Source organism: Oncorhynchus nerka, linkage group LG3, assembly GCF_034236695.1.
Source record: "Oncorhynchus nerka isolate Pitt River linkage group LG3, Oner_Uvic_2.0, whole genome shotgun sequence".
Classification (NCBI taxonomy): domain Eukaryota; kingdom Metazoa; phylum Chordata; class Actinopteri; order Salmoniformes; family Salmonidae; genus Oncorhynchus; species Oncorhynchus nerka.
In genome coordinates this window covers 16,854,688-16,926,776 of record NC_088398.1, presented here as the reverse complement: position 1 = coordinate 16,926,776, position 72,089 = coordinate 16,854,688, and the positions used below count along the sequence as shown (strand labels likewise).

Below are 72,089 nucleotides of genomic sequence, written 5' to 3'. Positions count from 1 at the left end.
ATAAACCCTGTACAGACAGGGCTATGAAGGGCTATATAACTACATTTGATTTGATTTGAAATGTACTTGAAGGTAGAGTTATTAAAGTAACTATGCATAGATAATAACAGGGAGTAGCAGCAGCGTAAAAGATGGGGGGATAATGCAAATAGTCTGGTTAGCCATTTGATTATATGTTCAGGTGTCTTATGGCTTGGGATTAGAAGCTGTTTAGAAGCCTCTTGGACCTAGACTTGGCGCTCTGTTACTGCTTGCCGTAAGGTAAAAAAAACAGTTTATGACTAGGGTGGCTGGAGTCTTTGACAATTTTTAGGGCCTTCCTCTGACACCGCCTGGTATAGAGGTCCTGGATGACAGGAAGCTTGGCCCTGGTGATGTAATGGACCTTACTTACAAGCAGTTGCCATACCAGGCAGTGGTGCAACATGTCAGGGTGCTCTCGATGGTGCAGCTGTGGATCCTTTTGAGGATCTGAGGAACCATGCAAATCTTTTCAGTCTCCTGAGGGGGAATAGGTTTTGTCAAGCCCTCTTCCAGACTGTCTTGGTGTGCTTGGACCATGTTAGTTTGGTGGTGATCTGGATGCCAAGGAACTTGAAGCTCTCAACCTGCTCCATTACAGCCCCGTCGATGAGAATCGGGGTGTGCTCGGTCCTCCTTTTCCTGTAGTCCACAATCACCTCCTTTGTCTTGATCACGTTGAGGGAGAAGTTGTTGTCCTTGCACCACACGGCCAGGTCTCTGACCTCCTCCCTATAGGCTGTTTCGTCGTTGTCGGTGATCAGGCTGTTGTGTCATCGGCAAACTTAATGATGGTGTTGGAGTCGTGCCTGGCCGCGCAGTCATCAGTGAACAGGGAGTACAGGACGGGACTGAGCACGCACCCCTAAGGGGCTCCCGGATCAGATGTGTTGTTACCTACCCTTACCACCTGGGGGTGGCCCGTCAGGAAGTCCAGGAATCTGTTGCAGAGGGACCCAGGGTGTTTACTGACGTGTCCCTGGGTCCTTAGCTTAGTTATGATCTTTGAGGGCACTATGGTGTTGAATGCTGAGCTGTAGTCAATGAAAAGCATTCTCACATAGGTGTTATTTTTGTTCAGGTGTGAAAGGGCAGTGTGGAGTACAATAGAGATTGCATCATCTGTGGATCTGTTGGGGCGGTATGCAAATTGGAGTAGGTCTAGTGTCTCTGGGATAATGGTGTTTATTTGAGCCATGACCAAAGCACTTCATGGCTACAGACGTGAGTGCTACGAGTCGGTAGTCATTTAGGCAGGTTACCTTAGTGTTCTTGAGCACAGGGACTATGGTGGTCTGCTTGAAACATGTTGATATTACAGACTCAGACAGGGAGAAAATGTCAGTGAAGACACTAGCCAGTTGGTCAGCGCAAGCTTGGAGTACACAATCTGATAATCCGTCTGGCCCCGTGGCCTTGTCAATGTTGACCTGTTTAAAGGTCTTACTCACATCGGCTGCGGAGAGCGTGATCACACAGTCATCCGGAACAGCTGATGCTCTCATGCATGTTTCAGTGTTACTTGACTTGAAGCGAACATAGAAGTAATTAGCCCGTCCGTTAGGCTCATGTCACTGGACAGCTCTCGGCTGTGATTCCCTTTGTAGTCTGTAAAAGTTGCAAGCCCTGCCACATCCGACGACTGTCGGAGCTTGTGTGGTGCGATTCGATCGTAGTCCTCTATTGACGCTTTTCCTGTTTGATGGTTCGCCGGAGGGCCAAGCGGGATTTCTTATAAGCTTCCGGGTTAGAGTCCCGCTCCTTGAAAGCGGCATCTCTACCCGTTAGCTCAGTGCGGATGTTGCCTGTAATCCATAGCTTCTGGTTGGGGTATGTATGTACAGTCACTATGGGGATGACGTCATCGATGCACTTGTTAATGAAGCCAGTGACTGATGTGGTGGACTCCTCAATGCCATCAGAAGAATCCAAGAACATATTCCAGTCTGTGGTCTGTGCTTGCAAAACAGTCCTGTAGCTTAGCATCTGCTTCATCTGACCACTTTTTTATTGATCGAGTCACTGGTGCGTCCTGGTTAAATATTTTCTTGTAAGCAGGAATCAGGATGATAGAATTATGTTCAAATTTGCCGAATGGAGGGCGAGGGAGAGCTTTGTATGCTTCTCTGAGTGTGGAGTAAAGGTGGTCTAGAGTTTTTTTCCCCACATTGAACATGCTGATAGAAATTAGGTCAAACGGATTTAAATTTCCCTGCATTAAAGTCCCCGGCCACTAGGAGCGCCGCCTCTGGATGAGCGTTTTCCTGTTTGCTTATGGTGGTATACAGCTCATTGAGTGTGGTCTTAGTGCCAGTATTGGTCTGTTGTGGTAAATAGACAGCTACGAAAATTACAGATGAAAACTCTCTAGGTAGATAGTGTGGTCTACAGCTTATCATGAGATACTCTACCTCAGGCGAGCAAAACCTTGAGACTTCATTAGATATCATGCACCAGCTGTTGTTTACAAATATACGTAGACCGCAACCCCTTGTCTTACCAGAGGCTGCCGATACAGTGTAGAAGTTTGACATTATGGGGTAATGTGTAGGCCAGTTAGAGAAAATCTAAATGTAATCAAATTAAATTCAGGCTGTAACTCAACAAAATGTAAAGGGATGTGAATACTTTCTGAAGGCACTGTAGATGAACTATTTATACAAAAGTATGTGGACACCCCTTCAAATTAGTGAAATTCTGAAATTCCAGCGACACCTGTTGCTGACAGTCGTATAAAATCTGCACACAGCCATGCAATCTCCATAGACAAACATTGACAGTAGAATGGCCTTACTGAAAAGCTCAGTGACTTTCAACATGGGACCGTCACAGGATGCCATCTTTCCAACAAGTCAGTTCATCAAATATCTGCCCAGCTAGAGCTGCCCCATCACCTGTAAGTGCTGTTATTGCGAAGTGGAAATGTCCAGGATTAACAACGGCTCAGCCGTGATAAGGTAGGCCACAAAAGCTCACAGAACGGGGTGGCTGAGTCCTGAAGTGCGTAGCGTAGTAAAAATCAGCCGTCCTCGGTTGCAACTTTGGGGCTCTTTGCTGTTTCAGCATGACAATACCCCTGTGCACAAAGCGAGCTACATACAGAAATGGTTTGTCATATCAGTGTGGAAGACCTTGACTGGCCTGCACAGAGCTCTGACCTCAACCCCGTTGAACACCTTTTGAGTGAATTGGAACACTGACAGAGAGCCTCACTACTGCTCTTGTGGATGAATGGAAGCCAGTCCCCGCAACAATGTTAGTGGAAAGCCTTCCCAGAAGACTGGGGCTGTAATAGCAGCAAAGGGGGGACCAACTCCATTTTAATGCCCATAATTTTGGAATGAGATGTTTGACGAGCATGTGTCCACATACTTTTGTATACATGTAGTGTACACACTGCACATGTAGTGTATATAGACTTGAATCTAGCAGCCAATTGGTTTCATGGGCATGGCTTGAACCTTGATTCGTGTACCTGTCTGTTGGCATCTGAAGGTCCATTCTGCAGACTCCAGGCAGACAGGGTGTTGAAGCCTTTAACCACCTCAGCTCCAGGGACCAGGATGTTCATGTACATATTACCACATTTACATTACATCAACATATTAAAACATTCCTAATTTACAAAAAAACATACACATAATAACAACATTTACTGTATAGCGCTCACCTTTGCAGGTATTCTGCGTTGGCCTCTGGGTACTGATTCTTCCTCAGGTTGTTACTGAGGTCCACCAACACCTGCAATTCAATATGGAATCAAATACACTGATTCATACTTTGTATTTGCCAAAACACTGGAATTCACATTATATTGGCTAAATGCACTGGTACATACAATACATTGGCTAAATAAAAAAGCATTTCGCTCGACGCGCAATATCATCTGCTAACCATGTGTATGTGACCAATACAAATTTGATTTGAAATACACTGGGACATAGAATATACTGGCTAAATACGCTGGGATATACATTATATTCGGCAACTTTACAGTTACATGCTGACAAAACAGACATTCATACATATAGCAAAAGTAATAAAACATATATGCTACCTTTCCCTTTAGCTGATTGGCCAGTGGTACCAGGAAGTCGTAGTGTTCTCTCTAGACTGTGATGAAGATCAGATGGGCTGACTGAGCAGCTGCAGCATGGCCCAGGACCTGCATATACATCATCAACATGTTGATACACACATAAACACAAATACAGTATATTCACATATACTCCTTCAAACATAAACAAATATATTGAAATACATTTACAACACAGTAAAAACAGATCTATTTTATTTTGTACTTGTGCTCCGTGGGGTATGAGGCTGCTGCTGTTGTGGGGCCGTCGGCTGCCGAACACCACCCCGTACCCCGCCTGCAGCAGACGCAGGCCCAGAGAGCGCCCCAGGTCCCCCGTCCCAAACACACACACCCTCTCACATTCAGGTGATGTTATTAGCATTGCAACAGGTTTAACATCAATTTGTAAAATACATGAACTTACCTTGTGGGTTGTCAGAGTGCCTTGTTGGTGTGTGTGAGAGAGCTGAATACTTATCTTCTACTTGTTTCCTCTTCTACTTGTTTCATTTCTATCATCAGCAGTTATGACACAAAAAGGAAACAGGTATATCATGCAAACTTGACAGACATTATTGACCTAAACAGGTATTATTTTTCACCAGTTCCCTTACTTATAGAAATATTGACTCAGTCACACAAGAGGAAACATCAGCATAGACAACTTGAACTTCAATAGATCTTAGATCTCTTTTTTTGAGTTCGTCAAGAAATGATTCCTAAACCGGGAATTTTACATCAGGGTTTTCATTAATACTGTAGATATGTATTGAAGAACATAACATTATAAACATTTATTTGATCCAGATGAACAATAGCAGTCACAAGTTGATATAACATTGATAATGTAGTACTTTACAAACACTCACAACACACATTCATAAAAATAGCATTATACCAAGTACAATGAAAGAAAAGGAGATGAGGCTAAAGCAACAGAAAGGGAAACAAACCAATCAACAGAACATTTCAAATGTGGAAACTTTTGAGAGCATAAACAAATGAAAAGGTATATTTAACCTCTTCAACCTATGGGGGCGCTATTTCATTATTGGATAAAAAAACGTGCCCGTTTTAAGCGCAATATTTTGTCACAAAAAGATGCTCGACTATGCATATAATTGACAGCTTTGGAAAGAAAACACTCTGACGTTTCCAAAACTGCAAAGATATTATCTGTGAGTGCCCCAGAACTGATGCTACAGGCGAAACCAAGATGAAACTTCAAACAGGAAATTAGCAGGATTTTTGAGGCTCTGTTTTTCATTTTCTCCTAATATGGCTGTGAAAGCGCCAGGAATGAGCCTGCCCTTTCTATCGTTTCTGCAAGTTGTCTGCAGCATTGTCACGTATTTGTAGGCATATCATTGGAAGATTGGCCATAAGAGACTACATTTACCAGGTGTCCGCCCGGTGTCCTTTGTTGAAATTGCTGCGTAATCTCCAAGCTGCTCGCATTCATCCATGTGATTGAGACAGAGAGGAGAATTCCAGGAATGATATATCATGAAGAGATATGTGAAAAACACCTTGAGGATTGATTCTAAACAACGTTTACCATGTTTCAGTCGATATTATGGAGTTAATGTGGAAAAAAGTTTGGCGTTTTGATTAATGAATTTTCGGGGTTTTTTGGTAGCCAAACATGACGCAGAAAACGGACCGATTTCTCCTGCACAAATCATCTTTCAGGAAGAACTGAACATTTGTTATCTAACTGAGAGTCTCCTCATTGAAAACATCCGAAGTTCTTCAAAGGTAAATGATTTTATTTGAATGGTTTTCTGGTTTTTGTGAAAATGTTGCCTGCTGAATGCTAACGCTAAATGCTAATGCTAGCTATCAATAGCTATCAATACTGTTACACAAATGCTTGTTTTGCTATGGTTGAGAAGCATCTTTTTGTAAATCTGAGATGACAGTGTTGTTAACAAAAGGCTAAGCTTGAGAGCTAGCATATTGATTTAATTTCATTTGCGATTTTCATGAAGAGTTAACGTTGTGTTATGCTAATGAGCTTGCGGATAGATTTACACAATCCTGGATCCGGGATGGCTCGACGCAAGAAGTTAAACAGTATTGTGCATTTTAAACATCCTGCATTATTCACCTGTGCATTTTTAGTTTCCTCATGAACCAGGTTTCCATCCAACCTTTATGTGAGTAAACTGTCAGATAAAAAAAAAGGTCATGACAGGCCTGATGGAAACAGCACATTTTTCGGTAAACCTTCCAGATGTGTCAAAACATGCTCAACCAGGTGGGATCTTTTTTGAGTCTAAAATAAATAGAGAAATGCCAAAAATTGATATAATAAACATCATACTGAAGTAAACATAGAGTCACACGATGATATAGTGTGCGGTCCTCCCATTACGACTCAGGAAAGCATGCAGTTTAATAATCTACAGATGAAATAAGTTATGACAAACTTCACAGAGTGGTGAAAGTGCACAGTTATGAGCTTGATGCTCCTTTCCAAGAAGTATTAAGGGTCTTTTTCTGGTAATATCATGATTGATGTGCTTGGCTGCTGTTTGAGAAATACAAATACTCTGTCCATAATCATCTCATCATGTAGGCTATACCCGCACTGTATCTGCGAGCTGTTCTATTGGCAGAGTTGAAAATGGAATGCAAACACATTTAGCTTCTATTTTTTATTTGGAACATGGGAATTTAACCACAGAATGTATTTTTGTGTTGACTACATCACGCACAACATTTTACCCACAAGTCAATTTGATGGAAACATCTCTGGTGGGAAAATGCACATTTTGTTTTTATGTGTATTTTAGAATATTCGCATGAAACACTTGTTGTAAATCCAGGTTAATCTTTAAAATGGTGTAAAATACATGTATGTTTGAGGAATTTTAATTATAGGATTTCTGTTGTTTTGAATTTGGCGCCCTGCAGTTTCACTGGCTGTTAACGAGGTGAGACGCTACCGTCCCACATACCCTAGAGAGGTTTAAGTAAGTAAGTGAAGGAAAATATATACCCATTTATTTTATTGATGCAATAAATATAATAAGTCCAAAAGATCCCACTTGTCAGACTCTGGTTGAATCAACACTGTTTCCACATTGTTCCTGTGTTTTTAGTGTTGGTACAAGTGGTTTCTGGGAGTATGTCTTTGTCTCTACATTCTGCATGCACCTAAAAGTTCATCTATGTATTTAGATATTTGGCATCTACACAAACATACAGCTATATCCACCACAAATGGAAGTGTTCCCCATAACATTAGACACTGCGGGCCACTTTGTCTATCTAGTGATGAAAGGGAAACCTGTTGCTGGGTTTCAGAGAGTCTGTTTTCTGGAGGAAAACTCTGCTCCAGAGAGGATCACACTGATAGATGTGTTTTTATGAGTCTGACCTGCCCCCGGAGATGTATCAGACAGACACAAAACATAAATTGAAAAACTTTTACACGGCTCTGAAACCTGTGTTTCATCTGGGTATAACTGTACAATCAGTCAAAGAAGTGAGAGGATATACAGTAAGAGAGAGGATATGAGAGAGAAAGAGCTTTCACCATTCTCTTTACGTAAGAGGGAAAACTAGTGTCTGGTTGACATACGGTTGAAAATATATGCATTAAAATGCAACAATGTAATACAAAAAATAAATACAACTGCATATCAATTAAATGTTATTGTTAACGGCTAACGTTAGTATTCAGCTAACCACGGTTGGTGGTCATCAGCTATCCTTTAGCTCGAAAAGCTATCACCAGTTTTGTACAACGCGACTCAGACCAGAGCATACCGGACCTATTTTCTCTCCATATCCCCGGATTTCTACCCCAAGCTCTGGACATTTACACCTGGATCTTGCAGCTAGCTAGCTGCTATCCGAGTGACTATTGGCTTACGTTGGTCCCGGAGCAAACATGAATTATTCTGGAGCTAGCCAGCTGAAGAGTTCCATCAGCCATTCCTGGCCTACAATCACCTATCCGGACCCGTTTTACTGCCGACGCGGAGCCCAAACGGGCCTTCACGACTGGACTACTGACGTTATCTGCCCGGGGGAGTTATCCAACTGGCCCCTCCGTCGTCACGTTACCTGAACGCACATCTGCGGCCCGCTAATTGTTAGCTGTCTTATCGGCTGGTATCTGAATAGGTCTATCGGACAATTTTCTTGGGTCACTATAACTATTTTGCCAATTGGATTGGTCCCCTCTACCACACGGAACCCCACTAATCTGCCGATGGAAAACGCATGAGGTGGCTAAAAACAGACCTCCATCCTCTGCCAGCTTGCTACCCATGGTCTGGCTAGCTGTCTGAATCGCCGTGACACCAACAAACCTGACTACTCACTGGACCCTTATGATCACTCGGCTAAGCATGTCTCTCCTTAATGTCAATATGCCTTGTCCATTGCTGTTCTGGTTAGTGTTTATTGGCTTATTTCACTGTAGAGCCTCTAGTCCTGCTCATTATACCTTATCCAACCTTTAAGTTCGACCACTCACACATGCGATGACATCACCTGGTTTCAATGATGTTTCTAGAGACAATGTCTCTCTCATCATCCCTCAATGCCTAGGTTTACCTCCACTGTATTCACATCCTACCATACCTTTGTCTGTACATTGTACCTTGAAGCTATTTTATCGCCCCCAGAAAACTCCTTTTACTCTCTGTGCCGGACGTCCTAGACGACCAATTCGCATAGCTTTTAGCAGTACCCTTATCCTAGTCCTCCTCTGTTCCTCTGGTAATGTAGAGGTGAATCCAGGCCCTGCAGTGCCTAGCTCCACTCCTATTCCCCAGGCGATCTCTTTTGATGACTTCTGTAACCGTAATAGCATTGGTTTCATGCATGTTAACTATAGAAGCCTCCTCCCTAAGTTTGTTTTATTCACTGCTTTAGCACTCTGCCAACACGGATGTCCTAGGTGTGACTGAATCCTGGCTTAGGAAGACCACCAAAAACTCTGAAATCTCCATCCCTAACTACAACATTTTCAGACAAGATAGAATGGCCAAAGGGGGCGGTGTTGCAATCTACTGCAGAGATAGCCTGCAGAGTTATGTCCTACTATCCAGGTCTGTACCCAAACAATTTGAACTTCTACTTTCAAAAATCCACCTCTCTAAAAACAAGTCTCTCACCGTTGCCGCCTGCTATAGACCACCCTCTGCCCCCAGCTGTGCTCTGGACGCCATATGTGAACTGATTGCCCCCATCTATCTTCAGAGCTCGTGCTGCTAGGTGACCTAAACTGGAACATGTTTAACACCCCAGCCATCATACAATCTAAGCTTGATACCCTCAATCTCACACAAATTATCAATGAACCTACCAGGTACCACCCCAAAGCCGTAAACACGGGCACCCTCATAGATATCATCCTAACCAACTTGCCCTCTAAATACACCTTTGCTGTTTTCAACCAAGATCTCAGCGATCACTGTCGCATTGCCTGCATCTGTAATGGGTCAGCTCCCTGAAACACTTCAGCGAGCAGGAATTTCTAATCGACCTGGCCCGGGTGTCCTGGAAGGATATGGACCTCATCCTGTCAGTAGAGGATGCCTGATTATTTTTTTTAAATGCCTTCCTCACCATCTTAAATAAGCATTCCCCATTCAATAAATGTAGAACCAGGAACAGATATAGCCCTTGGTTCTCTCCAGACCTGACTGCCCTTAACACAAAAACATCCTATGGCATTCTACATTAGCATCGAACAGCCCCCGTGATATGCAACTTTTCAGGGAAGTTAGAAACCAATATACACAGGCAGTTAGAAGAGCCAAGGCTAGGTTTTTCAAGCAGAAATTTGCTTCCTGCAACACAAACTCAAAAAAGTTCTGGGACACTGTAAAGTCCATGGAGAATAAGAACACCTCCTCCCAGCTGCCCACTGCACTGAGGATAGGAAACTCTGTCACCACTGATAAATCCACTATAATTGAGAATTTCAATAAGCATTTTTCTACGGCTGGCCATGCTTTCCACCTGGCTACCCCTACCCCGATCAACAGCACTGTACCCCCCACAGGAACTCACCCAAGCCTTCCCCTTTTCTCCTTCTCCCAAATCCAGTCAGCTGATGTTCTGAAGGAGCTGCAAAATCTGGACCCCTACAAATCAGCCGGTCTAGACAATCTGGACCCTTTCTTTCTAAAAATTATCTTCTTAAATTGTTGCATCCCCTATTACTAGCCTGTTCAACCTCTCTTTCGTGTCGTCTGAGATTCCCAAAGATTAGAAAGCAGTTGCGGTCATCCCCCTCTTCAAAGGGGGGGACACTCTTGACCCAAACTGTTACAGACCTATATCTATCCTACCCTGCCTTTCTAAGGTCTTCGAAAGCCAAGTCAGCAAACAGATTACCGACCATTTCGAATCCCACCACACCTTCTCCGCTATGCAATCTGGTTTCAGAGCTGGTCATGGGTACACCTCAGCCACGCTCAAGGTCCTAAACGATATCTTAACCGCCATCGATAAGAAACAATACTGTGCAGCCATATTCATTGACCTGGCCAAGGCTTTCAACTCTGTCAAGCACCACATCCTCATCGGCAGACTTGATAGCCTTGGTTTCTCAAATGATTGCCTCGCCTGGTTCACCAACTACTTCTCTGATAGAGTTCTGTGTGTCAAATCGGAGGGCCTGTTGTCCGGGCCTCTGGCAGCGTCTATGGGGGTGCCACAGGGTTCAATTCTTGGGCCGACTCTCTTCTCTGTATACATCAATGTTGTCGATCTTGCTGCTGGTGAGTCTCTGATCCACCTGGACACTGTGTTAACTTCTTCGAGATAGGGGGTGCTCTTTTAATTTTTGGATAAAAAACGTTCCCGTTTTAAACAAGATATTTTGTCACGAAAATATGCTCGACTATGCATGTAATTGACAGCTTTGGAAAGAAAAAACTCTGACGTTTCCAAAACTGCAAAGATATTATCTGTGAGTGCCCCAGAACTAATGCTACAGGCGAAACCAAGATGAAATTTCATACAGGAAATGCCCCAGATTCTGAAGGCGCTGTGTTCCAATGTCTCCTTATATGGCTGTGAATGCGCCAGGAATGAGCCTGCACTCTCTGTCGTTTCCCCAAGGTGTCTGCAGCATTGTGACGTATTTGTAGGCATACCATTGGAAGATTGACCATAAGAGACTACATTTACCAGGTGTCCGCCCGGTGTCCTGCGTCGAAATTATTGCGTAATCTCCAGGTCCATGCGCGTTCCATTTCTTCAGAGGAGAAACCAAACTGCCACGAATGATTTATCATCGATAGATATGTGAAAAACACCTTGAGGATTGATTCTAAACAACGTTTGCCATGTTTCTGTCGATATTATGGAGTTAATTTGGAAAAAAGTTTGCGTTGTAATGACTTAATTCTCAGGTTTTTTCTTACCCAAACGTGATGAACAAAACGGAGCGATTTGTCCTACACAAATAATCTTTTTGGAAAAACGGAACATTTGCTATCTAACTGAGAGTCTCCTCATTGAAAACATCTGAAGTTCTTCAAAGGTAAATGATTTTATTTGAATGCTTTTCTTGTTTTTGTGAAAATGTTGCATGCTGAATGCCAGGCTTAATGCTATGCTAGGCTATCAATACTCTTACACAAATGCTTGTTTAGCTATGGTTCAAAAGCATATTTTGAAAATCTGAGATGACAGTGTTGTTAACAAAAGGCTAAGCTTGAGAGCAAATATATTTATTTCATTTCATTTGCGATTTTCATGAATAGTTAACGTTGCGTTATGGTAATGAGCTTGAGACTATAAATAGGATCCCGGATACGGGATTGCTCATCACAACAGGATAGCAACCTTCCAGATGAGCTTCAATGCCATACAACTCTCCTTCCGTGGCCTCCAACTGCTCTTAAATACAAGTAAAACCAAATGCATACTCTTTGAAAACATCGCTGCCTGTTCTGCCCGGTAAAGCATTTTATTTGAATGCTTTCTGATTTTGTGAATATGTGGACAACTACAAATACCTAGGTATCTGGTTATACTATAAACTCTCCTTCACAAATGCTTGTTTAACATCTTCAATCCAAAGTTAATTTTGAAAATTCTGAGATTTTCAGTGTTGTTAATCAAAACTCATGCTGCTAAACATATTTATTTCATTAAACTGACCATCCTACCAATTAACGCCATCCGTTTAGTCACCAAAGCCCCATATACTAAATCACCACTGGACCTGGATTGCTCTCGTCACAACAGGCTGGCAACCTTCCAGATGAGCTTCAATGCCAACACCCCTTCCGTGGCCTCCAACTGCTCTTCTCACCGTAGCAGCACCCACCTGTAGCACGCGCTCCAGCAGGTATATCTCTCTGGTAACCCCCAAAACCAATTCTTCCTTTGGCCCCCTCTCCTTCCAGTTCTCTGCTGCCAATGACTGGAACAAATGACAAAAATCTCTGAAACTGGAAACACTTAACTCCTCACTAGAGTTAAGCAGAGCAGCTCACAGATTACTGCACCAATACATAGCCCATCTATAATGTATCCCAAAAACTACCTCTTCCCCTACTGTATTTATTTATGTATTTATTTAGCTCTTCTGCACCCCATTATTTATATTTCTACTTCGCACATTCTTCCACTGCAAATCAACCATTCCAGGGTTTTACTTGCTATATTGTATTTACTTCTCCACCATGGCCTTCTCACCTCATTTGCTCACATCGTATATAGACTTATTTTTCTACTGTATTATTAACTGTATGTTTGTTTTTCTCCATGTGTAACTCTGTGTTGTTGTATGTGTCGAACTGCTTTGCTTTATCATGGCCAGGTCGTAATTGTAAATGAGAACTTGTTCTCAACTTGCCTACCTGGTTAAATAAAGGTTCCATTTAAAAAATTACATAAATTGTTGGTTTTGATCCTAGAAACAAACGATGATTGAATGTTAGCCAATCTTTGAGGGAATAATAGCAAAGAAACAAGAGTTCATGCCTTGAAGACAAAGCTGTCATCACACTGAGGGTGCAGTCAGTCCTGTACAGTATCAGTGGTTGGCTGTCTTTAGGGTTCCTCTGATCTGCCCCCCTCTCCCATCCCTGGCGTATGCGGGTGATGGTTCGGTCCACACAGGGGGTGATGAGCAGCAGCTTGAGCAGCAGCACCACAGAGGGAAGCACCAGACACAGCATGTAGCCCGGTGGGGTGTACCACTTGTAGGTGGAGGAACGCAGGAACTTGTTCCAGCCATACAGGTAGGTGTGAGCCGTACATAACAGCAGAGTCAGGTGACCCAGCTTGGACTGGTGGGGGAGAAAAGAACACAAACACATGAATCACACACACATATACGCCAGGCATGTGCACAGATAGAGGTCTAAGGGAGTTTGAGCACCTGCCCTTTGCCATCCGATGAGAAAATAAACTTTGTTTGAATTTGTCTATTTTCTCTAATACCATTTAAATGAATTGCCCATCAAACCAGCTAATTTCTCTTTTTTGGGGGGGAAAATATCGCCCCCACCACTCTGCCCACAGTAGGCTTAAGAGGCTGATGTTAGCAGCAGAACAAACTCCAATCACAGGTAAAATCTAGTTAGATTGTTTCAACATAATAGCTAACTAACTAACTAGCTAGCTAACAAGCTCCTTCTACATTCACTGTGATTAGCTGATAGCTCACCTCTCGTTGCCCTCTTTGAGTAGTAGGCTATAAGCTTGCTTACAGTGGCATTAATGGGATTTGCATAAAATAAAGTTCTACTCTATGCTTTTCTATGGGGGTCTTTTCTCAGGGTCTGTGCATGCCCCTATCACACGCACAAGCACACCCAAATTTTTGACAATTATCTTAAATATATAGTGTAGTTTTAGGATAGCCTATGCACAGTCTCTTCACGTTTATCCCAGAAAGGGCTAATAACTCTAGGCATTGGACCTGTGCAAGGAGAATTCTGGAGAAACATAGGAAACACAGGCATGCCAGATAAAGGTCCCTTAATTGACCCTTCGCAAAACCCCACCCCAGAATATTAGTCAACCAAACGCAGTGCTCCGTTGGATAGCAAGTGATAGTGTTTTTTCTCCAATTTATGCTTTGGCCACAAATACTGGTATAGGATTAGTTAATAACCTTATCTAGTTAAGAGTTAACAGAATATAAACTTTTAAAAGTAAGATTTTCACTGGACAGTTACTTTAAAACACAATTTAAGATAATCCTGAGTGGTTGCCTCCAATGGTGGTGTCACGTTCTGACCATAGTTCTTTTGTGTTTTCTTTGTTTTAGTGTTGGTCAGGACGTGAGCTGAGTGTGCATTCTGTTTGGCCTGATATGGTTCTCAATCAGAGGGAGGTGTTAGTCATTGTCTCTGATTGGGAACCATATTTAGGTAGCCTGTTTTGTGTTGGGTTTTGTGGGTGGTTGTCTTGTGTCTTCATGTGGCTACACCAGACAGAACTGTTTCATTTTTTTCACATTTGTTGTTTTGTATTTTGTAGTGTTCACGTTTATCGTTGTTATTAAACATGATGAACACTAACCACGCTGAGCTTTGGTTCTCTGCTTCGTCCACAGAAGAAAGCCGTTACAGGTGGTTTGAACAGAAAATTGGGCTTCCCGGGAAAATGCAGCCCAAGGTTGAAAAAGTAACGAAGGGGGTGTGGCTTAGCGAAGCGGAAATTGTTGTATAATTTAACAATGATCACGAATGATCATGAAGGACTGACCTTCACAGAGACAGACCTCTGGCCTACCTTAACAGACACACACGCACACACAGACAGAGGCGTCAGCCCAATATGCGCACCTCAGATTTGTTATGTTTTTAAAAAATGTATATAATGTTGTTTCTTTGTAATACTACTAGCCACCTAGAAATGTTAGGTTCCCAGTCTCACCTCATAACTAGCCACCAATAAGTTTTTTCAGGCTATCAATCAAGTTAGTGTAGCTAGCTTGTCTTACTATCTTAGCTGGCACGCCTGCTGGCAAGGTTTCACCCAGATTTGAGCAGAGATGCAGAGAAACATTTTGTTTCTTTATAAAAAAAAAGATCACCAGTCAGACCGCTCAAGTGGTATGCTTAGATACGCTGGTGTCATGCCGTTGGCCTGGGGTATAGGTTTATGACAGTCATAAATACCTCTTTCCCCCTTTTTTCCTTCTCTAACCTACTGAGGTTACATTTAAAAAAAACTTGGTTAACATAGATTCTGGGAACATCAGTATGTGGGGGGAAATGAACTATATTCTGGTAATCCGAACAATTGAACATGTGCAGTGGTACTTAATGAATATGATGTCAGTTCGGTTGTCATCTGAGACATTCTCATCAATGATAAGATGACAAACTCTACAGTGGAAAGTCTATACATCAGATTCACATGGAATTGTTGTTCAATTTAAATGTTTGAATATGAAATTATTTGTGATGGGATGAAATGTGATTTTAGCTTCTAAAATGTGAGATATGCGTTTTCATAAATTAGGGCTGCTCACTCAGTGGCCCGCCCACATGAAGAGACAGAGGTTGTAAAACTTTTCAAACACACCCTCCTCTTCCTTCCTATATAAGCTCTTGACGACAACATAACTATCTATTCCAATGAGGTAGGAGGAGGACTAGGTTTGGCAACACGGTCTTCCATCTACCACCAACCTACTGAAGCGCAACTCAGAGTAAATATTTATTGCATTTTCCTTTTCCAAATGGGCGGTAATTTAGAATGCATAAGATACTGTGTTTACGATAGCACAGCTTCTTCCCTTTGTTCCCCCAGTCTCCCACTCTTTCACTCAAACCCTGCCCCTTTTCCTTTGTGTAACAAGCTGTCATATCTGTTCCAACCGCTAGGGACGTTTTCCTATGACGTAAAGAATTATCTAGGTATAATTCCTTCTTTGTATATGTAATTCTGTGTGATTAGTTAGGTATCTAGAAAATAAATAAACCCAATTTTGTATTGCTGATTCAAATTGTTAGCCAGGGTTCTTGAAGATAACCAAGAATTTACAACTTTCAGATTATGAGACTGAAGTAAGATGACGATTAATGTTGACTGCTATTGATGTAAAATATTACTAAATCTTTAAGAGTTTATTCGGAAGATAACAGCTCTATAAATATTATTTTGTGGTGCCCGACTCTAGTTAATTACATTTACATGATTAGCTCAATCAGGTGATATTAATTACGGAGAAATTATTTTATAGAATAGTATGTCATAGCAATTAATCCGGCATAGCCAAAGACACGACACTGGGAAATAAACATATATTTGACATAGAATTAAGTCTAATGATTATGGTTCTAGATTACAGGAAACATCTGTTTCAGATGTTTGAAAAATGCCAAATTCTCCAACTTCAGGCCACCAGTCCGGATCATCACCAAGCCATCCTCAGACACTGTAATTTTGTCCCCTCAAATTTTGGGGGCAGATGACACCCCTGTACATGCATCGCTAGGTGAATTCTCCTGGCCTGTTCTAATATATTCTTCCTATATTATATCTGATGAATAACTTAACATTTAAATCACTGCACCAATTTGTGGGGAATGAATGAATTAGAGAATGAGCCGGAGTTTCTCCTGACCCAGTTGCATTTATGAATGAGTGTGTGTGTTCCCTGTAGCGATGGAAACACAGCTTATTATCCCCAGCGCATAACCTCTGGCTTGTCTGCTGAAAATCAGATTACTTTCCTGGAGTACTATTGCATTCTGGCCTGGATGTTGGCTCTGCACCCCACTTGAATACGTTAATAGGAGAAACACTGAAGGAGATAAGTGTACAAATTAGGGCAGGTAATTCAAATCAAATTTATTTATATAGCCCTTCGTACATCAGCTGATATCTCAAAGTGCTGTACAGAAACCCAGCCTAAAACCACAAACAGCAAGCAATGCAGGTGTTGAAGCACATTGGCAGGAAAAACTCCCTAGAAAGAAACCTAGAGAGGAACCAGGCTATGAGGGATTGCTAGTCCTCTTCTGGATGTGCCGGGTGGAGATTATAACAGAACATGGCCAAGATGTTCAAATGTTCATAAATGACCAGCATGGTCAAATAATAGGTCTGGGACAGGTAGCACGTCCAGTGAACAGGTCAGGATTCCATAGCCGCAGGCAGAACAGTAATTGCCAGGGATACTTAGATTTTTTGCGATTTGATGTTGTTCACTATGTGTCTGCTGCAGAGAGACAAGAGAGCATGAGAAAATGTTTTTATCAGTCATGGAAATAAAAGTGCTGAAAACATTGGCATACTGTTTAAAAATAATATGAGAACAAGCTAATGGATGAAAAATACCAGGGGCACAGCCGACTAGACCTAGCTAACTATCCAGCAACAAATTGATACTTGGAGTCAAAGTATCAATATAACATCGTCCAAAATAATATTGCGTTACGTAACTATCAATTTTCCCCTCCATCGCTAGGAAAAATGGGCAGAAAATGTGTGCCTAGCAGGTGAGTCTGGCCTAAGCATTCAGTGTGACCGGTCCTGCTGATCCCACCTGTATGAAGCTGAACTCCCTCCAGCTGAGAACGTTACTGACGGAGGGAAGAGATGTGATTCCTAACAGGATGTACAGGTTAAATCCTAGAATTCCCAGGGATAAGTAGGAGTCGCCATGCCAGGCCGCCGTTGTATCAAACTCAGTGGTCCTGTTCTCTCTGATCCGAGAGAGAGACAAGGCGAGAGAGAGACCAGAGACAGGGAGAGACAGGGAGAGAGGAATAATCAAAACCAGTGCTTGAATCCTGCTATATACTGTAGGTGTATGTCCAATGTACAGATGTATGATCTTAATATGACCAGTATTGTGTCACAGCAAAATAATCCTGCAGCAACAGGATTTTAATGTTTTGTCTGTTCACACTTTTTCACTAATGTAATGTTACTTGATTGGTGGTTAGTCAATTAACTGACCAAAATTAGGCTACATGAAAGTGCAACACTGTTAAGACACGCTGTTAAGACAGAACTTTGGTGACTAAGAAAGTATTTTTTAAACCTCCTGCTTTGGGCTGGATGTCTCAATGTGTAGTTCATACATTCATAATCAAAGCGAAATTACTTTCTTACCTCAATTAGCCACAAAATACTTAGTATGAAAGCGACTGTTTTCTTGAAGTTGTGCCATAACATTTTCCCTGCATTTCCCCCATATGGGCCAGCCTCCTAACAATTTGAGTTCTAGCCAAAGAGCTTCAGCTCCTCACATTTGAGTGACAGCTAACAAGAGGCCTGCCCAGCGTTATCGAATGAGGTTGCAGGGCGGGCCCAACGGCTCAGTGCCCACAGCAGAGAGAAAGAGAGAAACCAATGACATGGTGCACATATATAATGTACTACGCATTTTTGGGGACCACTTTTGGCTAATGACTGCTACTTTCAGAACTACTGGCTAAGAAGTATAAAAGTTCAGGAGAATCTCTTTAATGTAACCATGTATTGGTGTGAATTTATGTAAATCCTGCAGCGCAGGAAAATTCTCAGCAACAACAGAGTGGTCAAATTACGGTCCTACATCTGTACACAATTTTGTCTATTCAATCTTTTGAAAGTGTTTAATTTAGACCTTACAGCCAGGTAGGTGTTCTTGCCAGAGAGACAGTGTGTTCAGTGACCCAGAACATCAGAAAGTACTTGAGAACAAAATCAATACTTTCTTTACTAAAAACTAAAGAAAGATACATGCCACTGTGTGTATGCGTGTGCATTTGAGTGTGTGTTCCACTGACCGTATAGGTATGATAAGTGTATAGAGCACATGCAGAAAGGCAAACCCCAGTGCCAGAAGATTTGAGGCTGTTTCCTGCACAGTATCCAGCGATACAGCCAATCAGGAAAGCGCCTGATGTTAAACATATATAAACACTTATAATCAACATAAATACATATGCAACATCGTGTGAACATACATGCATGCAAACACACACACCCACAGAGGTCTGACCTGTACTTGGTGCCTCTGTAGAGCTGCAGGAAGGAAGCCAGGACATAAGGCAGGTAACAGAGACAGCATGACCAGAGACACGATGGGATACACCTGGAGAGAACACACACACACACCTTGAACAGCTGGTAACACACACAGAAACAAACAGAACACAAACACTCAGAGGGTCTGTGGGCCAGTACCGTGTTAGCCAGTGAGACCATGATTCTGAAGGAGATGTCTTTGCCCTGGGTGACGTATGCATAGATGATGTCTCTGATCAGCAGGTCGAGGAAAAAGGCAGCGCTGAGGCCGATGGCGATGCACAGGGGGAGCCTCCACTGGGGGAACAGCTGCAGGGGGAAGTCCTCCAGCTCCCGGGCCACTGAGAGATCCCCTGTCCAGGGCACTGAGACACAGCTTGGTGGCTACCGCCATCACCGCCTGCTTGGCCTTTGCACTTTCCCCGCAGAAGACATACACCTGACATATTTATACACATACAGTGGGGTCCGAAATCATTTACGCCCTAGATAAAGATGAGCAAAAATGCCTGCACAAAATAAATCATTCAAATACATTCAAAATATTTTGTTTAACAAGTAATAAAAAAAATCTCAAAAAGGTAGGGGTCAATTATTGACAAACCAGTTTTCAATACCATTCAATAGCTCACTTTGTGAGGATAACAACACTGAGCCTTTTCTAAAATGATAGAAAAATGCAAATGCCTGGAGTTTGCTAAACGACATTGGCACTTGGATTGAGACAGGTGCTTTTGTCAGATGACATGACAATAGAGCTCCTTGGACAAGCATGCCAGTTGTGGATTTAGCGTTGAAATACAGAAGTAAATGCAGAAAAGTAGCTGCATTTACATTTGAGTAATTTAGCAAACACTTATCCACAGCGACTTACAGGAGCAATTGGGGTTAAGTGCCTTGCTCAAGGGCACATCACCTAGTCAGCTCAGGGATTCAAACCAGCAACCTCTCTGTTACTGGCCTAAAGCCCTAAACCACTAGGCTACCTGCCACCCCATATCTACTGTTAAATATGGTGGATCTTTGATGTTATGGGGCTATTTTGCTTCCATTCGTCCTGGGGCCCTTCGTCCTAAGGTCAACTGCATAATTAACTTTACTCAGTGCCTTGACATTTTAACAAAAACCCTGGTTGCCTCTGCCAGGATGTCGGAACTTGCCATCAAGTGGATCTTCCAGCAAGACAATAACCCCAAACACTAATAAAAATCCACAAAGAAATGGTTAATTGGACAAAAATAATTGCTCCAAATGTGTTCTCCAACTCATCAAACAAGTCAGAAAAAGGCCAGTGTCATTATCCTCACAAGGGGAAGGTTCTAGTGTGTCGAAAACAGGGGTGCCAATAAAATGGTTGTTTTATTATTACTTTCTCTGAGTAATTGTATTAGTATAAAATAATATAATTTCCCCAGAAAATTTGCATTGAAAATAGCTCAGTAATTGAAATACATATTTTCGACAGTCTTTAAAAAAAAAAAAATTGCTCCAAGGGTCCCAATAAATATTGAGCTGATGGTATTTTGATGAATTCAACTAATCTTTGTAGTTTATATTTGGTAGTCAACAAATAAATATGTTTTGTTTCTTTTCAAATAACTCAAATATTATTTGGTTTTCTGAGGTGTTCAAAATACCTTCAAACATTTTGGGGTTTTAAGGGAGGTGAAGTTGTATATCATAGAAAAGTATTGCCTTTTAAAACTATATATTCAACTACTCAAAGTATTTGAAAAGTTGGTCTTTTTAAATCAAATACAAAATAAATAAAAATTGCCCAGGTCTGGTAGGAGTGTGTCCCCATGTATGTGTGTGCATGCTTCTTTCTGTATGCTTCTCTTTACAGAGGATGCACAATACAGGTTTCTAGCTCCATGTTCTTAATGAACACAGAGGAGAGAAAGTAAAATCGACATGCTGACAGTCAAAATGTACAGTGCCTTGAAAAAGTAGTCACACCCCTTGACTTTCCTCCCCATTTTGATGTGTTACAACCTGCATTTGTCATGGATTAAATTGAGATTATATGTCACTGGCCTACACACAATACCTCAAAAGGTCAAAGTGGAATTATGTTTTTATTTTTTATAATGTATACGAAATGGAACGTCAGAACAAAGCTGTTCATCAGGAGCTTCATGAAATGGGTTTCCATGGCCAAACACAAGCTGTAACGGTTTTCTTCCGTCGAAGGAGAAGCGGACCAAAATGCAGCGTGGTGGTTACTCATGTTCTTTAATGGAAAATTAACAATACATGAAATAACTAAAATCTACAAAACAACAAACGGAACGTGAAAACCTATACAGCCTATCTTGTGACAACAAACACAGAGACAGGAACAATCACCCACGAAACACTCAAAGAATATGGCTGCCTAAATATGGTTCCCAATCAGAGACAACGATAATCACCTGCCTCTGATTAAGAACTGCCTCAGGCAACCATAGACTTTCCTAGACAACCCTACTCAGCCACAATCCCAATACCTACTAAAACCCCAATACAAAAACACACCACAAAATAAACCCATGTCACACCCTGGCCTGACCAAATAAATAAAGAAAACACAAAATACTAAGACTAAGGCGTCACACAAGCTGTTCCGCCCGGACTCCCCGCCTTTCTGACCTCCTCGTACAGGTGCCTGTGATCTAAACCTACTCGGGCAACTTCAACCTCAGGGTGCGCACGCAGCCACTTGGCCGCATGACCAAAGTGCCACGGCAGCTGTTCCGCCCGAGGACCCGTGTTAGACCACACCATTATGCTTCTCGCCTGATACGAGAAAAACACCCGCAGGAGGTAACCTGACGGGTGTATCACTGGCTGAGCAAGCTCCGTTAACAAGAAAGAAACAAAAATTGTGTCCAGCTTGAGGGGGAAATGTGGTACCCCCCTACCTCCCTCCCCGATGGGACAGATCATGCGTGCCCTGGCGACCCACTCGCACCTGCCACTCCACATAAACTGAAACACAAGCCTCACTAGAGACCTCCTCAGACAAACCGGCAATGGGTAGATGTATGCCAAATACAAAAGAGACGGCAACACATCCACCTTTAGGACCAGGACTTTGCCCATAAAAGACAAATACCTAGCTTTCCACATTGCTAGCTTCCTCTGTACCACTGCGATACGCATGTTCCAGTTTAGCGTCGCTGAGCCGGAGGTCTCAAAACAGACCCCGAGAATCCTCAGGGCCCCCTCACAGAGAGATAACCCCCCACCCAGGCACATCCGTTCTACCGCGCCATCTTCCGAAAAACTTGACGGAAGACTTTGCATGGTTCAGAACTGCTCCCGACGCTCGGGTGAAATCCCCAAAAATGGCAAGGGACCTTGTCAGGCACGAGTCCTTGCACAACAGCAAGGAAGTGTCGTCGGCGTACTGCGTCATCTTAACACGCAGCCCACCACTTCCAGGGATCAGCAAACCTTCCACCCCTGTGTCTGCCCTAATTGCAGCCCCCAGAGGCTCCATGTACAGAACGAAGAGGAGAGCCGAGAGTGGGCACCCCTGCCTGACCCCAGACGAGAGGTCAAAAACGTCACCCAAGTGACTATTTACACTAACTCGGCACCCCGCTCCGACATATAATGTACGAATCCATCCTATAAACTAAACTAAACTATAAACATATTCTCTGGAGTGATGAAACACGCTTTACCATCTGGCAGTCCGAAGGACAAATGTGGCTTTGGCGGATGCCAGGAGAACACTACCTGACACCATGTATAGTGACCAACTGAAAAGTTTGGTGGAGGAGGAATAATGGTCTGGGGATGTTTTTCATGGTTCGGGCTAACGCTACATCATACAATGACATTCTAGACGATTCTGTGCTTCCAATATTATGGCAGCAGTTTGGGGAAGGCCCTTTCCTGTTTCAGCAAGACAATGCCCCTGTACACAAAGTGAGGTCCATACAGAAATGGTTTGTTGAGATCGGTGTGGAAGAACTTGACTGGCCTGCACAGAGCCCTAACCTCAACCCCATGGAAAACCTTTGCGATAATTTGGAATGCCGATTGCAAGCCAGGCCTAATGGCCCAACATCAGTGCTCGACCTCACTAATGCTCTTGTAGCTGATGGAAGTAAGGATTCAGCAACCAGTTCACAGTCCGTTCTTGTTGTCCATGCCGTTCTCCAGGGGTACTCACGAAACCCAGGTCCTCAGCCAAACTAGTTCAGTACACAGTGGGGTGTAATCACACAGTCCTCTCCCTGTTTGTGCAGCCAGCTTCCTCTTTTATTCCCAATCACTCCATGGCTTAATGATCCCCAGGCTTGCCTCGTTGGGGCAGGAAGTCCATATGAGGCCCGGGGTGGAGCCAGCAGGCTGCAAGATATCTTCCTTCAATCACCACTCCCCTCATCTCTCCCTGCCATCTGCCACTATATATACACACACACTGATCAAAAGTATAAAAGCAAAGTATGTAAAGTAAAGTGTTGATCCCATGTTTCATGAGATGAAATAAAAGATCCCTGAAATGTTCTATATGCACAAAAAGCTTATTTCTCTCAAATGATGTGCACAAATTTGTTTACATCACAGTTAGTGAACATTTCCCCTTTGCCAATAGAATCCATCCATCTTGAGAGGTGTGGCATATCAAGAAGCTGATTTAGCAGAATGATCCTTACAGAGGTGCACTTTGTGCTGAGGGCAATAAAAGGCCACTTTAAAATGTCTGGTTTTGAGGGAGCATGTAATTGGCATGCTGATTGCAGGAATGGCCGCAATGGCTGTTGCTAGAGAATGTAATTGAATGTTCATTTCTCCACCATAAGCACCTCCAACGTCATTTTAGAGAATTTGGCAGTACATCCAACCGGCCTTGCAACCTCAGACAACATGTAACAATGCCCGCCCAGGATCTCCACATCCAGCTTCTTCACCTGTGGGATCGTCTAAGACCAGCCACATGGGCAGCTGATTAAACTGAGGAGTATTTCTGTCTGTAATAAAGCCCTTTTGTGTTGGAAAACAAATTATTATTGGCTGAGCCTGGCTCCCCAGTGGGTGGGCCTGGCTCCCAAGTTGGTGGACTTATGCCCTTCCAGGTCCACCGGTGGCTGCACCCCTGCCCAGTCATGAAATCCATTGATTATGGACTCATTTATTTCTTTAAATTGACTGATTTCCTTATATGAACTGTAACTCAGTAAAATCCTTGAAATGGTTGCTTGTTGCCTTTATATTGTTCGGTAATACATTCATTTATATTCCGTACTCTGACATTCATTCTGATATTTCTTCATTTCTTTCTTTACATTTTTGGGATTTGTGTGTATTGTTTTGTATTGTTAGGTACTGTATTGTTGCGATAACCTTGCGATAACCTCTCCAAAATATGTGAACGCAACCAAGAAAATTTGATTTGAGCCCTCTCTGTGTGTGCGTGTTTGTGATCAGTGTGTGTGGGAACGACATAAACAACCCTCCCATACACATCATGAACCACACAAAGACAGACACACAAAGACACACTGCTACCCAACCACCCATAGTATACCACAGAGAGCAATCACAGGTCAGCAGAACTGTGGTTCACCTTAACCCAAACACAGCAATTATGGTGTTCTATGAACACAGGAAGAGGAGCTTTCAGAGGTGGAATTGAGTAATGATGTTAAACCTTGACCTATAAGTCCTATATAATAATATTTTGTGTATTTGCATTTGGATAAAGAAAAAGAGAGAGAGAAATAGCTAGAGGGAGAGAGAGACTAGGTCTTACATTAGCCTGTAATTTGTGGGTTTTCTTCTGGAACCCATGTCACACCCACTCACCAGCAGTCATTATCTCATAAGGCGGGAGGGGAAAATACAGATACACACACACACAAACAAACTGATAATGGGGCACAGCGCCGGCATAGTTACTGGCCTTCTGATTGGTCTGTCTCCTTACCAGCAAAGTTTCTGCTACCTGGCAACTAACAATATGCAATATGCAGGCCATAATAACAAGGTTCTTCAGTAATGTCTTTGACCACTTTTGGAATTTGCAGGTTTTTGTTCTTGCCCAGCACTGAAACACAAGACTCAGTCTAATCAAGGTCCAAACTAAAGACTGGGATTAATGTAGTTAATCAGACTTAGGTTGATCAGGCTTATTATTGTTTGGTATTAGCTAAGGACCAGATAGAGGCCGTGTTGATGTTACTGGGTGGGTCACAAGACAAGATAAAACTGTTTTCAGTTGTTTTTTCTGTATCTCATCGTTTACAGCTGGCCTGTCAGCAGTGCGTGTGACCTGAACTGCTCTCTACCCCACACAGACCCTTATTACGAACCACCAGTTCAATGACCCTCCAGTCTCAGCCCCAGCCCCAGTCCATAACCATAAAAAGCACAAACAGGAGTCAACACACCCTGAGTTCCCAGGACCAGCATGGGAGACCACTGACTGAGGTCCCAAAACAGGAAATTCACAGATTAAGGCAAAATGCAACTACTTGAGTTGGGACCTGAATCAGAGTGAGATTTGAGGTTGGAGGATGGGTGAAAAGGATATGATATGGACAGGCTGGTGAAAGCAACGGTGTATGTGTGAGTGTGATAGTTTGGGTGATATACTGTACGGTGGAATCTCCCTCTTGACCCCTGCTCCAGTGGTGCTCCGTGTGAGGCCTGTAAAGTTAAAAGGGTCAGATCTAATATCTCCTTGTTACACACACACGCGCTCACATGATCACAGAAGCTATATAGCATTTCAATCACGGCAGTCATAAAACATCAATGAGTTATTCTCCAATGAGAGATGAGCTTTCAGCACCCTGGATGACCAGTGTGTGTGTGTGAGTGACCATGGAGACTCTGTCCTTGTCTCCACCAGCTCATCTCCCAGTAGCTCATCTGCCTGGAAACTGACAATACACTCTTACCTTTATTCCCATCTCTCCATTCAACTCCACTCCCTCCTCACCATCCCTCCTTTCTACACATTTTCTTCGTTACTATCATTCCCTTTGACATCAAATCCCACTCTTGAACAAATTCCTGACTGTAGTCTATCTATAATTTATCCCTCTGACCACACTCTGTTGAATATTTAACTCTGACAGTCATGTATAATAACAGTTAACTGTGTGTCAGGCTGCCTCTCAAACCGTTGTGACGTTCCAGGCCTGCAGGCCTACACGCTCTGCTTCATTTCTTCTCTCCCTGGCACTTAAAGGAAAAATCCACTTAAAAACAATGTTTTTGTATTTTTTCATTAGTCCACTGTTAAAATAAATATTTTGCATGTCAGCAGATATTGGACTTTCAAGAAGCAAAGTTTCACTTGCCACATCATCATGATGATGCAATGTATTTGACATCATCCTGATTGTGTGGCAAGTGACACTTAGCGTCTTGAAAGTCCTATATCTTGAAAACTTGGACTTTTCCTGTCATTTTTGTATTTTCTTGTAAATATTCCTGTAAATATTTGTATTTATTGGGGATCCCCATTAGCTGTAGCTACTCTTCCTGGGGTCCAAACACATTAAGGCACTTACAATACACATAAAACAAAAGATAAAACAGGACATCATACTACACTGTTACACCGCTACATAATGTATCTACAACACAAAATGTATCATACCACCAAACAACAATATTACAATGTGTGTAGAGTGAGCTTGCTAGCCCCTGCGTGTGTATACATGTGTCTGTACCTGTGTGTGTGTCTCTTCACAGTCCCCGCTGTTCCATAATGTCATACCTGCTCCCGCTCCTCCTCTCTGGCGCTCAAGGGCGCCAGGCTGCCCTTCATTACGCACACCTGTCACCATCATTATGCACATCTGCACTCATTGGACTCCCCTGGACTCCTTCACGTTTGTAGATTGCCCCTCCTATATCTGTCAGTTCCTCAGTTAGATCCCTGTGTCAGCATTATTGTCATTTTGTTGTCCCCTGTCCAGACGCTGTCCGTATTCTGTTCCTGTCCGTGTTTCATTAAATGTTCATTCCCTGTACTTGCTTCTCGTAGAATACTGACATCAATATTTGAAGCATCAGAGAGGTTTTTTGTTTTGTTGGTGACGTCGGGTCCAGGTGCCGCTGCCGTAGGAACCGGGGGTGCCTCATTAAATGTTCACTCTCTGTACTTGCTTCTCAAATCAAATCATTTTTAGTCACATACACATGGTTAGCAGATGTTAATGCGAGTGTAGCGAAATGCTTGTGTTTCTAGATCCGACTATGCAGTAATATCTCACAGTAATCTAACAAATTCACAACAACTACCTTGTACACACAAATACACACAAATGTAAAGGGATGAATAGAATATGTACTTATAAATATATATGGATGAGCGATGGCGTGCGGCATAGGCAAGATGCAGTAGATGTTATAGAATACAATATATACATGTAAAAAAAAATCGAATCAAATCAAAATGATTTATTTAGCCCTTCTTACATCAGCTGATATCACAAAGTGCTGTACAGAAACCCAGCCTAAAACCCCAAACAGCAAGCAATGCATTTGGTGAATCACGGTGGCTAGGAAAAACTCCCTAGAACGGCCAAAACCTAGGAAGAAACCTAGAGAGGAACCAGGCTATGAGGGGTGGCCAGTCCTCTTCTGGCTGTGCCGGGTGGAGATTATAACAGAACAAGGCCAAGATGTTCAAATGTTCAAAAATGACCAGCATGGTCAAATAATAATAATCACAGTAGTTGTCGAGGGTGCAGCAAGTCATCACCTCAGGATTAAATGTCAGTTGGCTTTTCATAGCCGATCATTAGTATCTCTACCATTCCTGCTGTCTCTAGTGAGTTGAAAACAGCAGGTCTGGGACAGGTAGCACGTCCGGTGAACAGGTCAGGGTTCCATAGCCGCAGGCAGAACAGTTGAAACTGGAGCAGCAGCACGGCTGAAGTGAAAGCCATCCTCTCTTGGGGAATGCTGATTTTTAGTTAGCTTTGTGACAGTATCAAAAATACATTTCAGATTGTTCTTATTTTCCTCAATTAAGTTGGAAAAATAGGATGATCGAGCAGCAGTGAGGGCTCTTTGATACTGCACAGTACTGTCTTTCCAAGCTAGTCGGAAGACTTCCAGTTTGGTGTGGCGCCATTTCCGTTCCAATTTTCTAGAAGCTTGCTTCAGAGCTCGGGTATTTTCTGTATACCAGGGAGCTAGTTTCTTATGACAAATGTTTTTAGTTTTTAGGGGTGCAACTGCATCTAGGATATTGCATAAGGTTAAATTGAGCTCCTCAGTTAGGTGGTTAACTGATATTTGTCCTCTGACGTCCTTGGGTAGGCAGAGGGAGTCTGGAAGGGCATCAAGGAATCTTTGGGTTGTCTGAGAATTCATAGCACAACTTTTGATACTCCGTGGTTGGGGTCTGAGCAGATTAGTTGTTGCGATTGCAAACGTAATAAAATGGTGGTCCGATAGTCCAGGATTATGAGGAAAAACATTAAGATCCACAACATTTATTCCATGGGACAAAACTAGGTCCAGAGTATGACTGTGACACTGAGTCGATGATGGCTCCGAAAGCCTTTTGGAGTGGGTCTGTGGACTTTTCCATGTGAATATTAAAATCACCAAAAAATATAATATTATCTGCTATGACTACAAGGTCCGATAGGAATTCAGGGAATTCAGTGAGGAATGCTGTATATGGCCCAGGAGGCCGGGTAAACAGTAGCTATAAAAAGTGATTGAGTAGGCTGTATAGATTTCATGACTAGAAGCTCAAAAGACGAAAACGTATTTTTTGGGGGTAAATTGAAATTTGCTATCGTAAATGTTAGCAACACCTCCACCTTTGCGGGATGCACGGGGGATATGGTCACACATATGAGATGAGTAATGTAGGATATGTAAACATTATTAAGGTGGTGTTATTTAAAGTGACTTGTGATACCTTTATTATGTCCATTTATTTAAGTGGCTCAGCAGGTCGTTGTCCTTGATAATCTTTTTGGTCTTCCTGTAACATCAGGTGCTGTAGGTGTCCTGGAGGGTAGGTAGTTTGCCCCCAGTGATGCATTGTGCAGACCGCACTACCCTCTGGAGAGCCTTGAGGTTGAGGGTGGTGCAATTGCCGTACCAGGCAGTGATACAGCCCGACAGAATGCTCTCGATTGTGCATCTGTTTGTGAGTGTTTGTGAATGTTTAAGATGACAAGCCAAATTTCTTCAGCTTCCTGAGATTGAAGATGAGCTGTTGCGCCTTCTTCACCATGCTGTCTGTGTGGATGGACCATTTCAGTTTGTCCGTGATGTGTACGCCGAGGAACATAAAACTTTCCACCTTCTCCACTACTGTCCCGTCGATGTGGATGAGGGGGTGCCTCCTCTGCTGTTTCCTGTAGTCCACGATCATCTCCTTTGTTTTGAGGAAATTGAGTGACAAGTTATTTTCCTGACACCACACTCGGAGGGACCTCACCTCCTCCCTGTAGGCCGTCTCGTCGTTGTTGGTAACCAGGCCTACCACTGTAGTGTTGTCTGCAAACTTGATGATTGAGTTAGAAGCGTGCATAGCCACGCAGTCATGGATGAACAGGGAGTACAGGAGAGGGCTGAGAACGCACCCTTGTGGGGCACCAGTGTTGTGAACCAGCGGGGTGGAGATGGTGTTTCCTACCTTCACTACCTGGGTACGGCCCATCAGAAATTCCAAGACCCAGTTGCACAGGGCGGGGTCGAGACCCAGTAAGGAGCCTAGACAGCTGCCCTGGGGAATTCCTGATTCTACCTGGACTATGTTGGAGAGGCTTCCATCAAAGAACACCCTCTGATCTGTTAAACAGGTAACTGTTTATCCACAATATAGCAGGGGGTGTAAAGCCATAACACATACGTTTTTCCAGCAGCAGACTATTATCGATAATGTCCAAAGTCTAACAAAACAGCCCCCACAAACTTTTTATCGTGAATTTCACTCAGCCAATTATCTGCCATTTGTGTAAGGGCTGTGCCCGTTTAATGTCCTTAAAGTGCTGAAAGTCTGTTTGTTTACTGTAAAATAGAATTGTATCTGGTCAAACACACATTTTTTCGAAAGTTTACTACGGGTTGGTAACAGGCTGATTGGTTTGCTATTTGAGCCTGTCACGGCTGGCTGAAGGACTGGACCAAGGTGCAGCATGGTAAGCGTACATTTTCTCTTTATTAAAAATGACGCCCACAAAACAAAGAACAAAACCAAACCGTGAAGCTTTGGACCATGTGCCCTGAACAAAGTCAAAGTTAACTTCCCACAAAACAGGTGGGGGAAAAGGGTACCTAAGTATGGTTCTCAATCAGAGACAACGATAGACAGCTGCCTCTGATTGAGAACCACACCCGGCCAAACACATTGAAATAGAAAACCATAGAACACCAAATCACACCTTGACCAAACCAAAATAGAGACATAAAACGCTCTCTACGGTCAGGGCGTGACAGAGCCAGTAAAGGGGGCTTTATTATTCTTAGGTAGCGGAATTACTTTGCTTCCCTCCAGGCCTGAGTGCACACACTTTCTAGTAGGCTTAAATTGAGGACATGGCAAATAGGAATGGCAAATTCGTCCACTATTATCCTCAGTAGTTTTCCATCCAATTTGTCAGTCCCTGGAGGCTTATCATTGTTGATAGAATTCAAAATGACAATGTTTAGCTGTCATAATTTGATCAGTTATACTTGGATGTGTAGTGTCAGCATTTGTTGCTGGCATGTCATGCCTAAATTTGCTAATCTTGCCAATGAAAAAAAATCATTGAAATAATTGGCAATATCAGTGGGTTTTGTGATGAATTAGCCATCTGATTCAATGAATGATGGAGCTGAGTTTCTTTATATCATTTATCCGTGTTTCATAGTATAGTTTCTTCTTCATTTTATTCAGTTTAGTCACATGATTTCTCAATTTGCTGTATGTTTGCCAATTGGTTGTGCAGCCAAACTTATTTGCCATTCCTTTTGCCTCTCAACCATACAATTTATGTTATTTATGTCAGTGCAGGGTGAGCTGCACACAGTGGACTTCCTACTAGGGCACACCGCCTCAGGGCTAACAGTATAACTCTGGTTCATAGGCACATGATTAATGCATATAATAGCTGTAGGATGATTAGAGGCATTCAGAGAAGTTGGAGGGACATGGATTTGGTTACTTAAATTGTGTCTACCAATGCCCCTGGTATAATGTACATTTGCTGAAGTATTATGACAACTCAGTGACACAATGGTAGGTATGAACTGAGCTGGGCTTGGTCATTGATAAGTCATTGTCTCAAAGCGCAGTAGATACAGCTCCTACAGCGCTGGAACTGTTCATTTACTTCTCCAAAGAGGGCTCCATTGCAAAACTTATCTGGGAATAACTTTGTTAGCTTGAAGGCTAGCAGCTTAGCTAGCTAACTAAGATTAGCGGCTCTGTCAAGCAGGCTCCAAACTGTCTGTTAAACAGGATTCCAGGACAAGAAAAGCAGTCCTAGCTGTTAAAAGCTAACCGTGTTGCAGAATCCATGCAAAATCAAGTTCAGCATTTATATTTAACAAATATTGATTGTTTTAATCAAAAACAACAAAACGAGTGTGTCCAGTGAAGTTTCTGATTTACCCTAGAAGTTCCACACACCTGGTTTCACAGTTGACTAAATCAGTCACCGATTAGAGAGGAAGGGTGAAAAACAACGGCAATTCACCCCTTCCAGGAGTGTAGAGGGATAATGCTGTAAACCAGAGCTATAACTGTCATCTGAGCTGTGTTTAGAATGATGGAAACATAGCAAACTGTTACAACGGAAAACACTAAACATTTGAATGTCCAGTTGATGGCCACGTCATTCTGTATATACTGAGGCTAAATGTTAAGTCAAATAAATGCACCCCTGGGGAGTACTGTCCTCTAAAGTACTTAAACGAGCCAGAGATACAGTTGCATACAGGAGCTGGTTCACCAACTACTTCTCAGATAGAGTTCAGTGTGTCAAATTGGAGGGCCTGTTGTTTGGACCCCTGGCAGTCTCTATGGGGGTGCCATAGGGTTCAATTCTCTGTCTGACTCTTTTCTCTGTATATATCAATGCTGTCACTCTTGCTGCTGTTGATTCTCTGATCCACCTCTATGCAGATGACACCCTTCTGTATACAACTGGCCCTTTTTTGGACAGTGTGTTAACAAACCTCCAAATGAGCTTCAATGCCATATAACTCTCCTTCTGTGGCCTCCAGCTCCTCTTATTTGCTAGTAAAACTAAATGCATTCTCCTCAAACGATCGCTGCCCGCACCTGCCCGCCCGCCCGACTATTGCCATTACTCTGGACGATTCTGACTTAGAATATGTGGGCAACTACAAATACCTAGGTGTCTGGTTAGACTACAAACTCTCCTTCCAGACTCACATCAACAAAAGCCTCCTTCACTTAGGCTGCCAAACATACCCTCGTAAAACTGACTATCCTACCGATCCTTGACTTCGGCGATGTCATTTACAAAATTGCCTCCAACACTCTACTCAGAAAATTGGACGTAGTCTATCACAGTGACACCCGTTTGGTCGCTAAAGCCCCATATATTACCCACCACTGCGACCTGTATGCTCTCGTTGGCTGGCCCTCGCTACATATCTGTCGCCAAACCCACTGGCTCCAGGTCATCTGTAAGTCTTTGCTAGGTAAAACCCTGCCTTATCTCAGCCCACTGGTCACCATAGCAACACCCACCCGTAGCACGCTCCAGCAGGTATACTTCACTGGTCATCCCCAAAGCCACCTTTCCTTCCAGTTCTCTGCTGCCAATGACTGGAACGAATTGCAAAGGTCACTGAAGCTGGAGACTTACAGTTGAAGTCGGAAGTTTACATACACTTAGGTTGGAGTCATTAAAACTCGTTTTAATGACACATTTCTTGTTAACAAACTAAAGTTTTGGCAAGTCGGTTAGGACATCTACTTTGTGCATGACACAAGTAATTTTTCCAACAATTGTTAACAGACAGATTATTTTACTTATAATTCACTGTATCACAATTCCAGTTGGTCATAAGTTTACATACACTAAGTTGACTGTGCCTTTAAACAGCTTGGAAAATTCCAGAAAATTATGTCATGACTTTAGAAGCTTCTGATAGGCTAATTGACATATTCTGAGTCAATTAGAGGTGTACCTGAGGATGTATTTCAAGGCCTACCTTCAAACTCAGTGCCTCTTTGCTTGACATCATGGGAAAATCAAAAGAAATCAGCCAATACCTCAGAAAAAAATTGAAGACCTCCACAAGTCTGGTTCATCCATGAGAGCAATTTCCAAACGTCTGAAAGTACCACTTTCATCTGTACAAACAATAGTACACAAGTATAAACACCATGAGACCACGCAGCCGTCATACTGCTCAGGAAGGAGACGCATTCTGTCTCCTAGAGATTAACGTACTTTGGTGCGAAACGTGTAAATCAATACCAGAACAACAACAAAGGACATTGTGAAGATGCTTGAGGAAACAGGTACAAAAGTATCTGTATCCACAGTAAAACGAGTCCTATATCGACATAAACTGAATGGCCACTCATTAAGGAAGAAGCCACTGCTCCAAAACCGCCATAAAAAAAGCCAGACTACGGTTTGCAACTGTACTTGTGGACAAAGATCGTACTTTTTGAAGAAATGTCCTCTGGTCTGATGAAAAAAAAATAGAACTGTTTGGCCATAATGACCATTGTTATGTTTGGAGGAAAAAGGGGGTGGCTTGCAAGCCGAAGAACACCATCCCAACCGTGAAGCACGGTGGTGGCAGCATCATGTTGTGGGGGTGCTTTCTGCAGGAGGGACTGGTGCACTTCACAAAATAGATGGTATCATGAAGATTGGAAAGTTATGTCTATATATTGAAGCAACATCTCAAGACATCAGTCGTGAAGTTATAGCTTGGTCTCAAATGGGCCTTCCGAAAGGACAATGACCCCAAGCATACTTCCAATGTTGTGGCATAATGGCTTAAGGACAACAAAGTCATGGAATTGGAGAGGCCATCACAAAGCCCTGACCTCAATCCCATAGAAAATTTGTGGGCAGAACTGAAAAAGCATGTGCGAGCAAGGTCTACAAACCTGACTCAGTTACACCAGCTCTGTCAGGAGGAATGGGCCAAAAGTCACCTAACTTATTGTGGGAAGCTTGTGGAAGGCTACCCGAAACCTTTGACCCAAATTAAATCATTTAAAGGAAATGCTACCGAATACTAATTGAGTGTATGTAAACTTATGACCCACTGGAAATGTGATGAAAGAAATAAAAGCTGAAATGAATCGCTGTCAACTATTATTCTGACATTTCACATTCTTAAAATAAAGTGGTGACCCTAACTGACCTAACACAGGGAATTTTTACTAGGATTAAACATCAGGAATTGTGAAAATCTGAGTTTAAATGTATTTGGCTAAGGTGTATGTAAACTTCCGATAACTCTATATCTCCCTCACTAACTATGAGCATCAGCTGTCAGAGCAGCTTACCGATCACGGCAGCTGTACACAGCCCATCTGTAAATAGCCCACCCAACTACCTCATCCCCATATTGTTAGAATTGTTTTGCTCTTTTGCACCCCAGTATCTCTACTGCACACCTATCACTCCAGTGTTAATGCTAAATTTGAATTATTTTGCCACTATGGCCCATTTATTGCTTTACCTCCCTAATCTTACTACATTTGCACACACTGTTCATCGATTTTTCTATTGTGTTATTGACTGTACGTTTGTCTATCCCATGTGTAACTCTGTGTTGTTGTTTTTGTCACACAGCTCTGGTTTATCTTGGCCAGGTCGCAGGTATAAATGAGAACTTGTTCTCAACTGGCCTACCTGGTTAAATAAAGGTGAAATAAATTAATAATAAATAAAAAAAATTATGTAATTTTGCTATGTTTTTGGGGAAGAACATTGTTTGCATCCATGATGACCAGCACTGTAGGTGTGAGAGACAACTTTACCAGCATCTTAGCATATGTATCGATGAATCGTTGTGACATATGAAATACGAGTGATAGTGTAATCAATATGTAATAACTATGTAAAAAATATATGAACGCTTTAAATTATTATGTGACGTGCAGTCATATTCAGGTCCTGATTGGTCACCAAGCTAATTTGACATGTCAAATAGTGTTATTTGACGTATTTTTTTGACATGCGAAGACCCAAACGGTGTTCCATAGCAATCCTGGTTAAGAATGAAACGACTGAACAAATTAACAACGAAACAGCACAGCAAGTAAGTCAAAGAAATGTTTTGATTATGTTTTACTGGTAATGGGGACATACGTAAATGCCAACAAAAATAACTATTTGGTCAGTGTGGTGTGTGTGTGTGTAACCTTTATTTATCTAGGCAAGTCAGTTAGAACAAATTCTTATTTACAATAATGGCCTACCCCGGCCAAACCCGGACGACGCTGGGCCAATTGTGCTCCGCTTTATGGGACTCCCAATCACGGCCGGCTGTGATACAGCCTGGACTCGAACCAAGGATTGTGGTGACACCTCTTGCACTGAGATGAAATGCCTTAGATCGCTGCGTCCATGTGTAACTGTACTAGAATGCTTAAAAGACAGCAAAAATTTCAAATACCGGTTATCGGTATCGGTATTGGTTTCTTTTGGCAAGGAAAATATCGGATATCGGTATTGGCCAAAAATTTCATATCGGTGCATCACTAGTTTGTAGGCTTGTTTTATGTATGAGTTTATCTAATAAGGATATAAACTAGGATTACCGATAAGTCTCTAAGACATCACTGTTACAGGAATGACACACGTGACCTCTAATCAACCTATCATGAGCAGGTGACCAGGGAGACACCTAACTGACATTTTTTTTTAAAGGCTTTCTTATTCTCCATCCCTCTCTCCCTGTTGCATTCTCAACCATTATCTCTCCTCTGTCTCTTACACACATAGTGGGAGCAACAAACACACACACAGCCTTATTTCATGATGCTGTCAGCAGATGGACAGAAGCAAGAGGAATCACACACACACACTGTTATGTTCTGTTAATTACTGATGTCCCCTTTAAGGATGGAGCACCCTTGGTCATGCGCAGGATTGTTCTATGTTATTCTGGTACTAACTAGTTTGAGTAAATGTGAAGCTCCAGTTCAATTGCTTGTATTCCGAGTCTTTCTTATTACATAAATAAGTACTAAGTGTTAAGACACTACAATGGCGACGAGGATGATTACCTGCAGTGTGCATCACGAATACAGATAGAGTTCGTAGGAAGAGAGGAAGATTTTGACCCTGTAGCACAACAGCTAGCAAGCAGTGAAAACGAGGGGAGAGCTGACGAGAACGAGGCGGCAGATCAAAGACCCGTGGAGCCGGAGGTAAAGAGAATGGCTAGCATCGGGAAAATAGATGTGTTTGATGACACGCAAGAAAACTGGGCAACTTACATTGAACGACTGGAACAGTACTTCATTGCAAACGACATTGCTGATAACAAAAGAGTACCAGCGTTGTTGAGTTTAATTGGCCCAAAAACATACAGTTTGCTAAGAGATCTGACTGCCCCTCTGAAGCCCTCAAATAAAACATTCACAGAGATTGTGGAGATATTGCAAAATCACCTATCACCTAAACCACTCCTCATCGCGGAACGTTTTCGTTTCCACAAGAGAGATCAGAATGAGGGGAGGGGTTAGTACATATGTAGCAGTGTTGAAGAAACTGTCTGAACATTGTCAGTTGGGAGAGAACCTAAATGACACATTAAGGGATAGATTTGTTTGTGGACTGAAACATGAACACATTCAAAAACGTTTGCTCACAGAATCAGAGCTCACGTTTGCAAAGGCTGTTGAAATTGCCGTGGCTATGGAAATCGCGACTAAAGATGCATTTGAGTTGCAAAGTAAAAGAAGTACTGACCTGTCACAAATTTCCCTGCACAAGTTTTCACGCAGTCGACAGCGCCCCCCGTGTGGCCGAAAAATGCAACAGGTGTGACAGAGATGGTCACAGAGCAGAGGATTGCCGTTTCAAAGACGAAATTTGTCACAAATGCAGTAGAAGGGGCACATTCAAAGAGCATGCAAAGCAAAATTCAGTCACAACAGGAAAACTGAGAAAATTAAAGGGTCTGTGAATGCACTAGCAGAGAACAGTGGCAGTGATTCAGATGAACGATTAATTGGTACAATGGAGTTAAACACAGTGACTTCTCCCAGCAGTAGCATAATATGGGTGACACCAGATATCGAAGGCAAACCCCTCAAAATGGAGCTGGACACAGGATCTGCAGTGTCTATAATTTCCACTACTGTCTACAATGAGCATTTTAAGGCTATCAAGCTGAAGAACACAAATGTGTTGCTGAAGACATACTCAGGAGAGAGATTGAGCCCAATGGGGGCGTTGCAAGTCAGAGTGCATTATGGGGGCAAACACAGCAGTTACAGCTGTATGTGGTGCCTGGAACTGGCCCCCATTATTTGGCAGGGAATGGCTTTCAAAAATAAAGCTGAATTGGTGTGACTTGAAAATGCTCCACACGTTCCAGTCCAAAGAGAAAGGCACAGACCAAACACTGGAACACTTGCGGAAGAAATACAACACAGTTTTCAGTGATCAGATGGGAACAGTAAAAGGCTTCACAGCAAAACTTGTACTAAGAGATGATGCAACCCCAAAATTCTGCAAAGCCAGATCTGTTCCATACTCCCTGAGACCAAAGGTGGAAGCGGAAATCGATCGCTTGCAGGATACAGGGATCCTGACGAAAGTGGACAGAAGCGAATGGGCCACACCCATAGTTCCTATTGTGAAGAAAGACGGGTCTGATGGAATGTGTGGGGACTTCAAGGTAACTGTGAATCCAATGTTGCATGTGGACCAATACCCCCTACCACGTCTGGATGACATCTTTGCTGCACTAGCTGGTGGGAAACACTTCAGTAAAATCGATCTGAAACAGGCTTACTTGCAGCTACCGGTTGCAGAGAGTTCCAAACAGTACCTGACAATAAACACACACAAAGGTCTATACAGGTATAACCGCCTGGTTTTTGGCATTGCATCAGCCCCAGCCATTTGGCAACGAACCATTGACCAGATTTTGCAAGGAATCCCAGGAACCCAGTGTATCCTGGACAAAGAGCACCTGGCTAACCTGGAAGAGGTCCTGAAAAGACTGAAAGAGTATGGTCTACAGGCAAACTTAAAGAAGTGTGAGTTCTTCAAAGACAAGATTGTCTTCTGTGGATATGAGATTGACTGCAATGGATTGCACAAAACACAGGACAAAATCGAGGCAGTGGTACAGGCACCACGACCACAAAATATCACAGAAGTGAGATCTTTCACGGGACTGATCAATTACTACAGAAGATTCCTCCCAAACCTTTCAGCAGTACTCCAGCCTCTAAATCAGCTCCTGGAAAAGAATAGGACATGGCGGTGGACAGAGCAGTGTGAAAATGCATTTCTGGAGGCAAAACGGCTCATAACATCTGAACAGGTCCTGATGCCTTACGACCCTGAAATGCCAGTGAAGTTGGCTTGTGATGCGTCCCCTTATGGATTAGGGGCAGTCCTTTCACACACACTGAAAGATGGGTCAGAGAGGCCAGTTGCATTCGCGTCACGAACATTGAATGATGCAGAGAAAAACTACTCACAAATCGACAAAGAAGCACTGGCACTAGTGTGGGGCGTCAAGAAATTCCACGCATACCTATATGGCAAGCGTTTCAAACTGGTTACAGATCACCAGCCGTTGCTTTCCATTTTCAGTCCAAAGAAAGGCATTCCAGCAATGACAGCAGCCAGGTTACAGCGATATGCCCTGTTCCTTGCCAGTCATATGTATGACATTGAGTTTAAGCCGTCATCCCTCCACACAAATGCAGATGGATTATCCAGACTGCCGTGTACAAGAGAAAGACAAAGGAGGGTGGATGCAGTGGACATGTTCCATACCGCTCAGCTTGAGGCACTACCAGTCACAAGCACAGTTATCAAACAGGAGACAAGGAAAGATGTGACCTTGTCAAAAGTGTACACCTACACCATGTCAGGATGGCCAGCTACTGGCAGAAAGGAGCTGACTCCGTATTTCCAGCGGAGAAACGAAATTACAACGTACCAAGGATGTTTGATGTGGGGAATGAGAGTCATGATACCCCAGAAATGCCAACATCTAGTCTTGCAGCAACTACATGAAGGTCATGTTGGAATTGTCAAAATGAAGCTGCTCGCAAGGAGCCACTTCTGGTGGCCAGGTCTGGACCAACAGATAGAAAATATGGCAAAGAACTGTAGTGGATGTTTGGAAACCCTTCACATGCCTGCTCCTGTCCCAGTCCACCCATGGGAATGGCCCGCAGAGCCATGGCAGAGAATTCATGTGGACTACGCTGGTCCCTTTGAAAAGCACATGTTTCTGGTTATAGTTGATGCCCATTCCAAATGGCCAGAGGTGTTTTGCACTGACTCCTCCACCTCAGCTCAGACGATAGAGTGTCTCAGAACAACGTTTGCACGCTTCGGTTTGCCACTGCAGCTGGTAAGTGACAACGCGCAAGCTTTTGTAAGTGACGAGTTTACAAGATTCATGTCAGTAAATGGAATCAAACACTCAACCTCAGCTCCGTACCACCCTGCCACCAATGGGCTGGCAGAACGCTTTGTGCAAACCCTAAAGCAAGGACTCCGTGCAGCAAAACGAGACGAAGGGACTTTGCAAACAAAACTGGCCAAGTTCCTGGCCTCCTACCGAAACACCCCACATGCCACGACAAATGAAAGCCCAGCCGCACTGATGTTCGGGAGGCCTCTCCGCACACAGCTGGACATCATGAAGCCAAACAGGCGTAATGAAGTGCTGAACAAACAAGCCAAGATGCTCTCCGGTGGCCGGGAGCGCCATCTCCAAACAGGACAGGAAGTGATGGTGCGAGACTACAGAAGAGGAGGGAAATGGACAAGAGGGACCGTACACACACAAACGGGACCCAGAACTTACCAGGTTCAAGTGAGCCCAGACATAATGTGGCGGCGTCACATTAACCAAATGCATTCCACGGAAAACAGCACAACAATCGAGAGAGAACAGGCACAGAGAGCTCCTGAGAGTGACACACAGGGAACTGTAGAGGACGGTGGGGCAGTAGAGAGACCCCAGGCTGAAAGAAGGGAACGTGTTGATGAAGGTGCTGCTATAGCAGACGCTATAATGGAACAAGCACACACTGAGGATGTTCAGGAGCCTCCAGACAATCCGAGGCGATACCCAGAACGAAGGCACCGTCCACCAGACAGACTAGACTTATAAACAAACAAACAAAAACGAACTGTTCAAGTTCAAATTAAAAGATGCAAAATAACTACAAGAAGTTCTGGGAAATGTTTCAGTTGTGGTTTGGTAAAAGTAACTCTGATTGTATAAGAGAAGGAATGTTATGTTCTGTTAATTACTGATGTCCCCTTTAAGGATGGAGCACCCTTGGTCATGCGCAGGATTGTTCTATGTTATTCTGGTACTAACTAGTTTGAGTAAATGTGAAGCTCCAGTTCAATTGCTTGTATTCCGAGTCTTTCTTATTACATAAATAAGTACTAAGTGTTAAGACCCTACACACACACACATACACACACACACACACACACACACACACACACACACACACACACACACACACACACACACACACACACACACACACACACACACACACACACACATACACACACACACACACACACACACACATTTCAGACTACGGTGTGAGGGAACACAGGATGGATTCTCCTCTCTCTCGTTTCATCACGCTGCCATGACACACCTATTTACCTCTCCCATCCATCTCCCAATATGTTTCTCTCGGTGTCGTGTGTGTGTGTGTGTGTGTGTGTGTGTGTGTGTGTGTGTGTGTGTGTGTGTGTGTGTGTGTGTGTGTGTGTGTGTGTGTGTGTGTGTGTGTGTGTGTGCGCAGGCCTTGTCCTACAGTGTAGGGTTGTGGCGGTCGTGGAATTTTGTCAGCCTGTTAATGTCATGCAAAACTCTGCCAGCCTCACGGTAATTGACCACTAATAAACATGAACCCCTTTAGCATCTCCACGCCTCCACGCATACAAGTGACTGATGTGAGCCTTTTTGGAAGACAAGGTCTAAATCAATTTAATATTCACCATCTCAATTAATCCATAATTTATTTTAAGCAGATCTGAAGAAACGTTATGATATTTTTTTAAAAAGACTTTAGAAGAACAGAACATGAGTTGGCCTACTGTATGTTATCCTATCTGGCTATGCACCATTCCACAGTCTGTAGTCTTGTTCATTTAGCAGACAAGATATACTTATAAGTTCCGTGCCATTATTTTATATGATTTTATAGTAAGAATAATAGAATTGAACTTTGCTAAATGAAATAGAAACAATATTTTTCCCAGGTCCTACACACAGTTCTCTCATCAAGTTACCATTTACCCGTCAGACTATTCTCAATTTTATCGTCTCAACTATCATGTGAAATGAGTTTAGATTTATAATGGCCCATTATCAAATGGGCAGGAACAGGGGTAGGGGAAATAATATGTACTCGAATAGAGAATGGAGGCCACCTTAATTTTTCAATCATGATGGATAGTGTCGTTACTTGACTCTAACATTAATCTGAGGACTGTTATTTATCTAATTAACTAACTATGTTTAATTGTTACCCGATTAACTTAATCATGTAACATTTAACTCATTAGGATCTGAGTCACCACAAGAGCGGTTCTTTAAAGACTTACCATCTCCCTAATTAAACTCTAAACGGTCTTTACCTATCACATCTATAAACAGTCAACTTATTAATCATAACCTCGTATCATATCATCATTCTGAACAGTCATAACCTCCTTGCATCTGCAAAAACCATAGCCTTACTTATGATTCAGTACTACACAAACTGGTTTATTTATTTATTTACTAGCCAATTAAATGGGAACACAGGATAAACACACACTTCGCACCGGTTACTGACTGGAGAATTAATACGCAGAAAACAGGTCCCTAGCGGAATGACAACAACATGGCTGCTTGTTAAGGAAGAGATGGAGAGGGAGACAGAGGGACAGAGACACTTAACATTGGTACATTCAGACACTATTCTCACTTGCATTAACCTTATACTTTGCACACGAACCGCCACCCGCTTTGAGTAAGTAATCATGAATGTATTTATGTGAAATTCCTGGGTCGCCGGGGATCTCTCGGTGGACAGGGCAGCCTTGTAAAAATGGGGTTGAGCCTTACTGCGGCATGCTTGTAAGTCTCTGATTGTCCAAAATGGTTCCACCAAGACTTCTACTGTGTCCTTCTTTGTAGTTTATTTTCCATCCATTCGCTCTTGAAGATGCTTCTTTGAAGATAGGCTAGCCAGCCATATTGATGGTTCCCCAGTGGGGTGATGAGGGTAGCGTAATGCTCCTTAAATTCGCTTTCAAAGATACTTTACTTAGAACAGCTAATCAGCTGTACCAGTGATTGTCCGGGAGGTGAGTTTATCGTCTCCACTTCGTGTTGAGATTCAAAGTTCAAACCACTTTAAACGTGCAGCTGCAGCTTCACGTTTTTCTGGTCTGATATGTTAATTTCTTAACCCATCATTTATACAGTTGGCAGGACACACTCTCTGACCTCACTCAGGGGCTGTTACTACTCACTGTGTAAAGTTATAAAAAAACAATTATCTCTTATAGCTTCTCAAAACACATCCCTCCTTTTTCATATTACATGCACAACGTATAGTATGGAAACTTCATACATGTTGTGGGTATACCTTCCAAGTTACAGTATTTCCTTTATAACATTTTTAATGACATCACAAAATAACCCTGAACCAATTATAATAATTTGGGGACAGGTTAAAAATCATTCAACAATTATGGCAATTTAGCTAGCTAGCTTGCTGTTGCTAGCCAATTTGTCCTGGGATATAAACATTGGATTGTTATTTTACCTGAAATGCCATAACCCACCGGAGTGTGGACCTCAGTTCATCTTTCAATCACCCACGTGAGTATATGCTCCTAAAAACCAATGAGGAGATGGCACGTAGGTATATCCCTCCTAAAAAACAATGAGGAGATGGAAGAGGCAGGACTTGCAACGCGTTGAGCGTCAAAAAATAGAACCAAGTTCTATTTTAGCACCTGGCCATGCAGACGATCCCTGACGCGCCCAATGCTTAATTTGGGAAACCAAGTGAAATCTGTTCTGGAACATCGATAGTATAATGTTTCCACAAATACAAATTCACTATAATCGTAGGCTAACTGTAAGACACCCTGCACAATCAATGAAACAGTGTCACCTAGGCCTACATGTTCTCTCCAACACTCATGTATAGAACATTTGGAGCATGGCATAATGTAACCAGTCCACCCAGTAGGCATAATAATAAAGTCGACACTCAAAGGCAATTACTAGAATTCTTTTAATTTTGGAGTACAGGCTAGAGCAATTATTTACCAAAGACATCTTAACTCCGTTTTTTTCCCTGTTTTTTCTGCCATGCATAATATGCAATAGGCTATGTATTGCATGAAGGCACAATCATTATTTTAATTCAGGTTAGATCTTTTGGGGCTCATACTGTGCATTTGGGAGATATTCAGACTTGTGTTATAAGTGTTGACTTATAACACATTTTGTTACATTATAGTTGTTGAGGTGTCCCGCTAGCGGCACGTCTAGCTGTAAAAGGTTATAGCCTTATTCTAAAATTGATTAAATCGTTTTTTTCCCCTGATCAAGCTACACAATACCCCATAATGACAAAGCAAAAACAGGAAAAATCACATTTACATAAGTATTCAGACCCTTTACTCAGTACTTTGTTGAAGCGCCTTTGCAGCGATTACAGCTTTGAGTCTTCTTGGGTATGATGCTACAAGCTTGGCACACCTGTATTTAGGGTGTTTCTCCCATTCCTCTCTACAGATCCTCTCAAGCTCTGTCCGGTTGGATGGGGAGCATCACTACACAGTTATTTTCAGGTCATTCCAGAGATGTTCGATCAGGTTCATGTCCGGGCTCTGGCTGGCCCACACAAGGACATTCAGAGACTTGTCCTGAAGCCACTCCTGCGTTGTCTTGGCTGTCTGCTTAGGGTTGATGTCCTGTTAGAAGTTTAACCTTCTCCCCCGTCTCAGGACTTGAGCGCTCTGTAGCAGGATTTTATCAAGGATCTCTCTGTACTTTGCTCCGTTCATCTTTGCCTCGATCCTGACTAGTCTGCCACTGAAAAATATCCCCAAAGCATGATGTTGCTACCACCATTCTTCACTGTAGGGATGGTGCCTGGTGTCCTCCAGATGTGAGACTTGGCATTCAGGTCAAAGATTTCAATCTTGGTTTCATTAGACCAGAGAATCTTGTTTCTCATGGTCTGAGAGGCCTAAAGGCGCTTTTTTTGGCAAACTCCAAGCGTGCTGTCATGTGCCTTTTACTGAGGAGTGGCTTCCATCTGGCCACTCTACCATAAAGGCCTGATTGGTGGAGTGCTGCAGAGACGGTTGAACTTCTGGAAAGTTCTCCCATCTCCACAGAGGAACTCTACAGCTCTGTCAGAGTGACCATCAGGTTCTTGGTCACCTCCCTGACCAAGTCCCTTCTCCCTCGATTGCTCAGTTTGGCTGGGCGGCCAGCTCTAGGAAGAGTCAAGGTGGTTCCAAACTTCTTCCATTTCAGAATGATGGAGGCTACTGTGTTCTTGGGGACCTTCAATGCTGCAGATATTTTTTGGTACCCTTCCCCAGATCTGTGCCTGGACACAATCCTGTCTCGGAGCTCTACAGACAATTCTTTCGACCTCATGGCTTGGTTTTTGTTCTGGAACTTATATATACAGGTGTGTGCCTATCAAAATCATGTCCAATCAATTGAATTTACCACTGATGGACTCCAATCAAGTTGTAGAAACATCTCAAGGATGATCAATAGAAACAGGATGCACCTGAGCTCAATTTTGAGTCTCAAAGCAAAGGGTCTGAATAATTTCTGTTATTTATTTGTAAGACATTTGCAAAACTTTCGAAAAACCTGTTTTTGGTTTGTCATTCTGGGCTATTGTGTGTAGATTGATGAGAACATTTTAGAATAAGGCTGTAACATAACAAAATGTGGAAAAACTCAGGGGTCTGAATACTTCCTGAATGCACTCTATATAGGCCTATGTATATGCATAAGCTCTTATATGCGTGTGGGCGTTTTGAATTAATCATCACCTCTGAAAGCGCTGTCCATTTTGTTGTTAGGCTTTGAAACAACTTCCACAACGACCATATTTTCCACTCAGTTTTACCCTGGTGTTGAACTTCTTTCTTCAGTTTGATCAATCACAGTGAGGTGAGTTTTAAAAGCATGATACTGTTTTTATGATGTGATTGATAGCGTTTTTTAAATTTAATATATTTTTTGTATAGCATTTTCATTGATGTCAAAGTGGTTACAGGGACAATAGAGCCCTAAGCACCAGGCCATTAGCAACCTAATCATTGTTAGCGACTTGGGTATAACCAACGCATGTCCAGAATGCATGAGAGGAAATTACCGTGACTCACCGGTCATGTGGAATTTTAACACGGTCATGACTCATGACTGCTGGTAATATGGTCACCGCAACAGCCCTGCATTGCTCTTCCTTTTTCAAAAGAGCACTGAAGCTCAATATTTAAAGTGGAGCAGCGTTTTAGCAACATGAAATCTTATTCAAATCTGTTCATATACACCCCCAGGAAGAATTTGACACATTTTTCTTTCTGACAATCGAGAGGCTTTAGATCATTAGAAGGCATTCGCCAAAAGCCTCAAAATACACCTGAAATTATTTATGCAAATATGTGAATAGCACGGGAGTCCTCTTACATTTGGGAACTTTACAGTCCAATTGATCAAACAACCTTGAAAAGGTAGGCAATCTCTCCCTCAGTTGCCTATGCATATCAACAACAACAAGATTAACAACTAATGCTAGCCAGAGCGAGATGAGCTAAAATCTAACAAGGGAACATTAGATAATCCCTCTCAGCTAGTTGGCATCAAAATTGCAGTAGTAGCATGCTCGTCCTCCTACAGCTTGCCTGCCAATGCATGCTTGTCCAAACCCACGTTTTGACAACTGAGTGGGAACTTGTCTGCCTGGCCGCCCATTTGATCGACACCAAATACATTTGATTGACAACTAAGAGATATGCGAACTGTGGATAACAAAACAGTAGTTAGCAAAACTATTCACATTTCTTGCTATCTAACCAAATGACACCTTCATCTCTAGCTGTAGCCAACGAAAAACGATGTAAGGGGAAAAGGTCAGTCACTCACCCACTCCTCCAATGACAAGACATCATCCCAGCAGCTAGCTAGTTAATGTTAGGCTCCATGTTTTTAGCGTGCTAAATAAATATCTAGTGACATAAATAGATACAGTTGCTGAGTTACAGTTCATATGAGGAAATCAGTCAATTGAAATAAATGCTTTAGGCCCCAATCTATGGATTTCACATGACTGGGCAAGGGCGCAGCCATGGGTGGGCCTTGGAGGGCATAGGCCCACCTACATTGGAGCCATCCCACTGGGAGCCAGGCCCAGCCAATCAGAATGAGTTTTCCCCACAGGTGGGCGTTATTACAGATAGAAATACTCCTTGTACTGCATGGATCACCGGTGCAGTTGAATGCAGCATTGCTGTATGGTGTACTCAAAATGTATTGTAGTTGAATAGCCACCATAGGCTACTGCTCAAATGTTGCTAAAATAGGTCTACATGTTTCTCCTTTGCATGGTGTTTTGTTGCAGGTTTAGTTTTTTGGTTATTCATTGTCAAGCTTTAAAACCAATGCCAGACTGCAACATTTTAGTAGCCTAGCTAGGACTGTGGCATGTGTCTATACACTTTCCCTCTGCTGCACTTTAAATGGGACACATGAAAACAATTAAAGTTGAATTCACCGATGCGAGCGCATCAAGCTGTAATTTTATAAAGTAGCTAACTCAACTGTTGACTCATTTATACTCATTTGTGTGTCCTATTCGGCCCGCAGACATTGTGTTTGACACAAGTGTGCTAGTCTATTAGTCATGTTATGAATGACTTGTGATAATGACTGACTTGTTGACATTCCCAGCCTTAGTTACAGTCATCCATTTCTGTTCAAAATATTGAGTCATTGAAACTGAAACAGTGCATCCTGAATGGGTAGAGGAAGCAAACAGTTTACCAGGCCAGCTGTGATTTACAACTTGATAGCACGATTTTATGGACTACCAAGAAATGTGTTGGTAAATTACATTAATCATGCCTCATTGAACTGCTTCCTTCTATTCTGCCAACGGTAACACTTTACACCCAGTAACATAATAAGTTATGACAAGGTCATAACCATATGGTAATACCACTTTTTAAATCATATTTGAAATAACTAGCAGAAAATACACTTCATGACACTGTCATGAAGCATTATGACCATCCAGTGTCACTTTACTTGGACAAAGAAAATACACTGACACTTTCAAGAAGAATTATGACCATCATAATCATATAAGCCAGATAGGCCTATCACATACATGCCATTATGTCAGTCTCCAGTCAAAAAGAGGGTTTCTTGTCCTGCTCTTGCATTCATACCAATCATCAGCAACAGAGCATTGGGGGTAGATGCATGTCTAACATCAATGTGTGCGCAATTACAATGATAATTTAACATGGTTAATTTCAGAAATGTTGATTTAACATAAACACACTGTTGGCAAGTAGGCTTAAAAAAGTAGTGGTGTCATGCAGTGGTTCCCAAACTTTTTATGGTCCTGTACCCCTTCAAACATTCAACCAGGTGCGTACCCCCTCTAGCACCAGGGTCAGCGCACTCTCAAATGCTGTTTTTTTATGGTCCTGTACCCCTTCAAACATTCAACCAGGTGCGTACCTCCTCTAGCACCAGGGTCAGCGCACTCTCAAATGCTGTTTTTTTTATGGTCCTGTACCCCTTCAAACATTCAACCAGGTGCGTACCCCCTCTAGCACCAGGGTCAGCGCACTCTCAAATGCTGTTTTTTATGGTCCTGTACCCCTTCAAACATTCAACCAGGTGCGTACCCCCTCTAGCACCAGGGTCAGCGCACTCTCAAATGCTGTTTTTTTATGGTCCTGTACCCCTTCAAACATTCAACCAGGTGCGTACCCCCTCTAGCACCAGGGTCAGCGCACTCTCAAATGCTGTTTTTTACCATCATTGTATGCCTGCCACACAGACACGATATGATACATTTATTAAACATAAGAATGAATGTGAGTTGTTGTCACAACCCGGTTCATGGGAAGTGACAAAGAGCTCTTATAGGACCAGGACACAAATAATAATATAATAATAATAATCTTCAATAATTTTGCTCTTTATTTAGCCATCCTACATATAAAACCTTGTTTGTTCATCAAAAATTGTGAATAACTCACCACAGGTTAACTTCTTATGGCTGCAGGGGCAGTATTGAGTAGCTTGGATGAAAGGTGCCCAGAGTAAACTGCCTGCTCCTCAGTCTCAGTTGCTAATATATGCATATTATTATTAGTATTGGATTGAAAAGACTCTGAAGTTTCTAAAACTGTTTGAATGATGTCTGTGAGTATAACAGAACGCTTTTCATCCGAACGTGGAAATAGCGCCTCCCAGCCATAAGAAGTTAACAGCGTGATTTGCCAAGGCAGGATAATCTGAGCGCAGCCCGATCCAGAAATCTGACAGTGGCTTCTGATTAAATTATATTTTCACAGAACCGCTTGATGCAATTTTGATGAGGCTCTCTTGTTCAGATATCGATAAGTGGACTGGAGGCAGGGCATGAAAGGGATAACGAATCCAGTTGTTTTGTGTCATCCGTTTCGGGAAAGTACCTGCGTAATTGCGCACCCAACTCACTCAGGTGCTTCGCTATATCACATTTGACATTGTCCGCAAATGAGTTCAATTAAACACAAAAATCATACAATGATGGAAAGACCTGTGTGTTGCCTGTGTGTTCCCCTGTTTGGGAATACCTGGTGTAATGGAATGTTTTTCCTTGTGTGGTAGGTTTTGTAGGTTTAGACACATATGTAGATGTCCTAACCATCCATAAATTAATGCAACATATGTCACAACAGGTCTAAATATGTGTCATGACAGTGTTATGACCATATTATGACAAGTTATGTCAGCTGTTATGGCATATTATGACATGGTTATGACCGTTCAAGCAATGTGTAACCCTGCCACACTGTACATCATGGAATGTTTTGTCAAATAGAACACATTTTTTAAAACCTCTTATGAATTTGGTTTTGCATAAACCAGAATTTGGTTCCAGCGTAAACTGGAAGTTTGATATTTTTGACGGATACTTTATTTATGTGCATTACATGTAACAATGAGTAAAGTTTCGAACAGACTCATAGGGAACACTTGGCTTTTATACAATCTGTTTGTCTGCTTTTCTCTCTGATTCGTTTTCTGTTTGTGAGCCTTTGTCATTTCATCAGGGATACTGGCATCCCTCCCTCCTTCAGATGGATTTTCTTCACACCCCATCACTTTTTCCCCAAATATGAGAGCCACTTTCATTTGGGGAAAGAAAGTGCACTATTCATTTAACCAATGTCGTTTTCTCTCAGTCCCTCTCTCCCCATCACACACACACACACACACACACACACACACACACACACACACACACACACACACACACACACACACACACACACACACACACACACACACACACACACACACACACACCACACCTGCTGTTTCTCACTCCCCAAGGCTGTGGTCCTGCATTCTCCTTCTATATTAGACTATGTTTTGTCTCCCTGACCTCCCATGATCCATGACTGCAGGAGAAGAGAGGGAGAATGCAGAACAAAGTTATTCTTCACTAAGTCATTCTGTGTGTGTGTGTGTGTGTGTGTGTGTGTGTGTGTGTGTGTGTGTGTGTGTGTGTGTGTGTGTGTGTGTGTGTGTGTATCTCTGGTGTATGTATAAGCCTATATGAGTGAGTGCGTGCATGCGTGTCTATTTGAATGTGCTTTTGTATGTGCATGAGTGAGTGTGTGCATGTGTGTGTTTTCTGTGCATTTTCGGTGTGTGTGTGTGTGTGTGTGTGTGTGTGTGTGTGTGTGTGTGTGTGTGTGTGTGTGTGTGTGTGTGTGTGTGTGTGTGTGTGTGTGTGTGTAGTTACATGTGTGTGAGTATGCGCAGTGAGCTTGTGTGTATGTTCGTTTGTGATGATTAAGTTTCAGCATTGAGCTGCCCAGTGGACACAAGAAAACACATACTCCCATTTCTCCTCTTTTTCCATCTGCTCTCCAGACCTTTTTATTATTACGGTAAACTATAAACTTTGTCTCTGTTCAGAGTTTAAGCCATAATGTGTTTGAGAATGTGGTACAGCGCCGTGAAAAAGTATTTTCCCCATTTCTGATTTTCTCTATTTTTGTTATCAGATCTTATCAGATCTTCAACCAAAACCTAATATTAGATAAAGGGAACCTGAGTTTACAAATAAAATAAGTGTCATTTTTTTGGTTATTTATTTATTTAAATTTATTCAACACCCAATTCCCTTGTGTGAAAAAGTAATTGCCCCCTTACACTCAATAACGGTTTGTGCCACCATTAGCTCCAATGACTGCAACCAAATGCTTCCTGTAGTTGTTGATCAGTCTCTCACATCGCTGTGGGGGAATTTTGGCCCACTCTTGCATGCAGAACTGCTTTAGCTCAGCAACATTTGTGGGTTTTCAAGGATCAACTGCTCCTTTTAAGTGCTCCCACAACATCTCCATTGGGATTAGGTCTGGACTTTGACTAGGACCTTCCAAAACTTCAAATTTGTTGCTTTTTAACCATTTTCATGTAGACTTGATTGTGTATTTGGGATCATTGTCTTGCTGCATTACGCAGCTGTGCTTCAGTTTCAGCTCACAGACGGATGGCCTGATACAGAGCAGAATTAAACGTCCCTTCTATTAAGGCAAGTCATCCAGTTCCTGAGGCAGCAAAGCATCCTCAAATCATAACACTACCACCACCACGCTTGACCGTTGGTCTGAGGTTCTTACTTTGGAATGGAGTGTTTGGTTTTCGACAGACATAATGGGACCCATCTCATCCAATATTAGTTTTGCATTCCGTATACAAAACTTGAGAAAATTAGAAGGGGGGCAAATACTTTTTTAACAGCACTGTATATCATGGATAACACATTATTATAAGCAGAAGTGTAATGCGCCCCAAACATCTAAGGGGGTACAAAGTATGTAAGGATGGCTGGTAGTTGTAGAACTTAGCATTTTTCAAACACCTAACACCTTTCCTGCAATCTAGAGTCATACAGGTATCCTGTGTGTATGTATCCTGTGTTCTTTTCTCTCCTTCTCCCCTCACAGGTGAAAATCATCACTCCCCAATCAGTCACCAATCAATCATCAATCAGAAGACACACCTCCTCCTGTTTCCTACCCAATCACAGTTCCTTTCCCTTGGTTTAAAAACCCTGTCGGTTGTTTGCTCTGGAGCTCAATCTCTCTGTAAATCGCTATGTTTCACTCTCCCCCACGATGTCTCAATCTCTCTTTATGTATTGAGTTCTCTTTTGTTTGAGCACCTCTATATCACTTTGTCCTCACCTGTGAGTATTGTTTTTGGTTATGAAGTCGCGCATGGGCATACACTACCTGTAGGTAAACTTAGTTAAAAACACTAGTTAGAACTGGGCTGACCACCCACTGTATTTTTGGTTAGTTAGTTAGCTGTTGTTGAAATAGGCTAGTCTAGCTTAGGGGTGTTTTTGAATACTTATTATTTCTTTCCTCGGTTCCAGCTCAGCCCCTTTTCCTGCCCCCCCCCCCCCCTAAGCTAGACTAGCCTATTTTCTAATAAACCATGTGTTTGATGGTAATTTAGTTGTCTGTGGTTATTTCGTTCTCACTTTTTCACAATAATTTGCATGAGTTATGTTACGGGTCTCGTTCCCATCTCCCCTAGACTGTCGGACCAAAAGGGATTCGTAACAATCATTATATTTAATATGAAATTAAGTATGTGTCACGACTTCCGCCAAAGTCGGTTCCTTGCCTTGTTTGGGTGGCGGTCGACGTCACCGGTCTTCTAGCCATCGCCGATCCACCTTTCATTTCCATTTGTTTTGTCTTGTTTTCCCACACACCTGGTTTACATTTCCCTCATTACTTGCTGTGTATTTAACCCCCATGTCTGTGTGAAATTGTTGTAAGTGCTTGTGCACATTTTGACTGGTGGCGGCGGGTTTTGTACCCATATTTTGTATTTCTGGATGCCGTTGGTTTTGATAATTAAACTGCTCCGGTTATTACCCAGTTCTGCTCTCCTGCATCTGACTTCCCTGCCACCAGTTACGCACCCCTTACAATATGTCTATTTTTCTGCATATCTAAGCAAACCCCTTAAACTGTCTTTATCCTCCTGACTGCTTATTTTTTAAAGAAACTAAATATTCTTCTCTGCAAAAATCTGGGTAAAAGATTGAAAGGAATGTGAGTCTTAGTAATTGCTTTTATATCCAGTAGGCATGCCAGCTAAGATATTCTAACTTGATCTCTGTAGCTAGTTATGAGATTGGGAACCGATCTGGACTAACTAATTCCAACTTCATAAAATTGCTAGGTGGCAAGTATTACAGCGGAACAACAGTTTTTAACAATCACTTTGGCACAAATTTCAGAACCTTGTGGTCATTTTTCAAAACTAGACAAACTCAAAACGGTCATCACTTGTAACACAGGCTGTCCAATGTTCAAAACATTGCCTTGCATTATCTTTAAAGAAACCTTGAACTGAAAACCAGTTCCTAAGAAATATCGTTTTCCAACAAGAACTCACTGAGCAGAGACTTTTTAAAATATTTAAAAAAAATCTGAACGGTGTGTCCTCGGGGTTTTGCCTGCTACATAGGTTCTGTTACTCAGACATGATTCAAACAGTGTTAAACTTCAGAGTGTTTTCTTTCCAAATCTATGAATAATATGCATATCTTATATTCTTGGCATGAGTAGCAGGAAGTTGATTTAGGAAGCTATTTATCCGAAAGTGAAAATTATGCCCCCTAGCTCCAAGAGGTTAGAGTATGGGGGTAAGTACAGGTTGGTAAATTGTGGATGGGCCTGAAACCATGCTTGCACCATTTGAGCATGGTGGAACCTGACATTATCCCACACAATGACATAGGTTATGCCATCAGCTCTACAGACCTGATTTAGCTCATCAAGGAAGGTTACAGTCGAACAGCGAATCATGTGGCTGCCTGCAACTCAATATATAGAGTAGAGAGCTTTCGATGTTCGACCAAACAGAACGGGCAAGGTGCGTAATCTAAGCAACTTTGACTGTGGTAAGATTGATGCCGCACATGGTGACTCCAGCATCTCAGAAACAGCTGCCTTCCTGGGATGTTTATGCACTACAGTCTCTAGAGTTCACAGAGAACGGTGCGATAAACAAAACACATTCAGTGAGCGGCAGTTCTGTGGGTAAAACACCTTGTTAATGAGAGGTCAGAGGAGAATTTATTCAAGCTAACCGAAAGGCCACACATGCTCAAATAACAGCTGTTTAAAACAGTGGTGTGCAGAAGGGCATCTCTTAATGTACAACACTGAATAATTCCGGCTGTTGTGGAGACAAAAGGGGGTCCTACCCAGTATTAGATAAGTGTACCTAATAAAGTGGCCGGTGAATGTACAGTAATGTCAAATCTGAAAACATGGTCTGGAAAAGTGGTACATGGGACCATACAAACAGTGTCTGATAAAGAATGATGATGAAATATTACATCCATAGATAATGTAGTCCAATTGGTTCATGTTCCACGGTAATTGGTGTCAATGGATCTCGTTATTCTGAAACTTTTATGATCTAAACATGGAATATTGTTTGTCAGTTTACATAAAACTATGCATTAAGAGTAATGCAACAGTTACTTGTCATTTTGAGCAGTTGTATCAATTGATAGATCATTGTAATGAAATGAATACAGTCATTTCAGATGTAATGGGTGAATTACTTTTTGAAATGGTAATACTTTGATGTTAAGTTGTCATTTTGAACAGGTGATTTTAGTTCAATGAACAAATTATCTTAGCTTTGTGTATTGTATCCAAGAAATTGGAAAAATAATTGGAATAAATTGAGAAATTTCCATTTTGATCATTGGTTGTGAGTTTTGAAAAATGACATCAAGGTTCCGAAATTAGTGCCAAAGTGATTGTAAAAAACGAACATCAATTTATAAAAAAATAAATATATTAAACAGGAAAAACCCTCTGATTATAAGGCAAGGTGTTAGGCTGTGACTACATTCATGATACACTATGGCCTTTTATAAAACAGATCAGTAAACGTTATACAAGATGTATAGCTGTGTCTATGGAAGAGGTTCCTACATAGAGGAGTGGGTGGTATGAACCAAAACCAACACACACACGCACACACACACATTCACTCATCTCTGTAAGGTGGATCAGACACTGACAGCTTACAGTTTTTTTCGATTGCTAAACGACAGTGGGCACAACTGGAGTCACATGTGCAAAACTCTAACTACAGTCTGCACTACCAACAGTCACCTGAGCTAAACAGTTCACATCACCTTCAAAACTCATTCCAAGCAACACAACTCTTAACACATGGCTCAAAACACGCTCAGTGCAGCCAAACACTATGCACAACCCTCACTGAGATAACACACACTGTCACTCAGAACACACAGAGTAAAAACACTAGCATCAAACACCAATACAGAAAATACTAACTTTTCATCTTTACAGTTTGAACAATTTCAGTGACTTCATACAAAGTAATATTTTCTTCAAAGAAATGAATGACATTCTTTCACATGATTTATATTTTTTTTTAGAACATAACAATTATTTAAGGTAAATGAAAATTAGCAGTTTGCTTCAATAGTCTGTAGTAATTTACGGAATTACAGTAATGAGAAAAAAAAGGTAGAAACTAAAAGTACATACTGTAATTCGAACAAATAATTGAGGGGCTAATCCTGCCTCTCTCTAGCATCAGGCCACAGGTTTTCTTCAACATCACATCTAATGTTTTCTCTTGCCATGCACCTGGGGAAGAACCTTCTGGAGTGCCTTATCCATCCCTGGCAGTCCTCTGGACTCGTGTCCTCACATCCGGCACGCATGGCTTCCAAAAGAGACATTTGGTCATGTGGGTGGTGACCAAACACTTTCCACCTCCAGGCAGAGAAAAACTCCTCTATTGGGTTGAGGAAGGGTGAATATGCAGGCAGGTACAAAACCATAAATCTGTGATGTGCTGCAAACCAATCTGTGACAGCTGCAGAGTGGTGAAAAGCAACGTTATCGCAAACTATGACAAAAACTTGGGGGTTTCTTACTGGCTCCCCCTGTTCTGCTGGCACTAGCTGAGCATAGAGCTGTTCTAGGAAAGCTATAAGCCTTTCTGTGTATGGGCCAATGAGTGGTGTGTTGAGAAGCAAACCATCATTGGCCATTGCAGCACACATGGTGATATTTCCCCCCCTTTGGCCTGGAACCTCCACAGTGGCCCTTTGACCTATAACATTCCTTCCTCTGCGCCGTGTTTTCTCAAGGTTAAATCCAGCTTCATCGATAAATACAAATGAATGTGGTCTTTCCAGTGCTTCCACCTCCATTACTGTCTGAAAAACAGTAAGTGCACAGTTTTACTGTAGAAATGCTAGTGTTTTCTTTTACTGTAAATATTTTGTATAGCTGTGTACGTAACCTCAGACGTCTTACCTGGACATATTGGTATCTTTGCTCTTTTACCCGTTCACTGTTTCTCTCGAACGGTACAGTGTATAACTGTTTCATTGTAACTTAGTGTTTCTTTAGGACTCGAGCAATAGTTGTTGTGCTGACAGAATTAACATTTTCAAATATATCATTATCAGCCAGCACTCTATCTTGAATCTCCCACAGTTTTATTGCATTGTTGACAACAACCATGTCAACAATAGCATTTTCCTGCGCATCTGAAAATATTTTTCCTCTTCCCCCTGTTGGGGGCAGCCTTTGGGTCCTGTTGTCAAAATATATTTTACAGTCAAACTTACTGTAATATATATCTGTGTAAATATTCTATAATTGCAATACAAAATAGATTCCTGTAATGTTTTCATTTACTGTAAGGATGTAACTCTCACCTGTTTGCATGATGGAAAATTCGCATTACAGATGCCACTGTGGATCTTTGCAGATTGGGTTGCACCCTCAACCCTGCCTCTCTCAATGAGAGACCATGGTTCACGACATGGTCTATAAGTGTAGCCCTTATTTAATCTGAAATAACAGCTCTTTGTCTTCTTTGTCTTCCTCCACGCATCCGCCCTCTCCCTGCCACCCTTCTCCCTCCACGAACCCATCTTCCTTGTTCCATTTCCAAAATGAGTCTTTCTGAGCTCTACCTATATATACTGTAATATGTGTGTGTGTTCACTAACAAGTCTAAAACAAGACACCTGCTTAGCCTTTCAGCTGAAATTGCAATCAGCAGTGTTTGAAAGGCACAAGGCTGAAATCTATTCCGTTTTGAATGTGTGGTTCACAGTTTTGACAGCAGTGTGTTAGCATTTGAACAAAGTGCTGTAAATCCACAGTGTTGTGCAGGTTGTGGTTAAAGTCATGGGATAAGTGTGTAGAGTTTTGTAAACTGTGTTCAAGCAATGAAAAACGAACTAGAGTTTGGTCCACATGAACTGCTGCTGTGCAGACTGTAGTTAGAGTTTTGCACATGTGACTCCAGTTGTGTCCACTGTCGTTTAGCAATCGAAAAAAACTGTAATACAGCAGGACAAAGAGAGAGGGATAGCTCGAATATGATGGACTCATGAGTAATGTGTGTGTGTGTGTGTTGAATGGGAGTTACCTGGCACTGTCTCTCAATTTGTCAGTGCTTGACAGCAGCATTGTATGTGTGTGTTTGTGTGTGTGTGTATATATATATATATATGTTTGTGAATGACAGCTGCTGACGTGCTGCTAACCGCACTCCCCAGTCCAGCATTTTCCCAGACAGTCTCCTGTCTCACCACAACAGTGCTCCTCAGCATGGCACACACAAAAACACACACCCTTTGAATATGGTAGCCTGAATTGACCTTCGGGGAGATTCAAAGTAAGAGAGTCTAGACAGATTTCATCAGGAAAAGGAGACTGCACTGTGGATTCAAATATGTCCTTTATATTTCAGGTGTGGTTTTGTGTCAATATCCAATTACAATGTCTGCAAGAGAAACAGTTTGACACCTCCAATACACTGTAGGACACAAAATAACACCTGTCCTTAAAATACTGCGTAAACATTCTTGCCTGTTTCCTTTTTCTGCAATTAATTGAATTGAGGCTAAAGAAAAAGAAACAAAAGAAGAAACAAAGAAGGACAGAAAGTCCCACAGATGGGTGACATATTCCATTAAAAAGCCAATCTCAACAAAGAAAATATCAACTCAGGATTCATGTTAGGAGGCATGCAGCAACCAGTGATACATTGTGCTCTGAACTGGCAATCAAAACATAATACATAATCAATAAGAAACAGCCAAAGTCAATAAATACAGTATTTATCTATTATTTTATTTATTTAACTAGGCAAGTCCGTTAAGAACACATTCTTATTTTTAATGACGGCCTAGGAACGGTGGGTTAACAGCCTTGTTCAGGGGCAGAACAACAGATGTTTACCTTGTCAGCCCAGGGATTTGATGTAGCAACCTTTTGGTTACTAGCCCAATTCTCTAACCTCTAGGATACCTGCCGCCCCAAACTATAAACCACTAGCACAGACGCCCACTGTAATCATCTGATTTATCTCCCTTATCCTCCTCCTCACTAATCTCATCCTCCTTTTGAAGAGTGTGTGTGTTTTATAGATGTGTGTGTGTGTTTTATAGATGTGTGAGTGAGGGTAATGTAATTAGAGCAGGTTACTGCCAGGGGTTAATATCCTACATGCACTCTGCTCCTCTCCAAAGGCTAAATTGCTTAAAGCACATTAGGAACTTTAAACAGACTTTTAAAACTGTGCACGTCTGTGTGTGTGTGTGTGTGTGTAACTGCACTGGCCTATTAAGACGTTACATTCTGCTGCTTAGAGTCAGCCAGCTCTCCCCAGACAAACCATCATCTCTCTCTCTCCCTCTTTCTTACTCTCTCACGCTGTCTCTCATGCTCTCTGCCTCACAATCTCACTCTTTCACACATCTCTCTCACTTTCTCTGACTGAATCTCTCCATCACTTCCCTCTCTCACATAGATACAGATGTAGGATCTTAATTTGAGCCAGTTTGCTACAGCAGGAAAATAATCCTGCAGCAACAGGAAATATGAATTATTATGTGGATTATAATTAAATTCCAATTTTTGTTGGGGTTGATACATTTTTCATAAGGGTAAATCGAGTCGGAAATTTCTACGTGGAAATTACAAACGTCAGCAGCATTTTTAAACCTAAAATACACTCAGTAGTGTGTATTCATGGACACCAAGGGAAGCCAGGTGTAAAGGGGTGAGTGACTGGTTGCTGGGAAGTCAGGCGCAGGAGAGCAGAGATGGGTGATAACAGGAGAACTTTAATATACACCCTGGCCCAAAGGCACAGCCGAGGCACAGCCGAGGCAGCGCAAAGCACAACCACGGTAACATGAACCGGAATAAACAAAACAAACAAACCTAGGTTTGAAACAAACCTAGCGCGAGCCAGCCTGTATGTAGCGTAACACCCTACACAAAGAACAATTCCACACACAGACATGGGGGAATCAGAGGGTAATATACATTTAGTCTAATGAGGTAATGTGAACCAGGTGTGCGGGAAAACAAGACAAAACAAATGGAAAATGAAAGGTGGAGCGGGGATGGCTAGAAGACCGATGACGTCAACCGCCGAACACAGCCCGAACAAGGAGAGGAACCGACTTCGGCGGAAGTCATGATACCAGGCTTCCCCAAAAAACGTACCAATATATTTTTTATAACATAAAATAATTTATCCTTCATCTCTGTGTTTCAGAATTTTTTCTTCAATTCGCAATTGGCTGAATAGATCTCACAGGAGAAAGCATACAAGTGAGCGAAACAGCACCTCTCTGTCTCTATACATGTAGGCCATCTATCTTATGCTGTCTGGTCTAAACGAGTATAACATTGTTGCCACCCATAGCATTGAAGGCAAGGGAAGCCAGCGAGCATCTGGCCTCCCTTGACAAAAAAAAGTATAAAGCATTTGCCAATCAGCGTTGAGCGAAATTGAGCAAGCTCAACTGTGAATCATCCTTGCGCACCAAAAAAAGTGTTAATAAGGGAAACCAGCTTGGATTTGGAGTCACTCCTATCAAATCCCTTTGAGAGCATACATCATTGACAGACAACTTGATTTGTTACATCTGGTTATGTTGTTATCCTCCAGTGGCTAGCTAGCCAGCTTGCTAAAAATGGCCCTTTTCTGGAATTAGCCATGGATGGAGAAAGGGATTAGGACTTGTGGTTTTACTTAATTCTCCATACTAGCCAATGATTATAACGGCGATTCTGATCTAACCATTAATTCATACATTGTTGTGCCCCTGGCCTGAGAGGGTGGAAGTTCAATATGTAGCTTGATGTAGAAGACTAACGTTAACTAGCTAACGTTGCCCATGAATGGAAGTTAGGCTAGCGAGCATTTTAGCCAGGTAGCCTAGGACAACAACAAAAATAAAAGCATGTAGCGTACGACAGAGCGATAGACCGTTTTGCCAGCATGAAAGAGAGGAGGATGGCATTGGTGTTTCTCTACAAGTCGGTGAGTCAACATGTTTTTCTACTTGCACAAACGCGCACACACAGAAATCAGAACCATGGACAGCCACATCATATTTAGTTTACGGTGTTAATTGGACTAAATTGTTTTTTAAAATCTTTTAGTTGTCACTGTATTAGACTAAGCAGAGGTGATTTGATGATGTTGAAATGTTGAAGTTGAAATGGTGCTGGAATAGTGGAGGCAGCTCCTATTTTCTTTGCGACTTGCGGTAACTCTCTGTGGTTCTAAATCAATTGTTCGGTGGTCCAAAAATGTCAGAAACATTAACTTGCTTGACCATGCTGTAGGTCATGTAACTGTCTGTTACTGTACATGCAATATGTTTTGTGGACATTACTGGACAGATGTTGCTTTCTGGTTTTGTGATAAAACAAAGGTGTGGTTGGATTTATTCTGCCACTGTGTCTTCTTATTGTCTCAGCCTTTAGGCCTATATATATCATGGTCACAAGGCATATGAATTAACAGGTTATAGAGCAAACAACGCAATTATCGCAACGCATTTTTTTTTGGGGGGGGTGCTTTATTTTATTTTTTACTTATCTATTTTTACACTTATTTTTCTTAACTGCATTGTTGGTTAAGGGTTTGTAAGTAAGCATTTCACTGTAAGGTCTACACCTGTTGTATTCGGAGCATGTAACAAATACAATACAATTTGATTTGATTTGAGAGAAAGTTTAATGTAGACGGCGCAGGTCAAAAGTCTAATATATGACCCTATGTCCGGATGACGCGTACATGCCCAAATATGGGCATGTACATCCAAATATACATCCTGTTCATGTTGTCACGTGTTGGAGGGTGTGTTATTTTATGGCTATATTGCATCTATTCCTTTGAAATTGTCATGATGATTGATGTGTAGGGACCTGGTTGAACTGGGGGGGATGTGTTTGAACAGTGGCCAGCTGCGTACATTCCTAAAAAGTAACCGTTATGTCTCTGCGTTTAAAAAGAAACCTGCCCCTCTTGCGAAGCCTAGTTGGAGCTACAGCTAAAGAAAGGAAGGCCATCTTGGGTCACTGTTCTTCAGATCTCATATTATCCCGATGTGAGATTGCTTTGAATCTTCTTAAATGTTATTACCCAGTTTGTTTTGTGCATTACTTCATACACTTGGCATTCCTCTGACATTCAAATGGATTATATAAAACCAGCAGGTTTTACAGTTCATCGAGTAGATAGGAAGCGGGCTCTCTCTGGCAAGAACAAAGACGGTGGTGTCTAGGGCTGTGGTGATCATGAAATTTTGTCAGACGGTTATTATCATGCAAAAGACTGCCGGTCTCACAGTAATTGACCATTAATTAACATAAACAGGTTTTGTATCTACAGACCTCCAACATAAAAGCTGGATGAGCGCCTTTGGAACATCTACATTTTAAAAAGTCTAATAAATCAATTTAATATACACCATCACAATAAATCCATTATTTATTTTAGTCGGGTCTAAACAAACATTATGGTCCATGTTCCTTCTAAACTGTGCCCGTGCGCGCAGTAGTCCCAAGACTAACGCTCAGCTCCCCTGTGAGATTTCAAATGTTTAAAACCATGACCAGAGAGAGTTGAGCCGACTTTGCCGGAATTCCAGTAGATGCAAACGGCCAGATGTACTTGGGCTCATTCTGGGCAGTCATTAATTTTGATTCCGGGCCGAGTCCGACACCCGATTCCGGGCCGATTCAATCAATTCCTACCCCTCGGCGAGGGCCGCTTCTGGGCCGATTCCTAATTTCTAGCTGGGATGTTGAGAGGCGGACCCTCATGCCCCGTGTACACTAGCACGTGGTATTGTGCTGTGAAACACCTCTTCCCATTCATTCTCAATGGAAGGAAAACGGTCAGAAGCAGAGAGGGCAGGGGACCATTGGGCGGTGCAAAAGTGGCATGGGAGGTGGTGAAAAATTTCTGCTTTTCACAACTTAGTGGAAATCAGCATCTCACAACTTCACCACGGCGACCACTGGGTGATGACCAATCATATTGACAGACAGGTGGAGAGTGAGAGAGCATGATTAAGCCTTGTGTTTTTTAAAATTTATTCTAACACTGTCAGTCGTCATAATCACCATGAGGGTAAATGCAAAACTGACCTTGGATCATTAACTCTGGGACTACTACATCTCTATCTGTATTTCAATGTAAAGCATCTCTTTAATAATACTTCCTGTTGACCCGACCAAGTGACCTCACCTCTAATCATGCTGTGCCCTCTATGTGTCAGCCAGTTCAGATGCGGGTGAGGTTCCCCGACATAGCTGACATAACCTAGAGGATTTAGGGAGAAGAGAGCTGAGGGATGAAATGAAGGAGAGAGATACTGTTATTGAGAAAATAAGGTAGTTAAAGAGACAGTACTCAACAGGAATCTGTGTGTGTGGTCTCAACTGGTGTCCACACTAAGTGGCTGTCATTTTGTCCGATTAATTCTGTCGATATATATCCAAAAATGTCCACTTATTTGGCGCGTTTGATCCAGAAAAACACCGGTTCCAACCTGCGCAACGTGACTACAAAATATCTCAAAAGTTACCTGTAATCTTTGCCAAAACATTTCAAACTACTTTTGTAATACAACTTTAGGTATTTGTTAACGTAAATAATCAATAAAATTGAAGACATGATGATCTGTGTTCAATACAGGAGGAAAACAAAGATGGCCGTACTTCTTCATTACATAAAGGAAAAACCTCACCCAATTTCTAATGACTGTTGACATCCAGTGAAAGTGGTAGGAACTGCAAGACGGTCCCTTAGAAATCTGGATTCCCAATGAAATCTTATTTAAAAGAGAGTGACCTCAAAAAAAAATCTGAATGGTTTGTCCTCGGGGTTTTGCCTGCTAAATAAGCTTTGTTATACTCACAGACATGATTCAAACAGTTGTAGACACTTCAGAGTGTTTTCTATCCAAATCTGCTAATAATATGCATATCTTATCTTCTGGGGGTGAGTAACAGGCAGTTGAATTTTGGCATGCATTTAATCCGGCCGTGAAAATACTGCCCCGTCACCAAGAAGTTAAAGGGGCAGTGTTGCATTTTGAGACAGGCTTGAATAAAGCTAAGTAGCCAATAGTAGTCTCTGAGAATAATAATGCATTTTATTTTGTAAAGCTGTTTTTTGCATCAAACAACACAAAAGCATTTTCAGTCACCTTCTTGTCTGGAGCTCTGGATAGACAGGTTAATGTCAAGCCCTGCATGTTTTTTCAAAAGTCTAATGGAATCTAGGCCTACATTGAAGACCACACATTGGCTTATACTGTAGGCTGAATGATAGAACAGCTATTTCCTTGTTAAAATGTTATGGGATGCATTTTCTACATTGTTTTTGATGATAGACCACTCTGGTAGGCCTACATTATGACCAAATAGCCACAGAGCACTGTTAAAACTGAAACTTAAAGCAGGTACAGCCTCAGTGTTCACAGAAAACCGGCCCTGGAAGTTGCACAGAATGTTCACAACGTTTAAGATTGCGCTCAGCAGACCTGAAATTTGCTCAGTTTGAGGGAACATTGATTATGATATGAAGAAAATGTATTTCAGAAGAACAGAATATTTTTTGGCCTACCCTTGGCACATGTTATCTGGCTATGCTCCATGCCATAGGCTGTAGGCTTGTTCATTTAGCTGACAATATATGCTTATAAGTTCAATTATTTTATTTTATCAGATTTTATAGAAAGTATATAATTCAATTTAGCTGAATAAAATAGAAAGGATATTTTCCCCATTAGCCTACAGAGTGAGTGCCCATATGAAGTGGCTATGTTGAGCGTCAAATTATACTTTTAAACAGGTCCTAATATGATAGATTTAGAGTTACTTGGCAACTTTAGTCGTGAATGATACAAACCTTAGAATGTCTTAGAAATCAAAACATATATGGGTTGCATGGTGCAACTATAAGCTATTGATGATTTGAGAAACAAAAAAACTTGCGCTCTGTTCCTTCCTGAAGTGATTTTATTGGGCGGTATGCAAATTGTAGTGGGTCTAGGGTTTCTGGGATAATGGTGTTGATGTGAGCCATGACCAGCCTTTCATGGCTATAGACGTGAGTGCTACGGGTCGGTAGTCATTTAGGCAGGTTACCTTAATGTTCTTGGGCACAGGGACTACTGTGGTCTGCTTGAAACATGTTGGTATTACAGACTCAGTCAAGGAGAGGTTGAAAATGTCAGTGAAGCCTCCCGGGTGGCGCAGTGGTTAAGGGCGCTGTACTGCAGCACCAGCTGTGCCACCAGAGACTCTGGGTTCGCGCCCAGGCTCTGTCATAACCGGCCACGACCGGGAGGTCCGTGGGGCGGCGCACAATTGGCCTAGCGTCGTCCGGGTTAGGGAGGGTTTGGCCGGTAGGGAAATCCTTGTCTTGTCGCACACCAGCGACTCCTGTGGCGGGCCGGGCGCAGTGCGCGCTAACCAAGGTTGCCAGGTGCACGGTGTTTCCTCCGACACATTGGTGCGGCTGGCTTCCGGGTTGGATGGCGCTGTGTTAGGAAGCAGTGCAGCTTGGTTGGGTTGTGAATCGGAGGACGCATGACTTTCAACAGTCTCTCCCGAGCCCGTAGCGATGAGACAAGATAGTAGCTACTAAACAATTGGATACCACGAAATTGGGGAGAAAAAGGGGTACAATTCAATAAATAAATAAATAAATAAAATAGCAGTTGGTCAGCGCGTGCTTGGGGTACACGTCCTGGTAATCCGTCTGGCCCTGCGGCCTTGTGAATGTTGACCTGTTTAAAAGTCTTACTCACATCGTCTGCGGAGAGCGTGATCACACAGTCATCTGGAACAGCTGATTCTCTCATGCATATTTCAGTGAAGCAAGCATAAAAGTAATTTAGCTCGTCTGGTAGGTTCGTGTCACTCGGCTGTGATTCCCTTTGTAGTCTGTAATAGTTTGCGAGCCCTGCCACATCCGACGAGCTTCGAAGCCGGTGTAGTACAATTCGATCTAAGTCCTGTATTGATGCTTTGCCTATTTGAGGGTTCGTCGGAGGGTGGGAGTGGGAGTGGGATTTTTCTATAAGCTTCCAGGTTAGAGTCTTCTCCTAGAAAGCGGCAGTGCGTATGTTGCCTGTAATCCATGGCTTCTGATTGGGGTATGTACTCACTATGGGGATGACGTCATCGATACACTTATTGATGAAGCAAGTGATTGATGTGGTGTACTCCTCAATGCCATCGGAAGAATCCCGGAACATATTCCAGTCTGTGCTAGCAAAACAGTCCTGTAGCTTAGAATCTGCTTCATCTGACCGATTTTTTATTGACCATGTCACTGGTGCTTCCTGCTTTAATTTGATCTTGTAAGATCTTGTAATTAGGTAAAATGGATTTAAGTTTCCCTGCATTAAAGTCCCCGGCCACTAGGAGCGCCGCCTCTGGATGAGCGTTTCCTGTTTGCTTATGGCGGTAAACAGCTCATTGAGTATTGTCTTAGTGCCAGCATCTGTCTGTGGTGGTAAATAGACAGCTAAGAATAATACAGATGAAAACTCTCTAGGTAGATAGTGTGGTCTACAGCTTATCATGAGATACTCTACCTCAGGCAAGCAAAACCTTGAGACTTCCTTAGATATCATGCACCAGCTGTTGTTTACAAATATACATAGACCGCCACCCCTTGTCTTACCAGATGCTGCTGTTCTATCCTGCCGATACAGTGTAGATCTTTGACATTATGGGGTACTGTGTGTAGGCCAGTGAGAGAAAACATAAATGTAATACATTTTAAATTCAGGCTGTAACTCAACAAAATGTGGAAAAAGTAAAGGGGTGTGAATACTTTCTGAAGGCAGTGTATATATACTGTTTATACAAAAGTATGTGGACACCCCTTCAAATTAGTGTATTCGGCTATTTCAGCCACACCCATTGCTAACATGCATATAAAATCACCACACAGCCATGCAATCTCCTTACACAAACATTGACGGTAGAATGGCATTACTGAAGAGAGCTCAGTGACTTTCAAAGTGGGACCGTCATAGGATGCCATCTTTCCAAGAAGTCAGTTCATGAAATTTCTGCCCAGCTAGAGCTGCCCAGGTCACCTGTAAGTGCTGTTATTGTGAAGTGGAAATGTCTAGGAGTAACAATGGCTCAGCCGCGACGTGGTAGGCCACACAAGCTTACAGAACGGGACGGCTGAATGCTGAAGTGCGTAGTGCGTAAAAATCATCTGTCCTCAGTTGCAACACTCACAACAGAGTTTCAAACTGCCTCTGGAAGCACCAAACTACTTCTGCAAGCTTTATGAAATAGGTTTCCATGGCCAGGCAGCCGCATACCAGCCTTAGATCACCACGCTCCATGCCAAGCATCGGCTGGAGTCGCGTAAAGCTCGCCGCCGTTGGACTCTGTAGCAGTGGAAACACATTCTCTGGAAGTGATGAATTCCACTTTAACATCTGGCAGTACGACGGACGAATCTGGGTATGGCGGATGCCAGGAGAATGCTACCTGCCCCTATGCATAGTGGCAACTGTAAAGTTTGGTGGAGGAGGAATAATGGTCTGGGGCTGTTTTTCACGGTTCGGGATAGGCCTCTAAATTCCAGTGAAGGGAAAGCTTAACGCTGGAATCTTGACATTCCAACTTTGTGGCCCTTTCCTGTTTCAGCATGACAATGCCCCTTTGCACAAAGCAAGCTCCATACAGAAATGGTTTGTCGATATCGGTGTGGAAGACCTTGACTGGCCTGTACAGAGCCCTGACCTCAATCCCATTGAACACCTTTGGGTGGAATTGGAACACTGACAGCGAGCCAGGCCTAATCGACAAACATCAGTGCCCGACCTCACTAGTGCTCTTGTGGCTGAATGGAAGCAAGTCCCCGCAACAATGTTCCATCGTAGTGGAAAGCCTGCCCAGAAGAGTGGGGGCTGTTATTGCAGCAAAGGGGGTACTAACTCCATATTAATGCCCATAATTTTTTTATGAGATTTTAGACGACCAGGTGTCCACAAACTTTTGGTCATGTAGTGTATATAGACTTGAATCTAGCAGCCAATTGGTTTCATGGGCATGGCTTGAACCTTGATGTGTGTACCTGTCTTGGCATCTGAAGGTCCATTCTGCAGGCTCCAGGCAGACAAGGTATTGAAGCATTTTAACCACCTCAGGTCCAGGGACCAGACTGTTCATGTACATATAACCAAATTTACATTACATCAATATACAAATCAACATATAAAAACATAAAAACAACCATATAGCTCTCACATTTGCAGGTACTCTACGTTGGCCACTGGGTAATAATTCTTCCTCAGGTTGTTACTGAGGTCCACCAACACCTGCAAATCAACAGGGCATCAGAAGTAGTTATTCTACCATGCCCAGAAATTGATTGCCCCCCATCTAGCTTCAGAGTTTGTTCTGTTAGGTGACCTAAACTGGGATATGCTTAACACCCCGGCAGTCCTACAATCTAAGCTAGATGCCCTCAATCTCACACAAATCATCAAGGAACCCACCAGGTACAACCCTAAATCTGTAAACAAGGGCACCCTCATAGACGTCACCCTGACCAACTGGCCCTCCAAATACACCTCCGCTGTCTTCAACCAGGATCTCAGCGATCACTGCCTCATTGCCTGTATCCGCTACGGAGCCGCAGTCAAACGACCACCCCTCATCACTATCAAACGCTCCCTAAAACACTTCTGTGAGCAGGCCTTTCTAATCGACCTGGCCCGGGTATCCTGGAAGGACATTGACCTCATCCCGTCAGTTGAGGATGCCTGGTCATTCTTTAAAAGTAACTTCCTCACCATTTTAGATAAGCATGCTCCGTTCAAAACATGCAGAACTAAGAACAGATATAGCCCTTGGTGCACAAAAACATCCTGTGGCGGACTGCAATAGCATCGAACACTCCCCGCGATATGCAACTGTTCAGGGAAGTCAGGAACCAATACACGCAGTCAGTCAGGAAAGCTAAGGCCAGCTTCTTCAGGCAGAAGTTTGCATCCTGTAGCTCCAACTCCAAAAAGTTCTGGGACACTGTGAAGTCCATGGAGAACAAGAGCACCTCCTCCCAGCTGCCCACTGCACTGAGGCTAGGTAACACGGTCACCACCGATAAATCCATGATTATCGAAAACTTCAACAAGCATTTCTCAACGGCTGGCCATGCCTTCCGCCTGGCTACTCCAACCTCGGCCAACAGCTCCGCCTCCCCCCCCCCGCAGCTACTCGCCCAACCCTCTCCAGGTTCTCCTTTACCCAAATCCAGATAGCAGATGTTCTGAAAGAGCTGCAAAACCTGGACCTGTACAAATCAGCTGGGCTTGACAATCTGGACCCTCTATTTCTGAAACTATCCGCCGCCATTGTCGCTACCCCTATTACCAGCCTGTTCACCCTCTCTTTCATATCGTCTGGGATCCCCAAGGACTGGAAAGCTGCCGCAGTCATTCCCCTCTTCAAAGGGGGAGACACCCTGGACCCAAACTGTTACAGACCTATATCCATCCTGCCCTGCCTATCTAAGGTCTTCGAAAGCCAAGTCAACAAACAGGTCACTGACCATCTCGAATCCCACCGTACCTTCTCCGCTGTGCAATCTGGTTTCCGAGCCGGTCACGGGTGCACCTCAGCCACGCTCAAGGTACTAAACGATATCATAACCGCCATCGATAAAAGACAGTACTGTGCAGCCGTCTTCATCGACCTTGCCAAGGCTTTCGACTCGGTCAATCACCATATTCTTATCGGCAGACTCAGCAGCCTCGGTTTTTCGGATGACTGCCTTGCCTGGTTCACCAATTACTTTGCAGACAGAGTTCAGTGTGTCAAATCGGAGGGCATGCTGTCCGGTCCTCTGGAAGTCTCTATGGGGGTGCCACAGGGTTCAATCCTCAGGCCGACTCTTTTTTCTGTATATATCAATGATGTTGCTCTTGCTGCGGGCGATTCCTTGATCCACCTCTACGCAGACAACACCATTCTATATACTTCCGGCCCGTCCTTGGACACTGTGCTATCTAACCTCCAAACGAGCTTCAATGCCATACAACACTCCTTCCGTGGCCTCCAACTGCTCTTAAACGCTAGTAAAACCAAATGCATGCTTTTCAACCGTTCGCTGCCTGCACCCGCACGCCTGACCAGCATCACCACCCTGGATGGTTCCAACCTTGAATATGTGGACATCTATAAGTACCTAGGTGTCTGGCTAGACTGTAAACTCTCCTTCCAGGCTCATATCAAACATCTCCAATCGAAAATCAAATCAAGAGTCGGCTTTCTATTCCGCAACAAAGCCTCCTTCACTCACGCCGCCAAACTTACCCTAGTAAAACTGACTATCCTACCGATCCTCGACTTCGGCGATGTCATCTACAAAATTGCTTCCAACACTCTACTCAGCAAACTGGATGCAGTTTATCACAGCGCCATCCGTTTTGTCACTAAAGCACCTTATACCACCCACCACTCGCTACATATTCGTCGCCAGACCCACTGGCTCCAGGTCATCTACAAGTCCATGCTAGGTAAAGCTCCGCCTTATCTCAGTTCACTGGTTACGATGGCAACACCCATCCGTAGCACGCACTCCAGCAGGTGTATCTCACTGATCATCCCTAAAGCCAACACCTCATTTGGCCGCCTTTCATTCCAGTTCTCTGCTGCCTGTGACTGGAACGAATTGCAAAAATCGCTGAAGTTGGAGACTTTTATCTCCGTCACCAACTTCAAACACGCTCTAGTCGGCTGGCCCTCGCTGCATATTCGTCGCCAGACCCACTGGCTCCAGGTCATCTACAAGTCCATGCTAGGTAAAGCTCCGCCTTATCTCAGTTCACTGGTCACGATGGCAACACCCATCCGTAGCACGCGCTCCAGCAGGTGTATCTCACTGATCATCCCTAAAGCCAACACCTCATTTGGCCGCCTTTCATTCCAGTTCTCTGCTGCCTGTGACTGGAACGAATTGCAAAAATCGCTGAAGTTGGAGACTTTTATCTCCCTCACCAACTTCAAACATCTGCTATCTGAGCAGCTAACCGATCGCTGCAGCTGTACATAGTCTATCGGCAAATAGCCCACCCATTTTTACCTACCTCATCCCCATACTGTTTTTATTTATTTACTTTTCTGCTCTTTTGCACACCAATATCTCTACCTGTACATGACCATCTGATCATTTATCACTCCAGTGTTAATCTGCAAAATTGTAATTATTCGCCTACCTCATGCCTTTTGCACACAATGTATATAGACTCCCCTTTTTTTCTTCCTTTTGTGTTATTGACTTAATTGTTTACTCCGTGTTGTCTGCTCACACTGCTATGCTTTATCTTGGCCAGGTCGCAGTTGCAAATGAGAACTTGTTCTCAACTAGCCTACCTGGTTAAATAAAGGTGAAATAAAATAAATAAATAAAAATAAAAATAAAATACACTGATTCATACAATATATTGTCCAAATACACTGGAATATACATTCTATTGGCTCAATGCACAAGCATTTCTCTACACTCTCAATAACATCTGCTTACCTTGTGTGTGTGACCAATACATTTTTTATTTGAAATACACTGGAACATAGAATATATTGGCTAAATACTGGCAAAACAGACATTCATACATATTGCAAAAGTAATAAAACATACAGTATATGCTACTTTTCCCTTTAGCTAATTTAGCTTAAGGAAGTCGTAGTGTTGTCTCTGGACAGCGATGAAGATCAGAAGCGTTGACTGGGCAGCTGCAGCTGCAGCATGGCCCAGGACCTGCATATACATCATCAACATATTGATACACACACAAACACACATACAGTATATTCATAAATACTCTTTCAAACATAAACAAATACATTGAAATACATTTACAACATAGTAAAAACACATCATCAGATCTATTTTATTATGTACCTGTGCTCCGTGGGGTAGGAGGCTGCTGTGGGGCCGAACACCACCCCGTACCCCGCCTGTAGCAGGCCCAGAGAGCACCACAGGTCTCCCGTCCCAAACACACACACCCTCTCACACTCAGGTGGGGCAGGCACAGCCTCCCTCATCGGAGACAGGGATACACACTCACTCTTCTCCTCACTCCTCTCCTGACCCGTCATGCCTGAACAGAGACAGGCAAATACCTCCTCGAGTTGTAGATAGTCAATAGAAAGTGTCAGAAAGACCAAAGAATTTAAAATACCTTCCTGAAGTTGCAATTACAAAAAAAGTACATTCACATAAATGGAGCTCGCAGGATGAACGTCCCTTTCACTTCGCTAAGTTCTTCAGCAGACACCTCCTCTAGACGGAGTTACAGTCCAGACAGAGTACTGTCAATCAATGCTAGGACAGCTTGCTGTAGTTCAAATCCTGCAATGAAATGGTTTCTGCTTTACATGTCCCAAAACAATCATCTTCAGAGTTGGAGCAGCTCCTCTGAGTTATCCAGATGAAAGTCTGACTAAGACACTACTCACTGAGTCTCTATTTGTGTCTGGGCATGCTCCTGTTGTGAGGAGGGAAGGGAGTAGTCTCTCTGCCAAGCTGACAACTCAGTTGGAAGAGGAGGGTTTTTGCGTGTGTGTGTGTGTGTGTGTGTGCAACAATAAGCTTGTAAACACAAAAATCACAGAATGTGAAATACCTGAAGAACTGTGTCACATCACCATGAACAGTGTCTTGAAACACTGGTTTCATGAAAGCAAGAACAATCTAAATGCTTGAGGTGGGGTCAGAGCACAGTGGAATTAATGAACCCAAGCTTTAGACTGGGCTTAGTTTACAGTAAGCTAGTAGCGGTGCATGGGTAAAATCACTGGGGAAGCTAAACAATTGCCATTTTACAATCTATGTGTTGTGATAATTGCGTTTTGCTCTACAACCGATTAGTTCATATGCCTTGGGACCTTGATATATAGGCATACGTCTGAGATAATATGAAGACACAGTGGCAGAATAAATTGAAACAGACCTTTTTTTCATTACAAAACCGAAGAGCAACCTCTGTCCGGTGAAGTCCACAAAACATATTGCATGTAACAAACAGTTACATGACCGACAGCATGGTCAAGCAAGGTAATGTTTCGATGCACCTGCGATAACCTCTGCAAAATATGTGAACGCAACCAAGAAAATTTGATTTGAG

General features: G+C 42.6%; 1 protein-coding gene and 2 pseudogenes across 1 annotated transcript; 1 reads left to right on the top strand and 2 right to left on the bottom strand.

The window, feature by feature from the left end:
* LOC115114522 (metalloreductase STEAP4-like) overlaps positions 1-3,598 on the bottom strand; it is a 17,692-nt pseudogene extending 14,094 nt beyond the window's left edge.
* A 9,537-nt stretch (positions 3,599-13,135) lies between these two features.
* On the bottom strand, positions 13,136-71,445 carry LOC115114087 (metalloreductase STEAP4-like; annotated as a pseudogene).
* Positions 37,571-40,539, top strand: LOC135563589 (uncharacterized protein K02A2.6-like). The gene has a single exon (XM_065006419.1). It carries the CDS (start codon positions 37,571-37,573, stop codon positions 40,358-40,360), a length of 2,790 nt encoding a protein of 929 aa, XP_064862491.1. The 3' UTR covers positions 40,361-40,539.
* Positions 71,446-72,089: the final 644 nt, after the last annotated feature.

Excerpts from the sequence above, each read along its gene's own strand:
- LOC135563589 (XM_065006419.1), top strand. The coding sequence starts at position 37,571 with ATGCTCCACACGTTCCAGTCCAAAGAGAAAGGCACAGACCAAACACTG.